Below are 72,089 nucleotides of genomic sequence, written 5' to 3'. Positions count from 1 at the left end.
AACATCTTAAAATTTGAATGAGATTCTAGATAGGGTCCTAATGCTTGATAACCTATAGTGATATTTATATGTATAAAATTCACTTTCTTTAGATTCAAAATTTTGAAACTAAACTAAGGAAAATCCCATAGTTGATTTTTAAGATGATTGTCTAATGTTCTCATGCACCATTGAGTAGATATCATGAAAATTTAAATCTATCATTGACTGAACTAGGATGTTTGAACTTGAGGGGTTCTATCCTTAGTGATTTTGATGATATCTTTGTTTGAATTTTTATCAAACTTCAAACCAAAATCAAGCTACAATTTGACCTAGCCCATAATTGACTAAGACAGGGTGTTAGAACATCAAGGTTCTATCCTTGGTGACATCCATGATGACTTTATCAAAATTATATGAAATTCAATCCTAAATTATTATCTAATTTTTGATCTTCTAGACTCAATGCTAGAGTCAAACTCTTTTTGTTTCCATAAAAGAATTTTTGTTTTCCACAGCATTGAAACCTAAAATTTGTCGAAACTATAATTTTCTTTATAGAAAGTTATTAAGTTTTGGCTATTTGATTAAATTCATTTTGGTCAAATTCAAATTAATTAATTTAGATGGAGTCAACCCATCCTTCTTTGAGTTTTTGAATCTTTCTCATGTCATTTTCATTGGGTTAAGATGATTAAAACTTAAGCGACCACTTTTGAATATTATAAGAAAATTATTAGATGAAAACAAAGCTTTCATGTGTAGATGAAAATCAAATTTTCTCAATCATTGTGAATATTTGATATTCCTTGTTCACTATAAAGGATGCTCAAATTTGCTCCTTGTTCTATAACAACTCATGCAAAAGTTAAAATTTTTGTAAGAAAATTTTATCAAGTTGCATTTACTTTCCTTAGAACTTGCAAATGAGGACTCTAGAAAATTCAAGTTATTTTCTTTGAGTTACTCAAGACAAATTTAGTTACAAAATGAATCTTTAATCAAGATCTTGCATTCCTCCTCCAATGATCGAGATGCTTTAATAAACTTTTACTTTTCAAAGATGATCAAATTATCACCCTCTTTCTCCTTTTGTATTCTTCATGTATGATGATATGATATAAAAACATAATTCCCCAGTGGAGTATTTGTAAGTTATAAAGATCATTTATAATGGAGGAGAAAATAATTTTTTTAATGCAAAGAATTTCAAGACTATCAATCTTCCAAATTCAGATCTTTATATGAAATTAAAATTTTGATGAATCTCAAACCAAATGTAACTCATTCAAAATTAAAAATTCAAAATTCAAATATAATTTAAACTGAAATCAAAATTCTAGTCTTTTGAGGATAGGTGTGAGTCCCTGTGCTTCCTTTCCTTAGGATTAGGTTCGCTAGAGTTGAAGAATGCCCCTCGTGGCACCATCCTAGTGTAATTCTTAAACCTTAAATCTGATCCTCTATGGTTAGGTGTGAGCCCCAACAGTTAGGCATTCTTTCCATATGATCATCTGATCTTCTGAGGTTAGGTGTGAGTCCCCATACTTAGGCATCCTTTCCTCATGATCATTCGCTAGAGTTGGAGAACACCCCTCGTGGCACCATCCTAGTATAAATCTTAAATCTTAAATCTAATCCTCTATGGTTAGGTGTGAGTCCCCACACTTAGGATTCCTTTCTATATGATCATCTGACCATCTGAGGTTAGGTGTGAGTCCCCACACTTAGGCATCCTTTCCTTACAATGATTCGGTAGAGTTGGAGAATGCCCTCATGGCACCATCCTAGTAAAACTTAAAATTTATACCTTCCAAGATTAAATATAATCTATTCCATAGGTTGCTCTCTTTTCTTAGAAGATGCCCTATAATTTATTGAGGTAGGTGTAGGTGCCCACTTGGTGGCATCCTTTCTCTTAAACTAGAAAGAAGACTCTAGTCTTATCAAAATAATATTCAAATTAGAATCACAACAACTCTTACATTTCTTTCAAGTTACAATCAAATCACTAAATCAACTCGAAACTCTATCAAATTTTATTCTGATCCTCTATCAAAGGTAAAAAATTTCTTCAATTCATATACTCAGATCTTAAACTTCAATTTTGGATCTAGTTGATTGTTTCGGTCAATACTAATACGCACGATAAACTTTGTCAAGTTTATCATGCCTATTGGGGGTCCATTTATTAACCTCATTATTTGAGGTCAACTTCCCCGGAATGAACTCTAGCACCTTGGTTTTCGTAGCCTAGTGTAGACATTGCCCACATAGGATTTCCCTTAGGTGGATACCTAATGACATAGCATTGACTCAAATATCTAATTCGACTCAAGTTGAATCAACTCATTTAAAGATAATAAAAATTAAATTCATTAAAATTTAACATTAATAAAATCTAATTTAATCAAAAAGACATTAATCTAATTGAAATTGCTCAATTTCAACTCAGTTTGATTTAAATCGACCTTAGTCAACTTGGTTTAGTTCGATTCAGCTTAATCTAAATCAAATTGATATCATTTAGGTTGAGTTGATTTGACTAATTAATCTGAAAATTCAAATCTAATAAAATCTGGTTAATTTAACTTCATTTTAATCAAATTAGCCCCTAAAAATTCCTCGTAATAATACAAAACAATTTAAGCTCTTAGATTGAGTTAGATTATAGATGATAGGATGGTAATTTTAGGGCCATTTGAAAGAGAGTTTAAGAAACTCTCCTCCACTATCTCACTCAATCAGTTTTGCTGAAAACGAAACCACCTCCCCAATCAAAGCCGGGGTAAGTCCAGATTTGTACTTAATTAAATAGGTTCGTGTAACTACTTTGTAGTACCCAATTTAGAGTTAGGTTCTAAGGAAAACTTTTTTAACCTTAAGTCCTCACCCTCTCGGAATATAATCCCAACTTTTTAATAAAAATATCAACTCAAATATAAAATTTCTCTCATAAAATGTAAATCCCAACATAGGATAGATTGAGGTAGCCTCTGAGCTTCTCAGAATTTAGTACCTCTTACTTTTCCTCCTTTTATTCACTAAGAACTGTTAAACATTGAGCTTTCTCCTATAAAAAGTCTTACTTCTGTTCCTTGTCTTTTACTTTATAGTCAAAGGATATGAAATCACTTTTTTAATTCAGTGTTTTCATAGGAGTATCCCTCCTAAGATGTAATTAACTATAGGGACATGCCTGTATGGATTTGAGAACTCCAAACTAAAATAAACCTTATTTTATTCTTATAAAATAAGGGAAAAATCTTTGGGAATGCATATGTCTTTTAAAAAAAATTATTTCTAATTTTAAATATACTTGTAGAATATTATTATTATCTTTTCAGCTAATATAATATTCTATTTGTTATATTCAATTTTAGAAATGAAGAATTTTATAAAACTCATTCTTGCTTTTGGATGCCTTGAAGAATGTTATGTTCATCTCTTAAGATGATATAATATTCTCATTCTTACATCTAATAAAAGAATGGATATATTTTTCAAAAACCTTATTTCTATTTTTAAACATATCTAGAATATTATGTCAATCTCCCGAGACTGTACCTTGTTCTCAATGCAGTATTCGATTACAAAATAGGAGAAATCAAAATATGTGTCTCTGTGACATATTTTTCCACACACTAAGGTTGGAAGAGCACAAAAAGACATCATGGGGCTTATAAACCTTAAGGCTATCTAAGTTTTAGAATAGTCACTACACTGAAGCCAGCGTCCGGTGATATCTGCCCGTAGCACCTCCATTTCGAAGAAATGGAGGCGGGTGAGTTTTAGGAACTTACTGTCTAATTAGCTCCAATTGTTCCTCGCAAATAGCAAAAAGAATTAGGCATTACTACAAAATGTATTCAAGTGTTTCCTCTATGAGCATATGAATATGTGTGAATAATCGATAAAAGAATCGATGCAACATAAGCATGGTTTGTAGTATTGTTTTATGTTTATCTTTAATTTTTTAAATAAATAATCCAAACAAATAAAGGAAAAATTGATGACTGTTTGAAATCATGATTAATGGAAGGTATAACTCTATAAGAGTAAGATTCATAATAGTTTTTGTTTCTATACTTTGCTGACTTAGGATTCTTTGCAAAAATAGATGCTAACACTAAATAATTTATAATCTCAAACAAGTAGATTGGTTCATGTTAAACAATATCCCAATTCCAATCATGTTTACTTAAATAAAATAATTCAGATAATTAGCATAGAAGAAGAAAAAAAAAATAGATATGTCAATTGCATGTATGATTAGGAGTTAAAAAAAATTTGATATGTCAATTGCATGTATGATTAGGATTTTATATGGGAATCATGATTGTGTTACTATTAATGTTAATATTAAGGAATTTTAAGATCAAAGCACTAACAAAAATAGTTTGACATAACAATGCCATGATATAGTCTATTATATATAATTATTTATTTACTAAACCAATTATGCTCTTTTTAGCGCTATTTAAATATTGATTAAAATGTAGGTTGGTTTAATAGTCATACAAAAATTTAATATATAAGTATGATAATCAATTATTTGACACAATTGTTAAATTAAACATTCATATTTACTTCTTAATTATTTTTTTGGTATTTATCACTTTAATGGAAATTTTATCTAGGGTTACAAGAAATTTCTGATTTTCATAATTACATTTTAAAAAATCAAATTGTATGAAACAAGATTGTAAGAGAGATTTCAGGATTATAAACTTCTCTTTGATTAGCTTGACTTAGTCTAGGCACGAACGAAAAGACGCCACTCCTACCTATTTTGAATTACTTCCTCTCTCGGTTGTCTTTTTTTACTAGCAAAAAGATCATCCAACCCCTTCCCTATGCGAATGGATTTTAATGGTAGGAAACGGTGTTAAACTTAAATTTAGTTAATTTAACTCAGTATAGAGTCAAAAAGTAATTAATTAACTATAAAAATATTTCAGCTCTGCTAGGGTTCCGCCCGTGAGTTCGGCTAGGGCTTCGCCCATGCTTTCTCTGGTGGTGCATGTCGGGGGTTCTTGCTGGCGTCGTCTCCCTTCCCTCCTCCAGGGTAGTTTTCCTTTATATCTAGTTGCGACCTCTATTTTGTGGTTTGTTCTTGTTTTCTTTTCGGAGTGTGCAGGCATGCCGTCGAAGCTTTGTGACCCTGGTTTTTTAGAGGGTTCTTCTTCGTCTCACTCCTTTCTAGATATTCTTTATGGCTCGTCCATTATTTCCTTCCCTGATCTTCGGGTTTCCTCCTTTCGTGGATTACCCTCGCTTTGGATCTCAGATGAGGAGATCAAGGCGTTGGCTGCCCCGTTCCAGTTTTTGTTGGTTGGTTTTTTCCCGTTGAAACATCCATCTTTGGATTCGATTTAGAAATTTTTCTTTCACCTCAAATTGAATGGGGAATTTTTGGTGACCTTGTTGGATCCGAAGCATGTCCTTATCAAACTGAAAAAATGATCTTGATTATTGTCGTGTGTTTTGCCATAGATCTTGTTTAGTGTTCAACTGCTTTATGAAGCTTACCAAGTTGTCGCCTCTTGTGGATATCAGAGTTGAGTCGCCAATTATTCCTATTTGGGTTTCCTTCCGTCATTTGCGCCCTCACCTTTTTTTCTCCTAGAATTCTCCATGTTTTGGGTTTTCTCTTTGGCAAACCCCTGAAAGTTGATACTGCTACCTTTATTGGCTCTAGGTCGTCTCTAGCTCATGTTTTAGTAGAGCTGGTGTGGACCTCTGAAAGAGCACCTCGTGAACGAGTCAATTGGAAGGGACAGATTGGATCGTGCATACGAATAACTATTGAGGATAGCGGCTCTCGCCAGCGCACCCCGATGGGTAGCAATATACACGGGTTTCCCCCACCCGATGCAATAGCTAGAGTGGGGTTTAGTATATGTGGGGCCAAGTTTCCTACGGGCGCAAGCCCCCGTGGTTAATTACATCCCAGCCCGGAGCCCAATAAAACTCTCGATTAAGAATTATATATTATCCTTCCCAAGGTGGGATCGACACGAGGGTATAGACTAGGAAATCCTACTCAAAAAGAAGAAAAGGTTTCAAAGGGCTAAATCCACATGCAAGGTTCACATTAGCATTCGGAGGATCTGGGGTACTAGAGAGAAAATGGAGAAAATAAAAGATCAAGCACTCAATCACATACGTGATAGAAGGATGGAGGTGGCATCATCCTGTGATGCAGATAAGTAGGATTTATAGTCCTTGAAGGAGGAACCTACCCACTATTTAGGCGTACTATGAGATCGGGTGCAGTAGCATCGAATCCTAAATCTTGGTTGGGTTTAGTGTTCTACACAACACTAAGACCCATGTCCTAGCAAATGCAGTGCAAAATCTAAACTTACCCCGGCCTGGATTGGGGAGCCAGGTAACCACCTACTCGCTTTAAAACTATGCTATCAAGTGATTTATGAAAGATGGGTGGGTGATACAGTTATTTGGAAATAGGACCGACATCTAGAGAGTTTCTTAATTGGTCTTGAACTTATGCAGGGTGAATGCTCCTAGCTAATGCAATTAAATTTTAATTAAGTTAGTTTCTAATGCAATGCATGATAGTTTAAAAGGAAAATCATGAATGCTATAGAGTTTTAAAAACAGGCTTATAGAAAATAATTTTTTTGAAAAGACTGAGTCTCCCTAGGTCCGGCACTTCATCCTCATAGTTTATATTATCCGGACTCTACCCGCAGGCAGGGAGATGTCTTATAAGAAGGAGAAGAAGAAATGCAATAATATGCATACGACCCCAGACGATTTCGGCAGTTCCCTAGGTTCGTTAGATTTCTATATTATTTAAACTTAGAATTTTAAAGATTAGTTATTAGTAGAAAAATTTTGTAATTCTTAAAGGATCCTAACATAATCCAGGCTAAAAAAAATTTGCATGCAAGAAAGAAACCTAAAAAAAGTAGGTAATTTCTACTACACAATCAGGTAAGCACATCAATATAAATCTAGAAAAATAATCAACTAAATGTCCATAGGGAAACTGCCCTTATTATAACCCAGATATATAGAAAATAAAGTGGCCAGTCACCACTGCCAACAACCTGGATTTCTAAGCCTATGACAGACGCAAATGATTTTGAGTGGGATATTAGTCTTCAGGTCATTAATCTTCTTTGGCTCACTTCTCCTTCGACTCCTTGGATCTCCCATCCTTGGACTCCTTGGATCTCTCCTCCTTGGACTCCTAGGACTCCTTGGATCCGTCGTGTCTTGAATATCCAAAAGAAGAGATAATTTCCCCTTGGTAGGGGTATTGCCTTTTCTCTTTGGATATCTAAAGCCATTCAGCTCGGTCTTCCAAATGGAAGAAGGCTCTCCCCTACGAGAATGCCTTTTTCTTTTGGAACTCGAGTTGGATAAGGATATCCCAACTCAAAGTTGCATTTTCACAACTCTTTATAAATATTACAAATATTACATCAATTGGAAATAAAAAAATCTAGATTCCCTGCATGATTATCCTAATAAAATCCCAAGCAGTTATAGTCTCAAGCAGTTATATATAAAAAATAAAATACATCCCATTGAAGCTGTGCCAAGCCATGCTCTTAATTATGAGGGCTAAGCAGTCCACCCGTAGCACCTGTAGCAGTTATAATTATTTTTATTTAGCCCTCTTTTATTTAGGGGGGCTGAGCAAGCACCTACATAAAACATTATTAGAAATCATGATAGTGCACCCCCTTTTATTAGCATGAGCATGACCACCTGCATGGAAGAACAATATATATGTCGTTCCTAACCTAGGGGTATATCTAACGCTCATCACATCATATCCACAGAGTGCAAGAAAAGTAAGCACACACACCAACAATTTCAAACAGCAAGAAATGAAAATCACGGAAAGCTCCGGCACACAGCAGAAAAGGAAATAAACACCGACCTAGCCTAAGTCTAGAAGTGGTGCCCTAGCAAATAATTATATGTGTGTGTATGGCTAGTGTGGCTTGGATAGATCCTAATTTGGGTAGTTAGTTAAAGTTGCCTACAGTTCAGGTTTGTTATAGGTCAAAAAAGAAAATTTTAATTAAAGTCAAAATTTTATTGGATTAAGGTCCATTTTAGTTAATTTAGTTTGTTGGTCAATTTTAAAAGATTAAGGTGATGATATTTAAAATTTAAATTGCATTAGCCAATTTTGGAAAGTCCCAGGTCCTCCTAGGTACTAGGTTGAGGGGGTCTAAAAGGTCACTATTGGAAATAGATTGAGCTTGTTTTCTAAAAGTATTAGTTGGCGTAAGCCTCTTCCTACCTCTTTTAAGTTGAATGTGGATAGTGTTTATGTGGGGAACAATTTTGTGTTGGTGGCCACATTAGAGACCATAAGCTCCGGCACAATTCCTACCTTCTTGCTACAGCTCATTTCTGGTTTTGGTCTCTTTTGGATCTGAGGTGGTCTCCTTCCATTCGGCCGTATCCTTTTTGGGGATTTTCTAATATTATGTTTAGGAACCTTATATGCTATATATTATGCTCTATTTCTCTTGTCTATCAGTTGTTGTTGTAGGTTCATTTTTGGGCGATTGACTGGAAGATTTCCTTGGGGATCTGTTGTTGGGAGCATTTTGGCTGTTTTTGTTAGCTCCCTTTTTTTGGGTGCTTTTTCTTAAGCACCGTAGCATGTTCTTAGGATTTTATGTACTGATTTCTAGTGGGGAACTCGAGCTTGTAGGTTTCTTTTTTCTTTACTTTTGTAGCTCTTTGAGCAGTAGTGAGATTGAGTACCCCTTAAGGACTTTGTATTATTTTAACTTAATTAACGCATAGGCCCCTTTTGTGGGTTTCCCCTTAAAAAAAAGAGTGAAAAAATAGATAAGATGACATTAGGAAAAAAAAATGCAATAAAAATAAAACTCTTATGATGGTATCAAACTTAATTAATATGACCATTAATAATAAAGATAACTTCTACACGTAGCCCTTCATTGTGATTGTAATCTTCTTTCCTTAAAAGTTCATCACCAAGAAATTTTAGGTTCATTAATTTAAAATTATAAAATATTAAATTAGTTTCAAAATGTTACTTAGATCTTCCTCCACACCTTTGAAGAATTTGACTCCATTAAACAAAGTTTAAGTAGACAAGGAGGAAGATAAGAACACACTAGTAAAGCTAATAATTAAGCCAACTTTAATTCTCAAGATAGATGAGGTATCTCCTTTGAATAAAGAACTCTGAAGCTTTCCATCTTACATATGATCTTATTTGTTGACTAGATGATGGCAGCATCATCATTGATGAAGATGTACCCATAGACACTACTCAAAAGAAAGAACAACAATAAGAAGTAAGAATAATATTATTGGAAATATTTTTATGAAAGGTCAAGTTTATCACATTCAATATTAAAAAATATTTTCAATATCCATAGGAATATTATGTTCATTTGCACTAATGCTTCACTTCATAACAATATTATATAATTCAACTATCATAGCTTTTAACTATTGAAATTGTACTATAACAAAGTGCCCATATATTAATCTTAGTAACAATATATCTCTTTTAACAAAATTAGTAAATAATTTTATAAAAATAATAATATATTCATGCTTTTCATAAAAATCTAGTTATTGTTGAATTATCTGGTGAAAATCATATAACTAAAAATAATACAAACTCACTAAGAGAATGTCAATAGGCATATAAAATAGTGGAAGAGCTGAAAAAAAAAATTTCGAATAAAAAAATCTATATTTAAGGAGCAATCTAAATAATTATAATTAATAGTAATTAATTGCACTTAATTAAAAATAAGACGTTTGGATATAAGATTTGCAGAAGATTTATGTAGGATTTAAACAAAATCCTAATAAACAGGATTTAAGTAACTGTTAAATCTCACACTTAGTTTCCCATCTTTTTTTTGTAAAAAGGGTTGTTTGACGACAAGATTTAGTCAGGATTCAAATACAATTTATGTAGGATTTGAGCAAGTTTTTAACATGATTAATTTACACTAAATCTCGTCAAACATGATTTAGTGAATGGCTAAATCTCACATTTTAGGCTCAGCAGATTTATGGGATTTGGATAAAGAAGTGCATGAAAAGGAAGAAAGAAGACTACCTTCATGGCGAGTGAGCTACCATCGTCAGAGTGTTGTGACTTCCAATTTACAAGAAGCAATGTCGTCTAAGGAGGCATCAGCTAGGGTTTTCAATCCAGCTTGTATAAAATTTTATAAAATAAATTAAAAAAAAAAAAAAACGCTTTTGCATTCATTAGACTATATTATGCAAAACATCATTTAAACTATCAAATGTCCTAAACTGGTTAAGAAGAGCTTTAGATGTTAGTGGTTTTTTTTTTAATTAAACCTACTAGAATAATAACAAATCTTACTGTACGATTTGAATGCTACTATAAAATAAGTCTTTTTTGTAAATTTAAATAATAAAGCTGTCTGCACACACACAGAGTACCAAGCGGTACCTAGTGGTACCCAGCAGTACCGAATGGTACCTAGCTGGATTTTATACTAGTGTGCGGACGGTTCTCCCCGTCTGCACTCCGCACCTATAATAATTTCTCCTCTCATTGGCTAATTGCCAATAAGCTTGTCCTTGAACTCCGAGCAAAAATTAGGATTAATGTTGAGTAACATGATCCTTGTAATTTTAAAGATGCCTTACTTTGTTCTAATGATTAAGAAACAAAAGAAAATGATCCCCTCTTTAAAGCTAAAAATTTTATCATACTCAACTTTCACATCTCATGCTCTACGTAGATATGAGTGTAAAGAAAGTAAGAACATGTAATTTTTATTGATTTTTCTAGTATTTTAAAGGTATATGATTTATGAAAAAATCAAGTACACACACGACTGACACGAGAGAGTTAATAAAAAAATTTTTATCATTTTATTTAATTAAACCTATTAGAATAATAACAAATCTTACTGTACGATTTGAATGCTATTATAAAATAAGTCATTTTTGTAAATTTAAATAATCAAGCTGTATTAATTAATTGGAATTTTAAAAATTAAATTTACAAAACTAATCGTACTGCATGTTATTTATCACACTATATATATGATTAGCTATAATCAACCCCAATAACCATTATAAATGATTTTCCTAAATAGGTAAATTAGAAATTAAATTAATTATACTGAATCATATTGAATGATTATTTATATAATTTAAATTATTAAGGGTTGAGGATCAAAGGGAATAATTAAAATCATATCATGAAAAGTGTCATATTATGCGAAGCATATCAAACAGTCTAAGCAAACATAAAGTAGGCTGATTGATCCCCAACAATGCAATTCATTTAAATATCCTTGAGGTAGTAAATGAATTAACATATTGTACAATATCCATCATATTGTCAAAACAAATATAGATGATTTTTAGGGTTTTGGGAAGTATTTTGCTAATTGTATTATACTTTTTGGCCATTATATTTAATAAATATTAATTTTCAGGATTTATTATTGATTAATCATATAAATTATATAAAAGAATACCCTAGGGAGACTTTTTGAGAAGTTTTGAGGAAGCCAAAAAAATTGAGTTATTCTTTTGAATTTTTTTTTTTAAACAAGATCTCTCATTTTTTTCAAGCTTTCAAAAAATTTTAAGGGATTTTTTTGGTGAAGTTAAACTTTCTACTTGTTCTCAAATCCTATGATCACTATGATCTTCTAATTTATGATCTTCTAATTTGAGAGATAGGAGCTTTGAGTTTATGAGCTTCTTGAGGTTGTGATTATAGAGATCTAGATCTCAAGGTGTCCTTTTATTTTGTGGATCCATCCGGAGTGGTTAGGAATTAGTGCTCTTTTTGAGGAAAAAGTGGTGTCGGGTTTCTCCATCATTTGTTAAGGAGAGAGGAGTATCTCTCTTGCTGGGGGCAAAAAGAGTGAGTGATAGTAGAATTCTTAAGTAGAGGACTTATAGAGTGGATGTAGGTCCATAGGCCAAACCACTGTCTGCTGGTTTGTGCTTCTTGCTCTTTTCTTTCATATGTAATATATAATTTTTTTTTGTAATAGCATCTTATTTATGTTAAGATTATTATTCACAAAGTCGATCAACAACAACAACAACAACAACAAGCCTTTATTATAATATGTGGAGTTGGCTACATGAATCCTTTTTCTCCATTGTTTCCGATTGATAAAGTTGGTCATTGTATTAAAATTATTAAAGGTTCAAATATTCTTTTAAACTAAGTAATTTGTCTCTGGAAAAGAGAAATTATTTTAATATTTATGAAGCATTTTCTTGAGAAAAACTTTAGTAAAAAATTTTAAAAAGAAGATAATTTTTTGCAATTTTTATCCCAAAATAATTTTTAAAAAGTCACACCGATTTTGCTCCTCTATTTGAGTGTGTCAAACCCTACAAATTTGTAGCAAAACCCTATTTTTTGTTATTAAAATAACCTATTAAACAATGTAATAATTGTAATTACCTATAATCTAATAGAATAGGACCCACAAATGACCTATTAGAACTGCCCATTACATTATGCCTAACATCCAAACCACCATTAAATTCTTTTTTTTTTTTTCAATATTATTTTGTAACAACATTACAACCAATACAATAAACCAAAGCCACGAATTGCTTCACTAGATTTATCTACATAATATCTTGTTTCAAGGATTTGGGTCCTATCTATTCCAATTACTATATTATTTGGAGATGTAAAGTGACCAAATCTCAGCCAACTAATCTATTTTAAATGAATGAGATTAATTAATTATACTTTGTTTTGCAAAATAAAATTTTGAAGAGAAATTTTTTTTTTTTTTTCACTCATTCAATATAAATTGGACTGAGATAGGCAAATTTAACTCCCTAATAATGATCATAAAACTTTACAATAATTTTTTATCAAAATATGCATGGAGATGTACAGTATAGCAAATTCTATAATTTTGAACTGATATTACATGTTATATTCTTCTATTTTAAAAGATAGTTAACACTTAAAGATAATTATCGATTCTTAATTTTAATAAGACAACATTATCTTACGCAGTAAAAAAACTGCCTAAACTGAATTTAATTCAAAGTATCAGTGAAAACTGTACATTTTTGTTGAGCATAGCGTCGTTATTCAAGATCTTCTTAATGTTTAAATAAAACTAATGCCGCATGCAAAGTTTATGTAGAAATTAAGAAGCTAAACGAGAAGATAAGGAGATTACAAGGTGATTAATTGAAAACATGGAAAGGAGTGGCTGGGAAGAAGTTGGAATTATAATCTTTTAAGATTATAAATAATGTTTTTCTATCTTTGTTAAGTGCTTGAACTAATTTTAAAGATGGGTATCAAATAGGTTAACAGCTTTCAACAATTATCTCTCAGACTAGTCGGATTCCACTATTCATCTCTATATAAGCAACAGGAAAGAAACAGTGAGAGAGAGCAAGAGCGAAGGAGAAGAAGAAGAAGAAATGGGGAGAATCAATATTCTAAAATTTCTTCTTTGGTGCATTTTCCTGATCACAAGCTCACTAATGGTGAGCTCGGAGCCTCGTTTAGTAAAAGAGAAGCAGCAAAAGGAACCTAATAAGCGCTACAGTACCCAACAGCTGAATAAGGTGGCTATGTTTAACGAGTCAAACCGACTTAGCCCAGGAGGTCCAGATCCTGAACACCATTAAAGTGCTTGCTGAGCTTGTTACAATCCTGATTTGAATTGCTGTCATGGTTTTTACTTTTTGAATCAGTCGCGTGAATGATTGGGTCTGGATAAGTACTATTTTATGCTGTCTGTTTGATTATTATTAAAATAGCCAAAATCATGGTATGGATTTCATATTTTTCATTTTGGTGTTATATAAGGCAAAGATGTAGATGAAATACTAATCTTGTATTGCATGTGTGGTGTGAGTGTTTATTTTTTAGAAGTGCTTTTTATAACAAAAGTGCTACAGTGTCTCTAACTATCTAATTCAACTGGATATTATTTTCTTAGGCTTTTAATTTGGGATGATTTTTTCATTACTTATTAAACCAGTTTTTTAGTATAAAAATTTTAGTCTTTTTTAGCCTCATGATATTATTATTTGTAGTCAACTGATATATATAAAAAAAAAATGACTGCTACAGCTGGATTGACTGCTACAGCTCAATAGATCTTTACAACATAGTGTTTGGATGGAACTTTCATCCTTCTATAATCTACGAGGTGTGGATTGTCCTCTTACTGCGATTAAAGGACATAACACAGACACTACTGAGTTACACCATCCAATTAAGATCATTACTAGCAAAGAAATGAAGGTTTCATGGCTTCATTTGAGACATCTTTCTTGCTACTTCTTAAGACGGTTTTTTAATACAAAATTTAAATTTTTATATTAAAAAGAATTTAAGAAGCAATAAAAAAACCGTCCCAAACGAGCCTAAAATCCAAAAATCTATATAATATCATCACCAATATTGAATTGGGAAGCCATCAATCCCTAATACTTGCTTACTTATAAAATATTGAAGCAAACTTCATATACCATTTAAATTTTACATTAAGTAATATTAATTTTTGTTATGTAAAAAGTTATTTAATCCTCTAATGTAATTTATAACCTTCTTTTTAAGGGGAATAGATTTTTGGCAACTCCATTGAAGATATCTCTCTATCTTTGCACAAAGACGACTAATGAATTGATGCACATTATATTTACATGATTCATAAATAATAAATCAGCTATTCAACGTTTCAATGAGCAATCATTTACCAAACGAAAAATTAATTACATTTACATGATTCATATCTTATTATAGGTTATGTTCTTCATTTCAATATGCAAATTTATTATCAAGATTATATATTATTCAATTTGAATATAATATTATTATATTGATACAATTTTTTTTTTTTAAACCCGCGGAGGGGCCTACGTGTTAATTTCAAAATAGAGGTTACAAAGTCCTTAAAAGGATCCACTAGCTCGCTAATGCTCGATTGAGCTACAAATAAAAAGTAAAAAAGACCAATGAGCCCGTGGTTCCTTAACCTAATATTACAATAAGAGCAAAGAAAATGACTAGGGCTGCAGACTCTCAGCAACCAAAAAATGAAGCTCAGAAGATAATCATTCAGCATCGGCTTCCTGCAAAAAAGGAGAAGCAAAAAAGGAAAGCAGCACAAAAAGAAACCAAAAAAGAGTTACCTGAATGTCAAAGCAGGTCATGAAGATAAGAGTGGAATTAAACCTGCAAGGAACTCTCCAAAAAGCAAAATTAGAAGAGAAAAAGTTTAAATTAACAGTGAGAAAGAGAAGACAATAGTAGGCAGATAACTTGATTCGATCACAGTAAGATTTGTTGCATAAAAACACAAAAAATTTCCACTGGCAACAAAGCTCCAGAATGAAATAAAGATACCCCAGCTGCAGCATAAAAAACTCGTAATCCACACAAGGAGACTGCATAGGACACAAGCAAAAACTCATCTGGAGAGGAAGAAAATCAGAACCAGAGAAAAGGATGGCACGGTAAGGAAAGTTAGTAGTCCATAAAACCAAACGCTGCCAGCAAACCATAGTAAAGTAGACTAACAAGGAAGTAAAATAAAGAGCAGAGAGCAAATTCCAGGTGAGAAAAGAACCCAAAAACTAGAGAAACATAAAATTGAACCGCAGATTAACCATCTCTAATATAAGGTAAGCCAGTGTTATCTAAATTGATCATACATTATAAAATATATAGGATGCAAATCAGTAGCATTAAACTCTACATAATGACAAATATTGCAACCATTCTTAGCTAACCAATCAGCACACGTATTAGCTTCACGATAGATGTGAGAGATATAGTAAGTGACGGTAGAAAGAAAAATTTTAATTTTCCTAATAAGATAAAAACAATCTGGATTGCCAGGAACAATATTGTTAATAATCTGAATGAGGAGCATAGCATCCACCTCAATCCAAATGAAAGAAAAGCCCATGTTAGAACATATTTTCAGACCAAGAGAAAGAGCATAAAGTTCAGCATTAACAGCAGAATTGCAAAGAATTGGGGCAGAGAAAGCAGCTAGCACATTACCAATAGCATCTCTGATAATACCACCAGCACCCGCAACATCAGGGCCGACAGAACCATCAGTATTAAGCTTAACATAAGGAGGTTTGGGTTTGATCCATCTCACAATTTAAAGTTGGGCAGAGAAAGCAGCTAGCACATTATCAGCACAATTGACATATATATCAGAAAAGGTAAGCCCCAAGTTCTTAGCTAAATAAAGGCAAATTTTAAAATTCTTTCTAGAAATGAGTTTGTGAGAGTGCATTTAAAAAATTTTGTGCTTAACATTAGAAATGATGACATCAGCATCCATTTTAATACCATTGTGCTTGGCATTATTGCGAGCTTGCCAAATATACCACACAATAAGAATGGGAATAAGGTTAAAAATATGACCTTTAGAAATCTGAAACCAATTTTTGAAAACAGAAACGAGATTATCATGCATAGTAATGGACGGTTTGTTAGCAATGCTATTAAAGAAACACCAAATTTTTTCCGCAATGACACCAGAAACAAATAGATGATCAATGTTCTCAATGTTCGAGCAGCAAAGACATTTAGAATATAGCTGAAATCCTTTCGTTTGAAGCCTAACATCAACAGGAATGTAACCTTTGATACATCTCCAACTTAAAACAGAATAGGATAAAGGAAAATTAGCATTCCAAATGGCAGAATATAAAGTAGAACTTTCCTTGTGAATTCTGATAGCATCCCAAGTATTTTTCAAAACAAATTTGCTAGAAGATGAAAGAGAAAATAATATTAAATCTTTGTCATGAGGTTGAAGAGGGATCTCTAAAAGTTTATCAACAATGCAAGGAGGAACCATCTCCAAAAGTTTAGTAATATTCCAACCACCATTATAGAAAAAATGAGAAACTTTAATATTACTTAAAGAACAAGTGTTAAGTAAAGTATCAATAGACGAGTACCCAAGCCAATTGTCTTGCCAGAAAAAATGTCACCTTTCCCTAGACCCCATTGTATGTACTGATCAGCTTCCCACTTAATATTGCAAAGCCTCTTCCAAATGAAAGAGTCAGTGTTTCTATGAAAGCATAAAGAAGGGTGAATGTTAGAGCAGTACTTAATGTTCATGTAGCAAGCCCATAAGCTTAAGTTCGATCTAAAAGAGAACCATAATTTAAAAGAGAAGGCTTTAGCAGAATCAGTTAAGGATTTGCAACCAAGGCCTCCTTCAGAGAGCACACCACAATTCTTGTCCCAAGTAGACCAATGAATACCCTTATTGTTAAACGTAGTGCCCCAAAAAACTTTGTTTAATATGCTCTCAAGTTTAGAACAGGTGGAAATAGAGGGGAGTAAAGTATGAAATAGATAAATAGGCATAGAGTTTAAAACAGACTTAATCAGGATGAGCCTACCACCATAAGATAAGAAATTAGAAGACCAATTATTAAGCTTCTTTTCAATTTTAGAGAAAATATTATCAAAGAGGAAGTTCCTTTTTTTGCCTTTATAAATGGGAGTTTCATGGTAGGTGATGGGAAGAGCTTTGTGTTAAAAACCGCAAATTCTCTGAATAGCATTAGCTCTATTATGATTGATCGATTTGCTAACAATAAAGGTACTTTTCTCTTTGTTAATAAATAAACCACTTTGATTATAAAAGCTAATCAAGAAATTCAGCAATAAAGAAACATTGTTAATATAACCATTAGTGAATAAAATAAAGTCATCAGCAAAGCTAAGATGGGAAATGAGAAAACCTCTAATAGTACGAAAGTTTAACTTCGGATTTCTCAAGTATAAATCATTTAAACCTCTAGAAAGATATTCCATAGCAATAATAAAGAGAGCAGGAGACATCGTATCACCTTGTCTTAAACATTTGGATGATTTGAAAAACCATTGTGCTTGCCATTGATGATAACAGAGAAATAACAATTCTCAATGCTATTTTTTATCAGAGAAATGAAAGAGTTATTAAAGCCGAAAAGAGAAAGAACCTTGTAAAGAAAATTCCAATTGATATTATCACAGGCTTTAGACACATCAAGCTTAAAAATCACATTACCACCTTTAACTTTAACGTTGATATCATGAGTAATTTCTTGAGCTAACAGAACATTATCAAAAATACTTCTACCTTTCACATAACCCGTTTGATTAAGAGAGATAATATTAGGCAGAATGCTAATTAATCTCTTAGCAATGATTTTAGAATTCAACTTATTGAGAAAAGTACACAAACTAATAGGTCTAAAGTCTTGCCATTGATTGGGACCATCTTTTTTAGGAATGAGGACAATATAAGTAGAAGAGAAAAATTTAGGGTAAGAGTTACCCGCAAAGAAGTCTTCCACAGCATTAATAATATCATCCTTAATGATATCCTTAAAGGTTCTAGTATACCGAATCACCTAGCGGATTGCCTTATCAAGCCTATAACCTTTGAAGAAGTAAAAGTTGTTGTTTTCTTTGTCCATTCAAACTCTTCTCCTGGGCCAGACGGGTTCAATTTTGATTTCGATAAAACACGTTGGCATATTATAGGAAATGAGGTGTTTAAGGCTGTGCAATCTTTCTTCTCCAAAAGCTGTCTTCTAAAAGGGGCTAAAGCCACAATGCTTGTTCTTATTCCTAAAACTACTCATGCTAATAACATAGGGGATTTCAGACCCATTGCCCTTTGTAATGTCTTTTACAAAATCATAGCTAAAATACTTGCTGATCGTATGAAGATGATTATTCCAGATATCACACAAAAGAGTCAAGCTGCTTTCATATCTAAGAGATTATCCATGGATAATCCTCTTTTGGCTCTGAAATTATGAATCTATTTTTGAAATCGAATAGTAGAAACTACTTTTGTGCAAAGCATGATATTAAAAAGGCTTTTGATACGGTGTCTAGGGACCTTCTAATTGACAGAATGATCCAAAAAGGTTTTCCAAGTGTATTCATAAATTGGATCAAGGCGTGCATATATAATGTCAATTTCTCTATTTGCTTAAATGGGTATATTGAAGGTTATTTTCCAACTATCTTGGGCCTTAGACAGGGTTTCCCTCTCAGCTCTTATCTCTTTTGTATTATTATGGATATCATTTCTTGTCTTCTTGATGAGCTTCCCAGACCTAGTGGATTTGAGGGCATCTTTATAGGTGATTAACAGCTTACTCACTTTTTATATGAGGATGATCTCATAGTTTTTGGAAATGCTATTGAGGCAAACTGTAACTTACTAAAGATTATCCTGGAGAAATTTTCCAATTGTTTCGGCCTTCATATCAACAACCTCAAGAGCACTACTACTTTCTCTAAACATATGTCTAATACCCTTAGACTTGCTCAGATCCTGAATGTCAACAAAATTACAAACACTTTTAATAACCTGGGCATCCCTGTTTCTTTAGGAAAAATCAAAGTCTCTAATTTTAATGCATTATTGGAAAAGGTTAATAGTCTCCTTTCAAGTTGGAAAGCCAAAACCCTATCTCTTGCTGGCATGATGCAATACATTAAGTATACTATATGTAATATCGTGGCGTACTGGGTAAGAGCCATTTTTATCCCTAAAGCTGTTATTAAAAGTATTAATAAGCTTTGTGCCAAATTTTTATATTTTGGAGACACAAATGAAAAGCACTTGCATCTAATCTCTTGGGTAAATACTTGTAAACCACGATGTTATGGTGGGCTGGGTATCTCGTCCATCTTGGATATCCAGTTTGCTTTTAACTGCTGCATTATTGGGAGATTTTACAATACTAGATCCCTCTTACTGTTTCCTTCTAGCTCGGTATTCTTCCCCCTGGAAGAAAAATGGTGCTCAGTCTTCCAAATTTTGCAATAACATTTGCAAAACTGCCAATCAAGTGAGAAACAAATTCAAGTTTATCCCCCAAAGTAATAGTAAGGCATCTATTATTTGAGACCATTGGTGTTCGGGAGACACTATCTCAAATAAATTCCTTGAATTCCCTTTACTTAATCACTGTAAAGACAAGGACATGATAGAGGAATGGATTCTTAATGAAAATTGTTGCATTCCTGAATCCATCAATGGGGATATTAGGGAATTCATTAGTAGAATTCCTCTTGCTAGTGATAAGACCAATTTTTTGGTCTGGGATGGTAAAAAGAAGGCTGATTATAAAGATTATTACATGGAATTTTTTACTAATGATGTCCATATTGACTGGTATCGTCTCATTTGGCACAAAAATCACTCACCAAGGTATTCTATTTACACTTGGATGGCAGTATTAGATAGATTAAAAACGGATGATGTGCTTTTTAAGAGAGGTATTGTTATTAATAACCCTCTTTGCTAGTTATGTTACAACAATTCTGAGACTATCACATCTTTTCTTTGAATGTGAATATTCATTCAATATCCTACTACGACTGATCCCGAAAATGCAAAATTTCCTATTAAGACCTAATGTCTCTCAGGCATTAGAGTTTATTAGTGGATTACCTGGGGAATACAAGGAAAAAAAATCGCATTCTTTTTACACTTAATGCAACTATATATCATATTTAGTGTGTAAGAAATAACAGAAGATTCAAATCTTCGGCAAAATGCTTTACTACTGTGTGATCTAACATAGAAAAAGTTGTGAAGTTCAAGATAGAGAAATGGAACAAGGGGAGTTGTCTCATTGAGAATCTATGATTGTGACACTTGCTAGATACGAAGTGGTGGACACGGTCACTGATTGGATGCTTCTTTTACTGTCCTATGACGGGCTAGCTGACGGTATTTCTAAGACAATATGGAATTTATTCTTTCGTCAGGCTATTTTCTCTCTTTAAATGCCTGAACTATGATGATAGCCTGACGATGGATCCTCTTAGACAGTCTTTGGGCAACCAGAGTATATGATCTCACAGACTACCTATTGGACTACCTGAGTTCAGTGCATCTTCAACTATATCTTTGGAGCAATTCACAGAAGCTCCATCTATCGTTTTGAGTTCTACTATTTTCTTCTTTCTATTTTAGTTCTTCCTTAATTTGTTTTCTTATCATGGTTGGTTATTCTGTATTTTATGTTTGTTATTTTGTAAATTATTTCTGATTAATAAAAAAGGGCATAGTCCATAATTTTCCAAAAAAAAAAAAGCTTGCTATAATAATTAATGGACCTTTTCCCTCTCGTTTCTAATACTTATTAATGATGAATTATTTTCAATTAATGGGAATCCTAACACCTATGATTTCATATTGAAAAATATAATTAAAATTCTTGTAAGTTTTCAACATAATAAACAAAGCAAATGCAAGATAGCCAGAAGTCTGAAATTTACGATAAATTATTTTGTGTGAATTCCAGACGTAACTCTATGGGCAGACTCCAATATAGTATCGTCACGTGGAGGCTCGACAACCTAGTCGTACACAACATCAATACACAACATCAGTATATAATGGTACACAATATCGATACATGTCAACAATACACAGCGGTACATAACAGTTATAGTGGTACACAACGGGACATGGTGGTACTCAGCGGCACATAGAGGCACTCAGCAGCGGTACATAGTGGTACATAGCAATATATATACAGCTGCGGTGTACAATAACAATACACAGTAGTACACAACAAAAATTCACAGTAATAATACACATCAATATTACATAGCAATATAGGTTTTATCTAAACTTGTACACTGAATCAAAACTCTAAACTTGTGCAGAGCAATAAAACTTCGAAGGATCAAAAAAGATTTGAACGATGCACCCTAAACCATTAAAATATCTATATTTATAGAAAAATAGTAAAACCTCTTCACACTTTAAAATTTATCGGTAATATCCCCGACTTATCTCCTATGGTTCGCTGCAGTAAGTTTTCTAGACTTTTTGCGTAATGCCTTCCATATCATCGGAGAATTTAACGTCCTTCAAACCGGTTTCAATCTTCATAGCCTCTTTCTGTTTTTTCATTCTCAACTTTCTTCTGAGGAGAAATCACATGTCAGGTGGCAAAAATAGTCATTCAAAATCCTAAACCCTAGATATTAAGGCGCTTATGCGAGGTTCTTTTTAACAAAACTTAAATTTTTGCATCTAGATCAAGTTGGGTCGTCGGGCTGCGCGGAAAATTAGAAAACACGTGATAAATATTATAATTTCATCGTATAGGGTCGTTGGATAATTTGGCCGCAACGTGACAGTATTGTATTAGAGTCTAGACGTAGCACTACGTAATATCCACATAAAATGATTTCACCTCATGGAGAATCCAGATGCGGAGTCCCCTGGTTGTTTCATCGAGGTAACATCTTTCTCATGCATTGCCTTGTATCAATTAAAAAGCTTCCTGTGTGTTATGCGAGATATATGATTTGTATATTGCTTTTGCTCTATCTGAGTACCTATTTTCCTAAAAAGAAAAGCAATAATGAAGAATGATTGCAGAGAATCTTTAATTGTCATTATTGGGATAGGTGTGAGAAGGCAAAAGGGTAAGAAATAAATTAGAGATTAGATAGAGATGATGAGGATCAGAGGATGAACGTAAAATAACACTTATGTCTTTTTTTTATTTTTCGATGCAGTGAATCATTTGTTAAAAAAGGCTTAGATAGTTTTCTATCATTCGTTAAAAAAGGGCTTAAAAAGTTTTCATATCATCCTATGGGATCTAATCTTAACATATCTACGATGAAACGTACGTAAATAGTGAAAAGAAATTAAATAATTGTTCTTTATTTAATTAGTTACAAATTTTCTAACAATGCTTATTAATATAATTTTCACAGATTTTAAGATTTAGATAAAACATTTTTTTACTTTCTATTAATATTTAAAAATTATTTTGTTAGATTATCACAACTTTTTTGCTTCAATAGTTTAGAGTCATACCAATTTTTAAGAATCATGAAATATAGGTTCTCTTACATTTAAATTAGTAGAATTAATTAATATTATATTTATTTCGACACTTTAATATATGTTTTTTAATGTTATAATTTTATTAACCATGTTTTTATTCAACTTAAGATATGAAGAGGTACTTTAAAAGAAAAATCGTCTATGTTGATTCCAAGCCCGGATGAAAAAGATCCAATTTTTTTTTTATCTTCAATAATTTGTGCCCTCACAATTAAAAAAAAAAACACAAAATACTGAATCTTCCCACGTGTGCATGACTTTATTTTCCTAGACATCTCTCTCCTGTTTTTGCATCTCAAGCGATGGAGCAACGCCTTCGGCTACCTCATCTTCTTCGTGACTCGAGACGACAAAATGAATTCCGTCATTCTCTTCATCTTCTTCACCCTTACACGACTTCCCAAGCAAAGGAACCGAAATTCGTTGGTTAGTCATGGCACATCGACGCATTCTATTTCACGAACATATAACATTTGAGTGATTTCATGCTATGCCGAGGCATTGCGAGATCGCCATGTGAAACATTGAGTTTTAAACTATAGGCATAATGTGTGTAGGTTTGTCATTGCTCCCTTTGCATTCGCTCAGATTTGATTTTGGCATGTGAACGGGTCAACAGAGATTAGAGATATTCTATGAAGAAAACTTTCTTAACAATCTCTCATTTCTTTCCTTCAAGCTTTCAAAAAATTTTGATAGATTATGTGAGTGAGGTTATACTAATTGGTTGTTCTTAAATCATATTCTTATCCTTTATTAAGTTTAGAGCTTATTGAACTTGTGATTATATATTATCCGTGTGTCTAAAAATTAGTGTACTTTCCAAGTAGAAAAGTAGCGTAAGATTTTTCAATTACCCATGAAAGATAGAAGCCTCTACACCTTGTTTGGACGAGAAGGAGAGTGATTGTGAAATGCGTATATGTAGACAAGTAGACTCAACCACTATAAATTGCTAAACCCTAAATCAAATTGGTCCGTCTTGCGACTTATCGAGCCTCAATCATGGACGAATAAAAGTAGTAGACTACCTAATACTATGGGTGTCTTCTAAACTAGGTGAACTAAGCCATTTCACAATCAGCATGTTTTATAGCCTAATTTAAGCTTAACAATTGACTTAGCTAATCTGATTTAAATAAATGAGTGGATGGTTAATTCTCCTATAATTTACTACATTCAAGCATAAATATAAAGATCTCCTTTCTCATGTCCTCAATGCATCACATAAAGAAAAAAAAATGAAAACAGTATATGACTGTGCAGTACTGAGTTCTATCACAGTGATGAGAGCGTATAGCTCCTAGAAACATTAATAACTTCTGAGAGAAATTTGTTGTGAAACTGAAGATTTGCAGATACATCGTATTGCAATGGACGTGCAGGTCTTTGTTTAATTTAGGCATATGATACATAAAGACATTAGCCATATATATATATATGCTATTATATCACATAAAAATATATTATGTGCATACATCGGACGGTCCGGATACCGACTAGAATGCGTCACATCACTCAATACACAACACCGGTACTGAGCAAAAAAGTAACGTGGTGCGTTCTGATTGGCCTCCGGACGATGTCTGATGTCCGCATAGAATAATTTATACAAAAATATTACTGTTACTCATGTCAAGTGAGAGGGAATGCTTTACCCCATCACCTTGATGAGCTCATATATCAGATCACCTCTCAAAAGCTTTCAGAGGATCCTTTGGGTCAATTTCACTAAAGGGAGGAAGATCAACAGGCAGGGTATCCACACTTATACCGCTTTCTTCAAGCTTCTTCACCACCTCTTCAAATAATATCTTATTCCCTGGAGCCGTGAAATGCAGCCCATCCCTACAAATTCAATGAAATAGGCTCTTCTTTAAATATGAAATTGCAGCAGAATTTACAGCTACCTCACATCGGAGGAAGAAAGAGCCGTTATCCAATAAAAGCAACAAAATCAAACGAGTAAAAAGTAGGACAATATATAACCTGTAATAGCAGAAACATGTAACAGTCCTCAGCCCAGTTTATCGTAGGATACATTGATAGTTTTTTGAATAGCAAGATATTTATCGAATTACAATATGGGCTCATTTATTTTACAAGAAAATGATAAAAGTAATTATAATTATTCTTTGCAAGACAAAATGCTGTCATGTAAAATAGAAAAGAGTTGCCAAGTGACTTCAAAAAAATCCATTAAACCCTGAGATAAATATAAAAAAGGACATAAAGCTTTGTTTGGATTTACGGAAATGAAGGAGATGAAATAAATGTTCAAATAATTTTTTAAGTTAAGTGTGCAGAGATGAGAGATGAGGATGCTGAAGTGGATGAGTGGCTTTACTCTTAAAGATATAATACGAAATGAGCATATATGTGAAAAGGTTGGAGTAGCTCCAGTGAAAGATAAGATTAGAGAGAGTCTCCTTAGATGGTTTGGTCACATAAAACGACAACCTTACAATGACCCGGTTAGTGAAGTGGATGAGTGGCTTTACTCTTAAAGATATAATACGAAATGAGCATATATGTGAAAAGGTTGGAGTAGCTCCAGTGAAAGATAAGATTAGAGAGAGTCTCCTTAGATGGTTTGGTCACATAAAACGACAACCTTCCAATGATCCGGTTAGGAAAATAGATGTATTAGATTTGACTTATATTAAGAAAGGTAGAGGAAGACCTAAAAAGACTTGGTTAGATAATATTAGAAATGACCTTTCTTTATTAGATGTAGATGAGAATTTGATCCTTAACAGAACACAATGGAGAAAAATGATTCATGTAGCTGACCTCACATAGTGGAATAAAGGCTTGTTGTTGTTGTTATAGATGTACGCTCATGGACTAGACCTTTTTTAAGGATTTTTTTTCTTTCGCCGAAATTTTGTGCATCAAAACACAGCCTAGAGCTCATAAACCGGCCTTGACCAAAATGGCCGACATTAATCATACATGTTGTGGATTTGTTTCTCTAATAAACTGGCATGACCAGCGCCGCTGATAATTTTCAAAAGTTCAATATACTTCTGTTGAAAACAAAATGGAAAATCCATTCAAAACATTCTGTATGGCTCTTTTGCCCCTTCAATCAACAATTGAAAAAATTAGAAGATTCAAATATACAAATGTGTGATAGCAAAAACTGAATGCAGAGATATCACGAAGAGCAAAGCATGATGAAACTACAAACAAACACAAAAGAGACGAGGATAAAGCAATACAAGTTCATCTACAAACAAGTATATACATATAGGATGGGAGAGAGGATTTGATTATGTAAGCCACAAACATGGCGTGCATAATGAAGTAACACTTATCAACCCTTCTTAGATCCATGCTCAAGAAAGAAAACCCTAAAAACCTTTAATGTATAAGATGATTATTTCTCACCAAGAAGAAATCAACTAGAACTCTAGTTGAAGCCGCCCGTCAATGCCAAAATTCTATAACCGCCATACCCACTAAGAGAGAATCCAAGTAGAGATATATTCTTCTCTTTATCAACTACAAATTACCTAACTTGAAGATAGGTCTTGCACACAAAAGGAACATATCTTTGGATTTAGTCTTACAAAAGATAGGTGAAAAATATAATAATGCAGAAATACTAATTCATTGGCCCTAACATAAATGCATAAATTTTTGGGATTAAAAATGAGTTTGTGATATGGTTATTCCTAAACCGCCCAAACCGGCCCCGCTTGGGCCGATTCATGTATACAGGAGGCGGGCTAAGCCGCCTCCTTCCGTGGGGATTGAGGGGCACACTTTGGGCGTGATATAGAGAAAGGGAAATGGGGTGGGCAGCAATTAGAGAAATCCTTTTGAATTGGATTTGAATTTGATTTATTCTAGGAAAACTTTAATTGGCTTTGTATTAGGAAGTATGTATTAAAAGGAAGAAGAAGGCTAGTGTTAGGGTCATACATGATTATTGTTTCTCTTGAAGTTCTCTTTGGTGTCCTAAGCTCCAGGTTTCTCATCTAGAGAATGGGAGAGAACGATCCTCCTCTCAAATTGAGGATCAATTGTATCTATGTTTCGTTCTTGCTTCGCTTTGATTTCTATAAAATTATCTGCTAATTTTGATTGCTTCCAACCAAATTCTTCTATTTTTCTTGCTGATTTTATCAAATATTTTTAGGTTTGCTTGCCAACTCAAGTATTCCCATTAGGGTTACTTGCGAACTCAAGTATTTCCTATCAAATTGGTATCAAAGCAAGTCTTGGGACCGGTAAAAGGCTATTTCTGGTGAATTCCAGTAGCTGGTTTTGAAACGGAAAAAGGGAAAGTTGCTGTTTTTGGAGACCCAAATTCAGAAAGTTTGAATTTACAAAAATCCGGATAGAGATGGCGGCAAAGAAAGTGGATGCGCTGGAAGAGAGACTTGAAGGAGAGATAAATCACATCAAGGAAACAGTGGAGGAAAGAATTTCTTCCATGGAAGGGTAAGTGGCCGATTTGCGGTACATGCTGAAAAAAGTTGTTAGAATTTCAAACCCAAATGGCGGCGTCCTAGGCGAGAGGACTGGAAGTGAAAAACAAAAACTTTGAAATTCGTAGGGAGGAAGATGAGGTGGAAATTGTGGAATGAGAAAGAAGAAGACCCCATCTAGAGCCTTTCCAGAGGAAGGAAAGGGGAGGTAGATATGGGGAATGCCATGATGGATATTATGGTTGCCAATGTGCTGATTTTGAAGAAAGAAGAGGGGAATTCAAAGGGGGTTTGGGCTATGATAGGGCAAGAGAAGACCAGGAGACATGGAGAGGGCCCAGCACTTGGGAGAGGGGAGGCTATGGAGAAATAAGGGAGAATGGTGGAGATCAAAAGGTGAGGAAATTGAAGATGCCCATATTCGAAGAGGAGGATGCTTATGGGTGGATTTATAATGTGGAAAGGTATTTTGTCGTCAATGGCATGACAGAGGATGAGAAATTGACAGCAGCAAGCTTATGCTTGGAAGGGGAAGGCGCTGCCATGGTACCAGTGGGAGAGCTGCAAACGATGTCAGTATGAACCCCAATGATGTTAGATAGGGAGGCCATCAAGGAGGAGTGCTAGGGATGACGAGTTGGGCAGGATCAAGGCAAATTAATAAAGGAAGGGAGTAGCCACCCGGGATACTCATTGGAGGGGGAGAGACTGCTGTACTAGGGGAGGTTTGTAATATCCAGGACATCAGTCCACATTCCAGACCTGCCTCAGGAGTTCCATGGGAGTGTAGTTAGAGGTCACTCAGGGGTGCAAAAAACCTACAGAAGGCTGGCGACAAAGCTATTGGAAGGGGATGCATAAGGATATGAAGGAGATGGTAGCCAGATGTGAGGTTTGTCAAAGGAACAAGTATTTGGCTATGTCACCAGGAAGACTGTTACATTAATTGGCCTTACCAGGATGAGTATGGGAGGAGTTATCTATGGACTTCATAGATGAGCTTCCCCGCTCTGAGGGCTCATAGTGATCTTGGTTGTGGTGGATAGATTGAGCAAGTATGCTCATTTTATTCCCCTACGACATCCGTACCAAGGTATAAATATGCGAATTATAAGCCTCGAGGCGGATTGAGTAAGCCTCATGGATGAAGAATTGCGTAAATGCAAATTTAAGTATTCTAGCAGGTACATAACATTAAGAGTCTATGATACAATAAAAACATCTAAATGAGAAACGAACTTAGTGAAAAATAATAAAACAGATGCAATATATGCATCTCATAACATAATTCAAAGTACAAAACTACAAATTGAAGTCTATCAGAATTTTCAAAGTACAAATAAAAAAGAACATTTAAAATCCAATCATGTCCCATCACTAAATGGGTCTTCAAGGGAGGAATCTTCAACTTCAATTGTATCTATGAATGCCAAATCTTCATCATCTTCAATGTTATCCACTTTATTCTTCTCTGTTCAATAATAATAATTAGTGTGTTGTTAATTGCATATATTTTAAATGTAATAGCACATAAAAAATTATGAGATACTTTTGTTTGCTTGTTATGCTGTAGTACTAGTGGATGTGTGTGGTGTGATAATAGTGGATGTGATCGCTTGATCTACTTTGTCCCTCAAGACATCCACACTTAGATCATCTAGCTGCAAAATCAAACCAAAAATCTCAAAAAATTTTAAACCCTGGATTTTCTATAAGTTGAAAAATCAAACCTTTAATTTGAAAAAAAAAAATAAAACTAAAACCGGTAGCAGAGATGTCGTAGAGGGCAGCCAGACACATGATGCTCACCGATGTGAGGTGGCGCCGTCGGGAGAGGCAGCGGGAAGGTCGGCCGAGGGACGCTAGGGCGGGGTCAGGTCGGCCGAAGGAACTAGGGAGGAATGAGAGGGGCATTTGATTAGGCACTTCAGTGAGTGGGACCCATTTTCTTGAGGCGTACGCCTCTCTTGTTATTACACAATTGCGCCTATGAGGCGCGACGCCTCTCCTGGTCCCATAATTGTTTAAGCAATAAGGCGCCTGGGAGTGAAATTGCATAGAGGCATGCCTCTAATTACGCAATTTTAAACTATGAGACGTACACAACAGTGACAGTAACATTAGCCTTCATCAGGGAGACTGTTAGGTAACATGGAATAATTGAGGTGATAGTATCTGACAGGGATAAAATGTTCCTTAGTCATTTCTGGAGGGAGTTGTTCAGACTACAGGTGACCGTGTTGAAAAGGATCACCGCCTACCACCCACAGAAGGATGGCCAAACAAAAGTGGTCAACAGGAGCTTGAAGACCTACCTCAGATGCTTTGTGTCAGAGACACCCAGGTTATGGGTCAACTGGTTATCATGGACTAAGTATTGGTACAATAACTCGTATCATTCTTCTTCTCAGATGACCCCGTTCAAGGTGTTGTACGGAAGGGATCCACCCCACTTGGTGCACTTCCGCAATAGCAGTACTCCAGTTTCTTCAAGGTACTTTGGACCTTATGAAGTATTGGAGAAGATTGGGGTGGTAGCATATCGACTGAATATACCACCAACGGTGACCCTACATCCGATTTTTCATGCATCTCAATTGAGAAGGACCATTAGACAGTATAATGTTAGCTCAAAGTTACCGATGACACTCACGAAGGACTTAAAGTTGATTTTGGAACCCTTAGAGTTGATGGGAGTTCGTCTCTCACATAGAGACTTAAGCTTTTAGGTTGAAAGCGGGTTTGACCTTTGGCATATGCGATACATGTTTGACCCACCTTAAGTTCACCCCCAACCCTTATTTCCAAAGTTTGGTTTGCAAAACCTATAAGAGAGATCACAAAGATAAAGAAGTGTTTCCCTCCACATGCAAATTGAGAAAGGATGTATCATATGATCATAGGGCAACAACAGACAAATCGAGGAGAAATTTAAACCACACATGAAATTAGGTACAAGCATCGATCCTACTAACTGTCATGATTATCAAGATGAGTATTCAAATTGAGAGAAAGGAGGTGCTAATTCTCATTACATTTCGTAATTTTCACTTCACAATCTAAAATCTAAACCAACCAATTCTAAAAGGAATAAATCGGATATATTCAATTATTTAACAATTCTACCTCAACTCACAATTATGGCAATAACCAGGATTCCCTCTCTTATTCATCCTCTCTAAGTCAAGCACTTTGTACTCCTAAACCTTGAAGGGTAAGCTTAGCATGTACAATATCATCAGATTATGCTCGAGTCAAACACCCACAAGAGATCTCCAAAGCATATCTATTATACACAAAGATGGATCCATAAATGCTAGAAGTGCTGTTGCCGCAAAATCTTCATAACTCTTAAGTGAATGTTTCCTCGTCTAGAATGTAGCAATAGTACAACTTGACACTCGGACTGAGTGTAACACAAACACCTTTCATCTAATCACCTCCTGAAGTCTTCACATCACATCATGCAAAATTTTGCTTCATAACATTTCATGTAGCCAAGCATCCAACTATTTTTGACTCCCTTAAATTTGATGCTCTAACATGAACCAAAAATACTTTTTAGTTGTTTTCATGAAGAATTCTATAAAACATAGTTCGATAGATGAAAGAATAATGGTTCACTAATGTGAATCTCCTAAATAAAAAGAAGTTAAACTCTTAAACATAGAGGTATTTTTTGGTATATGATAGGAAATACTTGAGTTCGCAAGCAACCCTAAGGGAAATACTTTTTTTTTTTAATTTTTGCTTTTTTTATCTAAGGGAAATACTTGAGTTCACAAGCAATCCTAATAATAATCGGTAAAAACAACGGGGAAACACAAGAACTTTGATGCACAAAACTCTCCAAAACAGTATATTGCACTATAGGAAGAAAAACAAGACAAAAACAAAGCAAAGATACAAGTGATCCTCAATTCGAGAGGAGGATCGTACTCTCCCAAACTCTAGACAAGGAATCTAGAGCCCAAGACACCCAAACAGCTACAAGAGAAACCAATCTAAGCATGCCTTCACCCTTCCCCTTCCTACCTATTTATAATCCTTAGCCCTACCCCAAACCACCCCTCCCCTTGCCTAAAATACATTTTTTTTTAAATTAATTCAAATAAACATGGCCCCCTATGCTAGGCGGCAACTCAAGGGAGGCGGTTTGAACCGCCTCCTATAAACCATTATTGCCGGCCCAGGTTGGGCCGGCTGGGCCAGTTTTAGATGACCAACCTCTCAAAGGTCAGTTCTGGATGAACTGACTTAACAATACCGCCTTCTCAAAGAACCACCTTGTCCTCAAGGTGGAAGGAAGGAAACTGATGCTTTACCCATTAATAAGGTTCCCAGGTCGCCTCATAATCTGGGAGATCCTTCCATTTGATTAACACTTCCTTTATCCCTCCCCTCTCCCTAACGCACCCCTTGTAACTCACAGGGTTTCAAAATCACTTCTAAGTCTTATGTAAAAGTGACTGGTAACTCGGATCCGGCTGAACAATGTCCAATAGCTCTTTTCAGCTAAGACACATGAAAAATTGGGTGTCTAGTTGTTGTTGGTGGTAGCTTCAGCCAATACGCTACTGCCCTAATTTTCTCCAATACTTCATAAGGTCCAAAGTATCTTGGAGCGAGCTTCTCATTCCTTCTGTTGGCCAATGTCTTCTGTCGGTAGGGTCGGAGTTTTAAGAAGATCTCCCCAACTTCGAACTGGACGTCCTTCCTATGTCCATCAGCTTGTTGTTTTATAAACTGTTGAGCTCTCAGAAGGTGTTTCTTTAGATCTTATAACATTCTGTCTCTTTCCTTTAAGTATTCCTCTACTGAAGATACGGGAGTGCTTCTACTCCCAAAGGGCACCAAGTAAGGATGATCCCTTCCGTACAACACCTTGAACGAGATCATCTGAGAAGCAAAATAATAAGAGGTGTTGTACCAATATTCTGCCCATCACATCCATTTGGCCCATAGGTTAGGTTTCTCCGACACGAAGCACCTCAGATAGGTCTCCAAGCTCCTGTAAACCACTTATGTTTGGCCATCTGTATGTGAGTGATAGGCAGTACTCCTCTTTAGAACTATTTCCTGTAATCTGAACAACTTCCTCTAGAAATGGCTGATGAATACCTTGTCTCTACCTGATATTATTGCTTCTGGCACTCCATGTAATCTGACTATCTCCGTGATGAAAGTTGCTGCCACTATAATTGCAGTGTAAGGGTGCCGTAAATGAATGAAGCGTGCATACTTGCTGATTCTGTCCACCACTATCATAATGAATGTGAATCCTTCTGATCTTGGGAGACCATCTATAAAATCCAGACACTTCCTCTCATACCCTGTTTAAAAGTGCCAAGGGTTGTAGCAGTCCTCCTAGAGCCATTACCATATATTTGTTTCTTTGGCACACTTCACACTTTGCCACCATTTTCTCAACGTCTTTGTACATCCCCTTCCAATAAAGCTCGGATGCCAGTCTTCTATAAGTCTTCTAGACCCCTAAATGTCCTCCAATTGCACTGCCGTGGAACTCCTGCAATAAGTGGGAAATGTATATGAAGTTTTATGGCATCACAAACCTCCCTTTATCCAAGAGTCTTCCCCCTTCAAGATGGTACCCCATGTGGCTATTCTCACCTTTCATCAAATCTTCAAATATTTTTCAATTCCTCATTCTGCATAATCTCTTCCTTGATGGCCCCCCAGTCTACCATCAGTGGTACTGAAAAATCCAACTTTTGAAGCTCTCTCATACATTTGGATAAAGCACTGCTGCTTTATTTTCTAAGCCCGACGTGTACTAGATTTCAAAATCATAGCCTAGTAGCTTGGACAACCACCTCTGATGCTCCAACAGGTACTTTAAACTCCTTTCATCTGTCTGGTCTATGAAATGCCTCCCCAATAGGTACGGGCGCCATTTATAAATAGTCAAAACAATGGCCATCAGCTCCCTCTCATATACCGACTTTAGTCTAGCCCTGATTGACAACACCTGACTGAAATATGCTATAGGTTGGTGATTTTGCATCAATACTACCCCTAACCCATATCCTGACACATCCGTCTCTACTACGAAGACTTGACTAAAGTCCGGAAGAGCTAAAACTTGATCTGTAGTCATGACTTTCTTTAATTTCTCAAAAGCCTAAGTGGTTGCCTCTCCCCATAAAAATTTGTCCTTCAATTGCTCGGTCATAAGCCAAGCTAAGATTTTGTACCCACTCACAAATCTCCTATAGTACCCTGTCAACCCTACAAACCCTCTCAGCTCCCTTAGGTTCCTAGGCATAGGACATTTCTACATTGCCTTAATTTTTGTTTTGTCAGCCCCCACTCCTTCCTGGGATACTATATGTCCCAAGTACTCCGCACTAGATTAGGAGAAACTGCACTTCTTTATGTTGGCCCTCAACTGATGTTCCTATAAAAAGAAATATCTATCCTCAAGTGCTTCAGATATCCTCCTCAGTCTTGCTGTACACCAGGATGTCTTCAAAAAACACCAGAACAAATTTCTTAAGATACTGCTTGAATACTATGTTCATCAAGTACTGAAAAGTACCGAGGGCATTAGTAAGCCCAAACAGCACCACCAGAAACTCATAATATCCTTCATGTGTTCTGAAGGCTATCGTCAAAATGTCTGCCTCGCTCATCCTAATCTGATGGTACCCATATTTCAAATCCAGCTTGGAAAACATGACTGGCCCATACAATACATATAAGAGCTCATCAATTACCGGAATAGGGAACTTATTAGGCATTGTCCCCTTATTCAAAGCTCTGTAGTCCACACAGAACCGTCGGCTCCCATCCTTTTTCTTAACCAATATAACTTGGCTAGAGAAAGGGCTCATACTTGGCCTGATAATTCCGGCCTCCAGCATCTTCAGGATCAGCTTCTCAATTTCATTCTTTTGAATTTGAGGGTAGTGATAGGGACGAACATTGATCGACAACACCCCATCCTTCAGAGTAATGGCATGCTCTGATTCCCTCTATGGTGGTAGGCCCTGGGGAGGTTGAAAGACCTCGCTGTAATGTTGTATAAGTGGTTGTACTAAACAAGGAATGTTATCCTCCTCTTCCAATCTTACTCCCTCCAAGAGATGTAACTCTGACAAATATCCTCCTCCCACCTCATCTATGGTTTTAATCAAGGACTTGAGAGATACTCCAGTCTTTGATAGCCCTGCATCACCCTAAATCACCACTCGCTCCCCTCCCCCACCACCAATTCCATCCTCAAAACCCCCCAATTGACATTGGTCTCTCCCAAGATCTGTAACCACTGCATTCCCAAAACCACATTGGTGCTTCCCAATTCCAAGAGAAGAAAGTCCTTCCCCACCTGTATCCCCTGAATGGTCAACATCACTCCCCTAAAAAATCCTTTACCCATTTCCAACTTTCCCGAACCCATCATCACCCCATACCCCACGGTATTCACTAATTTCACCCCAGTAAATCTACCATCTGGGTGGAGATGAAATTATGGATTGTCCCACTATCTATCGACACTACCACCTCCCTCGTGGCTATCTCTCCCTCCACCTTCATAGTGTGATTCAAGGTGAATCCCACTACTGGGGAGATTACTGCCACATCCAGATGCAACTTCTCCTCTTCCTCTATCTCTAACCTGCTTCCACCTCCCTCTTCAGCTTCCTCGTCATCACAGATGGTGATAACCTGGAGAGTTCGGTCCTTACACCTATGGCCCAACATGTACTTCTCATCGCATCTGAAACACAATCCTTTTTCCATTTTTTCTTGTACTTCCTTTTCAGTCAGCCTTTTGAAATTTTCCTCATTTCCCCCTCCTCCAGCTCTCTCCTTAGACACTTCCTTCGAACTCCCTGGTGATGCTACCTTGGGAGCTAAGACGGTGGTGGCCATCTGGTATGACCCTCCGGAACTTCTCCCCCTAGCCCCTTTCTCCAGCTGCCTCTGATCCTCAACCAATTGGGCTAGCTCCATGGCCTCCCGTAAGTCTCTGGGCCTCATCACCCTAATTGTTGCCTGTATATCTAATTTCAGCCCCTTCATAATGTTCCCTTCTAATACTGTCTCAGAGAGCCAGTCCAATATGCTAGCCAGGTACTCGAACTTGTCACGGTATTCTGCCATCTTCCCCTCCTATGTCAAGGAAAAAAATTCTTATAGAAGTCTCTTTCCTTCCGGTTCGGAAACATTCTAGTAAGCATTCTTTGAACTCCCTCCAGCTCCGGATGGGTTGCCTCATGTCTCACCATTAGTACCATGTTAGTGCCTTCCCCTCCAAACAGAGTCTAGCCGCCGTCAACTTTTCTTCCTCCGTCAACCCGTTGATGGCAAAATATCGTTCTACCTTGTAGATCTAGCCATGGCCATCCTCGCCCTCAAAGATAGGCATCTTCAGCTTTCTCACCTTCCGGTCACCCCAGTGGCTTTTGATTCCTCCATGACCTCCCATCCAATGCGGTGGAAGTGCTCCCCAGCTGTCACAATCTTTCCTCCGACAATCATAACCGTACCCTTCATCAACTTCCCCTCTTCTCCTTTCAGAATTAACACCTCGGTGGTGGAAATCTCATTTTCTCCCAACAAAATCAGCACCCTCCTTACGTAGCCCATTATTATCTCCTCCCTAGAAAGGGGTTCTAGAGGTGGCATGCCTCGAGGACCTCCACTTTCAAATTTTCCCTCCCCCTAAACGGGTTCGGATTCCCTCTTCTCCCATACCCGCCAGTGATCTCCCTTGCTTACGATGTCGCCGAATTAGTCTTCACTTCTAGTATTTTCTTCAACATCTCTTCCATCAAGGCGAACTTCCCCTCTACCTTTTCATTATTGGAAATAATCTGATTTTGGAAATCAGAAAATATCTCCTCCAAATATGAATTTAGTTACCCGATTTCGCCTTCCAATAGTTCAACTTTCTTTCCAGCCATCTTTCTTCCCAAGAATCCTAAGAAATCTTCTTCCGGATGCAAATAAACTGCTGAAATTTCAAAATTTCAGCCGCTGACGGTCCCAAGTCGATGCTCTAATACCAATTTGATAGGAAATACTTGAGTTCGCAAGCAAGCGTAAGGGAAATATGAGTTCGCAAGCAATCCTAACAATAATCGGTAAGAACAACGGGGAAACACAAGAACTTTGATGCACAAAACTCTCCAAAACAGTAGATTGCACTATAGGAAGAAAAACAAGACACTAATAAAGCAAAGATACAAGTGATCATCAATTCAAGAGGATGATCGTTCTCTCCCAATCTCTAGACAAGGAATCTAGAGCCCAAGACACCCAAAAAGCTACAAGAGAAACCAATCTAAGCATGCCTTCACCCTTCCCTTCATACCTATTTATAATCCTCATCCCTAGCCCAAACCGCCCCTCCCCTTGCCTAAAATACATTTTTTTAAAATTAATTTAAATAAGCATGGGCCCCTATGCTAGGCAGCAACTCAAGAGAGGTGGTTTGAACCGCCTCCTGTAAACCATTGCCAGCTCAGGTGGGGCCGGCTGGGTCAATTCGAAATGAACCGACCTCTCAAAGGTCGATTCTGAATGAAACGACCTATCAATATAATAGTTGAAATTTTATTAAGAAACTTCAATGTTAAGCATACTTATGAGAGAATAATCCTGGGATGAGTGATCTCCTGGGAAGTTATACCAATGGGACAAAACAATGAGGCAATTAGGCCAAAACAGACAATAATTCAATAGTTAAGAGTTTGGAGTATTATAAAATGGTATCAGAATAAAAACTCAACCGAAAGATGGGAGCTATGTTCCATATAGAATAGTGCTACATTATAGGGGTCTTTTCTTGAGCTTTATATGGGATAAAATTAGGGGTGTCAATTTCGGGTCACAAGTCGGGTTCGGGCCAAACCCGGAACTGACCCGACACTATATGGGTCAACCTAAAACCGACCTTTTTTTGCAAACGGATGAGAAAATACAACCCGGTCCTGACCCGTCGGGTTGTCGGGTTGACATGGCCCGACCTGACCTGAATGGTGCCTCCAAAGCTTGGTTTATTAATCATAGAGGAGAGATCACTTAGATATAGTTTTTCATCTTCCCCTGGATGCAATCAAGAAGAGAAAGGATGCATGGTTCCAAAATTCAAATTGCACGTAAAATGACGCATGTTTAAATCTTGAGAAATCTCAAAATTCTTATGATAAGCACCTATAATGCACCGACACTTCTCCTCAAATAGCCATGCAGTGTCTGACACCGTATCCGACACGACATGCATCCCACACACCTCTAACCTGTGTTGGACACGTCGAAAATGTGTCTTATTAAAACAAAGTTAAATATAAATTGGACACACATGTCATAAATATTTTATAATTTGTTTAAAATATAATTTCTTGTATTTAAAGTTTTTATTTATTTAAAATATAAACATACATTTCTTATTTTCTATCCATAACACCAACTCAATCGCCCGCACTCAATATCTCATTCATCAAATATTCTCATTTTCATTTCTTTTTTGCGGCTCGCAACTTTGCTTCATAACAATGCCTGATGTCATTTCAAAATTGATGTCTGACGTCGTTACAATATCGACATTTTAAAACCATCTCAACATCAAAATCTAACATTGTTTTGACATTGATGCTCTATGCTAGCAATTTCTACACCCATAACATGACAGCTCATTTTTGTTCGACGTTGTCTTATCATAGATGACCGATGCCCTCTTGACATCGACACCTGATACTTACTACATAACATCGATGCCCAACTCGATATCATTATCGTCTCCTCTCTCGATGTCTGATACACGATATCGACGTCTGATTCTCGACATCCTAATATTAATCATTTTAAGCATAAATTTTAGTTAAATGACTTATTATTTCTCAATTATTTTAATATTATACTTATTCAATTTTTATATACTATTTTTAAAATATAAAATTATAATACCGCGTACAACCCGTGTCCGTATCCTATATTTTAATGATTGGCGTATCCCGTGTCACATTTGTATCGTCGTGTCCGTCTCTATGCATCATAGATAAGCACAAACAATGAGAGAGATGGGGCACCAATCCTCCTTCCAAGTCATAATTTCACTTAATAAGATAGAATCACAGCCCTTCAATTCAAATAAGAATATTTGGGTATTCTTCAAAACACCTAGTCAAATATTTAACAGCATAAAATAAGCAAGCATTTTAATCCAATAAGGTTTAACCACCGTGATCTTTAGATTGCTTGTGGTTGAGTTCACAAAAGGCGACAGCAAAAAAAGAAGAGAGCTTGCCTGGCAAATTTATTGAAACCAGATTAACCTTGTTCCAACAATTTGGGGTTCTTTTTTGAATCCACCAATCAATGTTATCAAAGACTATATGAGACATTAACTCTAACTTTGCACAATTAATTTTGTAAAATTTCATGTTATCTTTAATCAACCCAAATTTCCATCTTATTCGTTTACATTAAGGGCCCATTTGAGATAACTTTTCACGGCTTTGTTTTGAAGAAAACTATCAAAATTATGTTTTGCAACAACTTTCATTCCACTATTAAAAAAAATTTCGTGTAGGTAAGGAAGTAGCTTTTTACAATCACATCTTCTTGAATGTGATAGTTGTAACAAAATGGTTATCTAAGTTTTTTAAATAAGAAAAAGTCTATATTACCCACAACTTAAAAAAAAACCAATTTTATTGATAATAATTCTACAACACCTTTCACTGACAACTATAACTGTCCTAAATGAACACTACAAGTGCATTTGTGATAGCTTCAGGCTATAGTATAACAAAGAGAAGTTGGTCATCTAATCCTATGCTTTCTGTAATCCGAGAGAATGTGCTCTCATCACGTCTTGCTCCATCAACTTCTGCGGATTTTTTTTCTTCATGTTACATTCCTTTTTTTTTTTTCTTGCATTAAAAAAACAACCTACTTCTCACGACAATATTTTTCATGTATGCTTTCACATGAAGATGTGTTCTTTAAATGACAAAATTGATCTTATTGCAGACTTTTCACCTATTTAACATACTGAAATTAGCTTTTGGTGATTAATTTGGTGTTTAACCGTTCACATGAAAATGTTCAATGTTGAAAAAATGCAGAGTTTTATACTAATAAGTCTATCATTATACTACAACAACAACAAGCCTTTATCCCACTATGTGGGGTAGGCTATATGAATCCTTTTTCTCCATTGTGTCATGTTAAAAGTCAAATTCTCATCTAAATCTAATAAAGAAATGTCATATCTAATATTTTCTAACCAAGTTTTTTAGGTCTACCTTTATCTTTCTTAACATAAGTCAAATCTAATACATTTACTTTCCTAACCGGGTCATCGGAAGGCCACCATTTTATATGACTAAACAATCTAAGGCGACTCTCTCTAATCTTATCTTCCACTAGAGCTACTCCAACCTTTTCACTAATAAATATATAATTATAATTTTATATAATTTAAATAAAATATTTGTTTAAAGTAGTAAGAGAGCTTGGATTATAAGGAATGTTCTATTTTTAGCATATATTTAAAAAAAAAACAATTTGATGATTATTAATTTATTCATAAGAATAATAACAAGAATAAGGGCATTTAGGTCATTTGATCATATACAACAATCTAGCTACGCAGAAAAAAAAAATACTTTCTTATCAATAAACAGGACCATGAAAGATTGATTTTTCAAGCAACAGTCTACAGCAGATTTACAACCAATTTACAAAAAAAAAAAATTCCTCACAAACAAAGTTTACTGGTCCATCTACCCGCCTAATTGAAGCATTTTATGCCTTCTATTTCACATTCTCAAACCCTTCATTTCTATTTCTACTACTTATCTTCAACGTGTCATTCACATAATTTTAGACGTGCTAGGAATTTAGAGAAAAGAAGATGCTCGGATAAAATAAGAAGAGATGAGTTGAAGTCAAAGGCATAGGATGATGGGAAGGTGAAAGGTTATACAGAAAATCACTCAAATTTTAAAGAAATGTCCTAGCTACAAAGAATGGAAAGTGCCAAGTCTCAACAAATATAAATGGAGAAGGGTCACCAAATCAACCAAAAAGGATGAGATAAGCACACTGATGAGTTTGGATAAGAACAATTACGAGGATGACCAGGTACCTTTCTGTAAATAGGAAGTATTCTTTACTAATTAAAGAAGCTACACCAAACAGCTAGGATAAGGGCCATAAGGCTAATGATTATGAATATGCTTATAGTTTATACTCTCTTTAAATCGTACCAGCATGAGAGGAAAAAGAATATGCTCAATAGGCATCCTTTCACTACACTGTATCTTAGCTAACATTTACCTTTTTCTTAATGAGTTATCCATTTATCCTATACAATGAGAACATTTCATTTGTTTTGACATTTAAGCCACAGAGAAGACGAGTTAGGATTGAATTTTCTTCAAGTTTTGACATTTAGGCCGCAGAGAATAGAAAGTTTTGTCGTTAACAGGCAAAGAGATAGTGATGTAGGACTATGCAAGGATGCAATATTTTGTTAGGAATTTGCACAACTCTTAAGTAGAAAACAACATTATACCAAAATAGTAGTTTCAAATAAAATCCCTAGTCTAACAGTGAAATTAGTAAGCACATGAATACACTCAAAACCCTACGTTTACTAAGCTTAGCAGGAGCAATGGAGAATCCTCCTTCGTGACTATAATCAAACATAAGATAAGGTTAGATTTAGGAAATATGTTGAAAGGGGAAAGTAGAATCTTTTGTCATGAAGTGGTGGAGATCCTTCACTCAACGTCTTTAAACTGCTCTTCGATTGCTTCTACCAAAGTATCTAGAATGCGCTCGATGTAATCCTCGACGGTGTGATCGACCCTTGTATTAACGTCAAAGAATGTGGATTGGATAATGTCTATGAAACCGTCTTCGTCGCAGGTGAGGCCTTATTCAGTCTCCGGATCCGCCATTCATAGATACTCGGTAGCAAAACTCCTCACAACTTGATGGTGCACTTGAATATTGTCGGAGAGAAAGAAGTTCTCTTATCACTTGAAGGAGGGAAGATCCATGCACGAAAATTTGAAATAAGTTTCATATTTTGTAAAGAGGGGAGAGGGATTTAGGATAGAAATTATCAAATCCTAAATTCCGGGAGAGAGTTAATGATGGAGAGATGGATTGGAAAGAGGGGCGGGTAAGAGAGAGGGGTCGGCAGCTGTAGTAGAGGATTGGAAAGACGGCCGGGTAAGAGAGAGGGGGGGCAGCTTGGCTATGCTTGCCGCCGGGTTTGTGTGATGTGGGTGGGAACGGGTGAGCAAAGGATGGGGGGGTTTTGGGTTGTAGGGAGGAAGTTTAAGTGGTGGAAGTAGAGGGGTTAGGGGTGGCCGGCGGCTAAGGGTGGAGGAAGGGGTCAAAGGGGAAGCCAAACAAAGTAAAGAACCACGAACCCGGCCGTCTCCAAGATTGGTGGGTGATGCGCGAATCTCCCTCTCCAAGGGATCTCTCTCCGAACTCTCAAACTCTCTCAAGAACTCCAAGAAAGAAGACAAAATTCTCAAATAATCATTCATTACCTCAAAAATAAAACATGGGGTTATAAATAGCCTAGTACATGAGACTCACGAAATAAAAGACGAAAATGCCCTCCGGGCTTACATACGACATCACTCACTAAAAGGGTACAACCGAAAAACAAATACACGATACTAAAAATAAGAGAATACATAAGTAAGAAAATAACGTAAATAAAAAATACAATGACTCGATCGTGGCCGTAGATCGGCGGCCATGCCTCTGATAAACCTTCCAATATCTGATGTCTCCATCAGATAGTTAACTCAGTTGTTCAATGATTAAAAAGAGAATTATGCGTGAAGTTTTGTATATGTATATGTATATATATATATATTTAATTTATTGACAACTGTCTTAATACCTTAAGAAAGACTTCTCCCAGCCAGAAAATTGCTGCATTTTGGACCAGATGTCAATCACTGGTATGTTAGACTCTGAAGCAACAGCTATGCATGCTTTTGCATAAGCACCAGCACTGTCATTGGTCCTCTCAGGCAAACCGGATGCGTCGTCCCCAAAAGGATTCCTGCATTTAATAGATTGCAATAAATGCTACATTACAAAGCAGGACAGTATATTTATTCTTTCAGGATTGTTTTATTTGTGTATTAGACATGAAGTATAAAATAATTAAACAAGAATGGGACCTTAGCAGTTCCTCAAAATTTAGCTTACTTATGCAAATAATGAAGAATGTTAACAATTCCATATTTTACCTCAAAGCTAGCATTTCAGAGGATACTTCTCTAGGTCACACTTTCAAAAAAATAAAGTGGAGTAAAGCATCTAGAATACCAATTGCTAAACCACTTAGTATTCAGCTCGAAAGCAAACTTAGACATAGATTTTAATGGGTGCTATGAATATAAGAGGCCAAACAAGCTAAATTTTGGCCCGGTACTAGTTCTATCCCCTGACCATGGTCTAATTCAAACATGTACAAGCACAAAAAATCAGTTTGTTTCGCTGTCTTGTTAGAATCTTGGATGCGTCTTGGACGTACAGTGGCATTTACCATTTAAATTTACAGGAAATATCTCCACCAAGCAGAGTATATTAAAATAGCAAAGGAGTATCTTTAGAAACACAACCAAATAATAAAAATGCCCAAGCTACCTAAATATTTCCAAACATTTCCAGATTTTCAGTTCCACTTGTGCATAATTTCAATGATTTAGAAAACAATACTATGTCAGAAACATGACGCTTTAGTAACATTAACCAAATTGCTCTTGCATTGCAGAGTAGAAAAAAGAATCCTCAGCAGCTCATGTACTTCCAGACCTACATAGGGATAACAGAAAAACATAAATTGGTTTCAAAGGAATGAAATTCATAACTCGTTGCTGCTTCCATCATGCGTGGAACAAAGACCACGTAGAAGCTTATTGCTATCTTCACTTGCAAGATTTTTTGAAGACGCTATCTTCTTCTAGTCCTATGCCTTGATGTTCCATGCTCAATCATGGTTACATTTTTTCTCATTTTTGTTGATATATATTTTTGCATTGATGCCTAAATCAGCTCTGATCGAGCTGATTCGAGCTCGACTGGGCTCGATCGACCGAGCATCGTCGAAGCAAAATTAAACTCAAACTAGACCTAAATTTCATCAAATTAAGTTCAATTTAATTAAATTAAACTTAAATTGATCTAGTCAACCCAAAATCGATCCAAATAGAACCCAGTCGAGCCTCATCAAGTCTAATTCGATGCCAATTCAGTCTAATTTTGTGAACTTGACTCGATTGGACTCAATCAGACCCGAATCGACCCAAATAGATTCGGATCGAGTCTGATTTAAGCTCATTCAGTCAAATTTGGGCTAATTTGGCTTACTAAATAAAAAATCTTGCTTTGTTTTCCATCAAATTCCGTAGAAGATTGTATCGAGTGGGATATTTCTCGTTTCACTATAGAGAGAGCAAGATAGGGGGGGGGGGGCGAATCCATTCGTTTTATTGAAGGATGATAGTGGGGGGGGGGGGGGCGAATCCATTTGTTTTATTGCTTCTCGTGTGTCCCTAAACAAGCGAGAGATAGAGGGAGCGGGAGGCAAGGAGCATTGATTTGGATTCCTGTGTCCATCTCGAGCAAAAACAAGAGAGGGAGAGGCGAGGGCATCATGCGTGAGGGATGTGGAACCAGAGATGAAGCTCTTGCTTGTGTGCGACATCCTGTGTGTGTCCATCCCAAGAAGAATAGAGAGGGATAGAGAGAGAAAGAGGTGGAGCTCCTGTGTGCATGCGTCCGACCCCGTCCAGTACAAAGACCCCAACTAGGTCTCGATCTGGGCATCGCCAACCACCGAACCCTCTCGGCCGCCAATCCTCATGGCTACTCCTATGATCCGAGGAGGAGCCCTCCTCGTTTGCTACCAATCTTCTCTTCCTCTTGAAAAATATGGAACAAAGAGCTACTGTTGTTCCCTTCTATTGCTGCTAAGAAGAAGTAGAAGGCCTCATCTCTCTCTCAAATCATCTACGGCGAGTTTGTAACAACGGAGGCGACATTCGGGAGCATCCAAACAGCAGCGAAAACTTCTGGAAGATCTTGGACAGCGTCTTTCTTCTTCAATCTCACCTTTTACCAGGCGAGTGGAGTGTAGTTGGTGTCGTGACAACCCGACGAGGTAAAATCCTTTGAAACTTAGTGAAAACTAGGTCCCTAAGCCCGTTGATGTGTGGTTGACGCTCCAAATGCGCGTCCCTAGAAAACCTTGCTTTTAACTTCCAAACCCAAAGAAATCCCTTGTATTTCGTTGTCCATTTGTTTAAGTCATGGAAATCAAGTGATTTCTCATTATTTTCTCTCATGTGAGAGCCCAAAAGGGATGGTAGCGATGCACCGCATCATTGGGCTGGTGTCTAATGTACTCTAGAATGGAGCAGCGATCGAGAGGCTGTCGCGGGATTTTGGCAGAAATCTCGGAACGGCGCTGCTGTACAGTGTCTCGGCGAGACTTCGGCAGGATTCACGGGATTTCAGTCCGAGGTTTGCGGGATATCCGTAATTTTGGGCAGCCGCTCGATGGATACAAGGTATGCAGATTTTTGATCTTTTGATTATTACATAGAGGTCAACAATCTAGCACCTACAACTAAACCCTAAGTTTAGGAGATTTCATTTAATGATAAATTAAATGTTGAGGTGTAGACTTTCACAATGTCGCATGCTATATTCTATCTCTTAGATTGATGTGTTATAACAAAATTAACACACAAATGTAGGAACTTGCATTAATCAAGAACTTGGGGATGTTTCCAAAAGCTTTGTTTGGATATGTGAAATGTGCTCAATACTGCTTGAAATAATATATTGGTGATTTTTTATAGGATTTTACATGAATCCCCAAAGATTTATTTTGTATATCCTAGAACAAGTTGTAAAGCTTATGGAAAGATTAACCAGCGACTAAACGCTCCACGTAAAATCACTAAAATTTGAGATGTTTGTTTGTGCTTCTAATGCATAAACATAGAAGAAAGTTCCCAAGCTACAACTCAATTGATTGCATGCACCTCTCTTTTAAAGCATAGATCATGACAAAAGTGATTTATAAATACAAAGAGCATGTATGTGTTGAAGCTTGTAAACTTTTACGAAATTTTGCAAATGTTTGGGGGTGAATTTAATCAATTTGGAATACACCTTATTTTGTGAGATTTCTCATTAAACCTGTAAGATCTATGTTGAAAATCCCACATAGAGGGCATAATTGATTAAGTTCATCTACAATATCTTGGATTATTGCATGTCTGAAGATTTACAAAATCACTAATATATTTATCAAATCTGCAAATGCTTGTAAAGCATGTTTGGAGTACTTTGACTTTCAAAAGATCATAGATAGTATCCCGTTACATATTGAGATTGGTAAACATATTTAATGCAATTTGCAAGTTGGCCGATTAAGTGTAATGACAAACAATTGAAGCATTTGAATATCTCCAAAAGAATAATGAACCTAATCATGCGTACTACTAGGTTTCTTCTAGATCATATCAATATCGATCTTTAAGATATTCTTAGAAGCCTTCAATCATCCAATCATGTCAAAATTGATTGGAACATTTTCTAAAGCCTCAAATGTGTTTTCATACCTTAATATGAGTCAAAATCACATTTCCTTGATCTCTTACTAGGATCACTAAGCCTCCAGATTTCATAATCAAAACAAAATTGGTTTAGAAATCTCTCCAAAGCATTAGGAAACCAACCTTCCCTCTCCAAATTGAGTCCAAAACACTCTAAAAGACATAGGGAAATTTCTTCCGAGTGCACATCTCCTTAATGTGTAATATTTTGGAGCATCCCCAAAGCTCCAAATGTTCAATTATATGATTCATCAAGATTTTAGGAACAAATCCTAAGTCTTCCTTTCATTTGCTAAGAACACAAAATTAGCAAATAAATATGTCTCCCCCCTCGTGAATAATGATTTGAGTTCCCTCAAACCTTCAAACATATCATTGCATGAGTTCTTCAACCTTAGGGCCAAGTCTTAAGTTTACTCTTTCATTTGTTAAGACATAAAATTAGCAAATGAACAATCCTCTATGCATGATGCTTGGAGTTTTCTCAAAACTCCATATGTTAGATTGTATGAACTATGGCATGCATTAGCAGCTCTCTAATGTATCCTCCTTTCCATGCATAACGGTTTGGAACACGTCAATGCTCCAAACATTTCATTAAATGGACCATATAACCGTAGGAACAAATCTTAGGTTGATGATTTGTTTGCTGATGCACCACAATCAACAAACAATAATCTCTCCTTCCTCAAGCATTGTATGTGGAACCTCCTCAAAGTTTCAAATGTTATATTACATAAGTCATAGGATCTTAGAACCAAATTTTAAGCCATCTATCCCTTGTTTGTTGAGACAAATCAATAAACAATCATCTATCCCTCCTTCATGCATGACTTTTAAAGTTTTCTAAAGGCTCCAAATATTCCATTTCCTGACTCCTAAAATGCCTTATGAGCTATCACCAACCATCTTAATGCTTTGTATTGTGGATTTCACTAAAATCCAAAATACATCATGGTACAAACGCTTGAACTTGAGACCAAATGTTGAGTTCCTCCCTCTCATTTGTCTAGCCAAAAATTAGGCAAATTAATACTTTTGCTTGAACACCAAATATTCAAAGGATTTCACCCAACTTGTAACCCATGAGTTGCATTTTGTTTCTCCTCTTCTACAAATCAAAAGTTGTAGGAGAACCTTTCTTTCACCCAATCCAAGCTAGGTGGATGAGCACCTCTTTCCTAGAACACTTAAAAGTTCAAGGAGATCTTTTTTAATTTGCAACTCCTAAGTTGTACTTCCTCTCTCTCTCATCCCTCCAAGCCAAGTTGGAGGAATGAACTTTCCCTCTTTGAACACCAAATGTTCAAAGGAACTTCTTCAACTTGTAGTCTACAAGTTGCACACTTCTTTCATTCTTCTATGACTAAAAGTTTTAGGAGATTATTGCATTTACTTAACCCATGTTAAGTAAATTAAAACTATGTTAAACTCATCTATTTGTTGAATTAAAATCAATAAATAACTCTTCCCAAGCACAAGAATTAAAACCTCAGCTTCCTCTCATTCACTTAGCCTAAATTAGGTGAATGATTGGACACCCAAAAGTCTAAAGAATTCCTCTTGATTTGTAGTACAAATCTACATATCATGTTCTTGCATTTGTTTCAATCACATTAAGAAAATCAAGCATCCTTCATTGAACATAAAAAGTCAATGATAATTCCTCTTGCAAATCAATCATCCTCACCCATTGAGCCAAAATCAATTGGTGACTCATCTTTCATTTGCTTGATCTAAACTAAGCAAAGGTATCTCTCTCTCCTTGAATACAAAATTCAAAGAGATACCCTCTTGATTTGTAGCCTAAAAGTTATAAATCTTTCCTCACTTTTACGGGTTCCAAAAGCCTTGGGAGATTTCCAACCTTAGCTCAAAAAGCTATAGGTTTCCTTCTTTTCCTCCTCTAACATCAAATTTATAGGAGATTTCCCCTCTCCTTAACTCCAAAGTTATATGTTGGATTCCTATATTCTCCTATCTTTAGTTCTAAAAGCTAAGGAGGATTCTCAATAATTATCCCAAAAGCTATGTGTTGGATATCTTCTCTTTCTCTTTTAACCTTAAAGCTAAAAGAAGCATCCATTTCCTTAGTCTCAAAGCTAAAGGTTTCATCTATTTCCCTCTAACCTCCGATTTGTAGGAAATCTTTCTCTCCCTAGATCCAAAAGTTAAAGAAAATCTTCTAACATCTAGCCCAAAAGTTAATGTTGAGCATATTTTCCTTAGACCAAAACTCTAAGTAAAACACCTTTCGTAGTGTGACATGCCACATAAGCCTCATACATTTAGGTGCACATCCCCCTAGATATGCTAGGATTAGAAATTTTTTTCTTTTTCTGCGCATGTTTTTAATGATGTGATGTGATGAGCTTTAAATTATCTGTATTGTGGGCAGTTGCCCTTAAATGGATAGTGTATAAATATATACATACTTTTCTTGCAGGTGGTCATGTTTAAAAGTGGTGCAAATAAATCATAAATAAAAAATGCTTGAATGACAGGTGTTGTTCAAAATCCTCCCAAGAGATATGGCTAATAGGATATAAGTAGGGGCTAAGCACTTCAAGAGCTAAGCAAATTCTGGATGTAATACCTTTACTATATAAATTGCTTTCTAATCCTTTGTTTATAGCTTTAAATATTTTCAATTTTTTCAAATGTATTTGATTAGATTTAAATTGTATGTTATAACTTGTGGGGTTTAGTTAAAGGGGAAGTCGATCAAGAGGATATGTACCAGCTAAAGGTAAAGCCCAAGATCTACCTAAAAGCTGAAGATTGAAGACATCTACAAGTATAGTCTATAAATGAAATTTATTTAGGTTATATAATAACAGAAAACTCAACTATCAAATTTGATTGAAATAACTGGGTCATTCTTCACATTTCTATCCTATTTGATTTATATATAAAATCATGCGTTGATCTGTTTACCTATTTGTGCATAAAAAAATGCATGTGTTTCTTAGATTTCTTCTTTGTCTTTGCTTGAGGGTGCCCTGGACATATTGATGCAGTAGACTCTTAGGGCAAAACTAATTTTTCTATCATTTAAAATGTAAGCAATCTAAAATCAACTTGATCATGCATGGCTCAGTGAGTCTCATGTAGAAAAGCATTCACTTAAGGATAAAAAAAAAAACTACATTTGTGAGTCAATATTCTGCATACTCACATGGTTAGGAATCTTGACCTCAAAGCCAAGTTCTATAAGCCTTATTTTCTAAACAAAACAGCCTCCTTACTCTTCATAAGCATTGAGACTGGATGTCGTGATTTTAAAAGAACTTAGGTGTGTTAGTTAGTAGCCATTTCAAGGCAGGATAATAAATCTATAGATCAGGCTGACTATGCCTCATGTGAGGTATAGTTTGTAAATACCTAACACTCCATTAAACTTATATTTGAGGCACTACCTCTCAATAGTCCTCATCTTAATTTTAGGATCTAAGGCGGTGATTGATTTCAATCACTTCATAAGCCCTCATCTTCAGGGCATTTCCTCCAACATGTATTGTTGGAATATAAGCCCCACCATTCTAAAAGAAAAAGGTCAACTTAAATAAAAATTGGATTCTAAAATATAAAGCCCAATATATGATAGTTTTGAGTATCTCTAAGTTTTCTATCTAAATCAAGTACTCATACTCTTTCTTCCTTTGACTCTCATTTCAAGAATTCCAACCAAAGTTAATTCCTCTCTTCGTTTTAAATTTCTAAAGATCGAAATTCTTTAAACAAGAATTTCTTATATTTCAAAATGAAAATTAAGTCAATATTTTGATGATTTTCAAAAGAAAAGAAACCATTAATTTAATCAAAAGTTTTATCAAGTTGTGGGCTCCGAAAATTTGGCCCTGCCTCGCCGTGGGTGCCGCACCAAGGTCCCTTCCCACCACGGGCAATAAAGGCGTGTATAGGCGGTTTTTCGGTGCGCCACGAACGCCGAAGTAGAGTTTAGGCGATTCCCACCTCATCGTAGGCGTCGGACCGGGGTCCCATCTCACCACACGCAATAAAGGCATGTATAAGCGGTTTTCCGATCCACCGCACAATGGAAGCGAGGATCTGAGTTTAGAAAATTCATACCTTCGCAGGGTTATAGAGGTTGTCACGTGGATCGAGGCAAGGAGCGAAGCACATTTTCTTTTATTAATCATAATTAATATCAATTAAATAAAATTAATTAAATAATCATTTTCAATTAATCATCATTTTTTTATTAATTATAATTAATTAAAATAGCTGATTAAAATTATTTAAATTAATTAAGAAAATAAGTTATAATTAATTTAAAATTAATTATAACTTAATTATCATTAATTAAACCTAATAAATTTAATTAACATTAATTGACAATAATAAATTTATAAATTTTGATTAATTAAAAATAATAATTATAATTAATTATATTTAATTAATATAATTATGATTAAATTGCATTAAGTTATTAATTATAATAATAAAAGAATAATCCCTCGGCTCAGCGGATTGAAGGGATTTGGCCGTGGAAGCTCGCGTGAAGGGAGAAAGTTATCTTCACAGCCAAGTAGCTCCCGTGTTGCTTCCGATCAATCTGGGAGCAAAAGCCGTCGAGTGAGCAAAGTCGCGCAGCCACGGGGGTGCCGAAGAAGCGGCGCCAAAGGGAGAAAGTTAACTTCACATAGAGCGGGCTCCAGTTGTTGCTTCCGATCGGAATGGCGTAACTTCCGATCGACTGGAAGGGGAAGTCGTCAGAGCAGGTTCGGATGGCACAAAGGAGCCGGAGAGGCAACTTCACAGCGAGCGAGCTCCAACGTCGCTTCCGATCGAAGTGTCGTAACTTCTGATCCTGCAGGAAGGGACGCCGTCGAAGGAGGATTTTTGGCGTCGGGTTAGCTTCAGGCGACGAGAACTCGGGTAGAAGCAGTGGGGGTCTGACGGTTTTGGATCGGGAGGGAGGAAGAGGTTCGGCCGGATTTTCGTCTGTGGGAGGAAGCGAACGGGATATGAGAGCTTCTACTTTGTTTGCTCGGTACTTATAGGCGCGAATGGGAGTGTGATCGGGGCTAATGTCGCAGGTTTCACGCAGAAATCCCGGGAAGCGACGCAAACGGTGCCGATTTCAGCAGGATATCAGGAGGGCCTCGACGGGATTTATGCCGGCATTCGTGGATCCGACAGGTATTATTTTGATTGATTTTTTTTGTATTAAACAGAGGTTAACACAAGTATCAAATGCTTAAGATGTAATTAACCATAAGGTTTTGCCCCTATTGGGCATCTATAGCTCAGAATAAAATAAATCCTATTCAACTAAATACTGAATGGGGAAAAATCTCTGTCAAAAATAAAATTGAAAATTTTGTTATTGAGTGACATAAGAAAATGATATTTTTAACCTTCAGGACTATGTCATTTTATATGTCTTGCTCAATCACAAAATATACAATCTGTTGAGGATGACAAAATTTCTCCAACAATTGAAGACCATAATAAGATATTCGCTCCATCACAAAATATACAATCTGTTGAGGACGACAAAATTTCTCCAACAATTGAAGACCATAATAAGATATTCATGAATTAACGTAGAGTTCTGGTTATCTTTCAGAACAGATATATAAATTCAAATCTAATTATCACCCTGTATCTTATTAATGATTCTTATAGTTCTTAAAGGTACAAAGACTCAGCTATGTCCATCCCAACTGGGTCAGCTTTATAGACCCAATCAGAGAAAATAAAAGTTTAATTAAATAGAAAAATGGCTACTTACTGCTTTGTGATGAGAAATCCAAAAAACTTCCCAACCAACATCACACTTATGCTTCTAAATAATCAAAGAAAACTTCTCACCCTAAAATGAAAAATGCTAAAAGAATAAAATTGAAAACTATAATTTCTTTTTTGTTTTTTTTGGCTTTAAACAAAAAATTCTATGAGCATGTTTTGAGCTTATTAATAGAAAATTTTAGTGCATGCTCCATATGGATTAGACACAAACATGTAGGCAAAACAAAACAACAAAGAATTAAATTCTTTCACGTTTGATAAATCTGAATGAAGATTGTTGCGAGCAAGAAGTTGAGGCAAGAATCAATCATGATTATATCAACCATATTTTACAAAATTACAATCAGATAAATAAATGTTGGAACACTAGAGCAACAACAACAACATCAAGTTTTTGTCCCACTACGTCGGGTCGGCTACATGAATCTTTTTTCTCCATTGTATCCAATTAAAAGTCAAATTCTCGTTTATATCTAACAAAGAAAGATCATTTCTAATATTTTCTAATCATGTCTTTTTAGGTCTACCTTTACCTTTCTTAACATAAGTCAAATCTAATACATCTGCTTTCCTAACCGGGTCATCAGAAGGCCGCCGTTTTATGTGCCAAACCATCTAAGGCGACTCTCTAATCTTATCTTCCACTGGAGCTACTCCAACCTTTTCATGTAGATACTCATTTCGTACCCTATCTCTAAGGGTAAAGCCACTCATCCACTTGAGCATCCTCATCTCTGCAACACTTAACTTAGTATTATGCTTCTCTTTAAATGGCCAACATTCGGCACCATAAAGCATTGCAGGTCTCACCACGATCTTATAGAATTTTCCCTTAAGATTGAAGGGGACTTTTCTATTACACAACATGCCCAATGCATTCCTCCATTTCAACCATCCAACTTGAATTCTACTGATAAAATCCCCATATATTTTACCATCACTCAGAAAAATAGATCCAAGATATCTAAAACACGTACTCTTATTAATGACTTTATCGCCCAAAGTCACAATCTCCTCACTAGATCTATTACTACTAAAATTACACTCCATATATTCAATTTTAGATCTACTCAAGAGAAAATCTTTAGACTCAAAGGTTGACCTCCATAATTCAAGTTTATCTTTAACTCCTTCTCTAGTCTTATCAACAAAAAGAATATTATCAGCAAAAAGCATACACCAAGGAACTACTAGAGCCGTTGTGAAAAATGCAAAGAAGAAGAAACTACGGGATCTTGTCAAGTTGAATAGCTTCCATTAATATGACAAGAATTATTAAGGATTTTTTCTTCCAGTATATTAGTACAAAGTGCAAATACAAAGCGAAAAGATGAGTACAAATTTGTTAGTAATTACAACATCGGATGGCGATCAGCATGTTGGGGATGAGGAGTAAACCATCGCAACAAAACAAACAAGAAAATAGAAAATTAGCGAAAAGTAAATGACACAAGGATTTAACGTAGAAAAAATCTAAAATCGGGAAAAAAACCACTGAGCTACACCACACCAAAAAATTCACTATGAAAATTTGGAGAAATAAGTGTAGGTCTCTCTACTCTCACTCTTACATTTCTTCTCTTCTCTCTTACGCCGTTCTCATACTCAAAACACAAAAAAAAGTCAAGTTAATAATACATAGATAGACTTCATTTTTCACAAGGACTACTGTTAGGCCGGTTCATCCTGAACCAGCCCGGCCGGCTAAAAGGCCAGCTTAGCTCTATAGGAGGCAGACATGTGCTGCCACCTTTCCAGCTTGCCTCCCACACTAGTGGGCCCCACTATGAGCAATATGGGGAGAGAGAGAGAGAGTTGGGGAGCTAGGGTGAGAGGGAAAATTTGAATTAGGGATGTTTGAATTAGAGAATTAATGTATTAATAGTATGGTTTGTTTAGGGTTAGGGTTATGCATGCTTTGATTGATTTTTCTCTTGGATTTCCTTGGCGTCTTGGCTCTAGAATCCTTTGTCTAGAGATTGGGAGAGAACAATCCTCCTCTCAAATTGAGAATCACTTGTATCTTGCTTTAGTGTTTGTTTGGCTTTGATTTTCTTGTTGCAATTCAAAGTTTTGGGCCTAAATTTTGCCCAAATTTTTGTTATTCTCGATGTTTCACCAATTAGTGATAAGTTTGCTTGCGAACTCAAGTATTCTCTTTAGGGTTACTTGGAAACTTAAGTATTTCCTATAAAATTGATATCAGAGCATTTGTCTTGGGACCTTCGGCGGCTGAAATCCAAAAATTTCAACAAAGAAATTTTATCTACAAGAAAATCTTCTCGTAAATATTGGGAAGGATGATGTCCGAGAAAAAATTCGAAGTTTTGGAAGGTGAAATTGGGCAACTAAAATCATATTTGGAGGGAAAATTTTCAAATTTCCAAAATCAGATTTCCTCCAACAACGAACGGTTGGAAGGAAAGTTCACCTTGATGGAAGAGATGTTGAAGAAATTACTAAATGTGAAGACCAATCCGGCAACATCAAAAGAAAGGGAGACCACTGGCGGCCATGGGAGAGGAGGGAATCCAAACCCGTTTACGGGGAGGGAAAATCCAAAAGTGGAGATCCTTGAGGGAGACGACGGCATGCGGGTTGACGGAGGAAGATAAGCTGACAGCGGCAGGACTATGCTTGGAGGGGGAGGCATTGCCTTGGTACCAATGGCGGGACATGAGGCAACCCATCAAGAGCTGGAGGGAGTTCAAGGAGTGCTTACTGAAACGTTTCCAAACCAGTAGGGGAGGAGACTTCTATGAGCAATTATTTACCTTAACATAGGAGGGGATCATGGCAAATTACTATGACAGGTATGAGTACTTGGCCAACAGATTGGATCGGCTCTCAAAGACGGTGTTGGAGGGGAACTTTATGAAAGGGTTTAAATAAGAGATATGGACAGTGGTTAGAGTGATGAGGCCAAGAGACCTGGGAGAGGCCATGGAGATAGCCCAATTGGTAAAGGATTAGAAGCAGTTGGAGAGAGAGGGGCTAGGGGGAGCAACTCGGGGGGATCGTATGGGATGACCACCACATTCTTGGCTCCCAAGGGGGAAGTTCCAGGGAGTCTGAAGGAAGTGCCAAGGGAGAGAACTAGAGGAGGAAATATGGGATGTTTCAAAAGGCTAACAGAGAAGTACAAGAAAAAAGGGCGAAGAGGTTATGTTTTAGATGTGATGAGAAGTACATGATGGGGCATATGTGTAAGGACCAAACTCTTCAGATTCTCATCATCTATGATGATGAGGAAGCTGAAGAGGGAGATGGAAACGAGTTAGAGATGGAGGAAGAGGAGTTGCATCTAGATATAGCAGAAGTCTCCCTAAACTCAGTAGTGGGATTCCCCCCAAATCACACTATGAAGGTGAAGGGAGAGAGGGAGAGAGAGAGAGAGAGAGAGAGAGAGAGAGAGAGAGATAGGGAGGTGGTGGTGTTGATAGTGGGGCAACCGTCAATTTCATCTCCACCTAGATTGTTGATCTACTGGGGGTGAAACTAGTGGATACAGGAGGCTACGGGGTGATTATGGGCACTGGAAAGGTAAAAATGGGTAGAGGAGTTTGTAAGAGAGTGGTGTTGACCATTCAGTAGATACAGGTGAGAGAGCATTTTCTTCCCTTGAAATTGGGGAGTGCGAATGTCATCCTGGGGATGAAATGGCTGCAAACCTTAGGGGAGACCAAGGTAAATTGGGGAGCCTTGAGGATGGAACTGGTGATAGGGCCAAGGAGAATGGTGATCCAGGGTGATGCAGGGCTGTTTAGGGTAGGAGTACCTCTTAAATCCATGATCATAATCATACAGGAGGTGGGAGGTGAATATTTGATGAAATTACAACGCTTGGAGAGGGTTAGTGTGGGAGAAGAGGAAGACATTCCTCTTGTACTGCAACCAGTCAAATAGCAATTCAGTGAGGTGTTCCAACCACCTCAAGGGTTACCACCACTCAAAGAATAGGAGCATGCAATCTTTCTAAAGGAGGGGGCGTCACCGATGACAACCCTATCACTACCCCCAAATTCAGAAGGATAAAATTGAGAAGCTGATTAGGGAAATGTTTGAGGCTGGGATCATCAAAACAAGTGTGAGTCATTTCTCTAATCTAATCTTACTAGCGAAAAAGAAGGATGGGAGCAGAAGATTTTGTGTGGATTACAAGGCTTTAAATAAGGAGGCTGTATCGGATAAATACCACATTCCTGTGATTGATGAGATCATGGATGAACTGTATGGAGCAATGATATTCTCCAAACTGTATTTGAAGTTTGGATACCATCAGATCTGAAGGAGGAAGATATCTCAAAGATAGCTTCAGGACACACGAGGGACATTATGAATTTCTGGTTATGCCATTTGGGCTTATCAATGGCCCTGCTACTTTTCAGTCACCAATGAACAAGGTGTTCAGACAGTACATCCAAAAATTTGTTTTGGTGTTTTCTGATGACATCTTGGTATACAGTAGAACTGAGGAGGAGCATCTGAAGCACTTGAAGTTGGTCTTGGGAGTTCTACAAGAGCATCAACTGAGGGCCAACCTGAAGAAGTGCTTCTTTTCCTAGACCAATGTAGAGTACTTGGGCCATATATTGTCCAAGGAAGGAGTGGAAGCCGATCAGTCAAAGGTGGAGACTATGTTGAGATGGACCTTACCTAAGAATCTGAATGAGTTGAGAGAATTCTTAGGGCGGACGAGGTACTACATGAGATTCGTAAAAGGGTACAGTACTATCGCATGACCATTGACAGAGTAACTAAAGAAAGATAAGCCACAATAGTATTTGAGAAACTAAAGAAAGCTATGACAACTGTACCAGTCTTAACTTTATCAGAATTCGCTCAGACCTTCATAGTGGAGACAGATGCTTCAGGATACGGATTGAGGGCAATACTCATGCAAGATCAGCGATCCATTTCCTACTTCAACCAAATGTTGTTAGCCAGAGCCAGACTGAAATCAGTTTATGAGAGGGAGTTAATGGCCATCGTCTTAGCCATCCAGAAGTGGCAACCCTACCTGTTAGGTAGTCATTTTATTATCAGAACAGATCAGAGAAGCCTGAAATACTTGTTTGAGCAGCGGATGGTGACTAAAGAGCATCAGAGGTGGCTATCCAAATTGTTGGGGTATGATTTCGAAATCCAATATATACCTAGAGGGGAGAAGAATGTGACAGATACCTTGTCCAGATGTATTGGGGAACTACAGACAGTGGCAGTGTCTATTTCTTTGATGATGGATTAGGAGGTCATTAGGGAGGAGAGCGCTAGGGATAAGGAGTTGAGAAAGATCAAGACAAATTTACTGGGGGAAGATGATAGCCACCCAGGGTACTCAGTAGAGGGGGAAAGACTGATGTATTAAGGGAGGTTCGTGATGCCCCGGACCTAAATCCACACCCCAAACTTATACTAGGAGTTTCATGGAAGCGCGGTTGGGGAGGTTAGCTTCAGAGCTTTATTGGAATGGGATGCATAGTGATCTAGAGAAGATGGTGGCCAGGTGTGAGATCTGTCAGAGGAACAAATAACTGGCCATGTCTCCAGGGGGACTACTTTAGCCATTGGCTTTACCGGGACGAGTATGGGAGGAGATATCCATATACTTCATAAATGAGCTGCCCTGTTCAGAAGGCTTCATGGTGATTTTGGTGGTGAGGATAAATTGAGCAAGTATGCTCATTTCATCCCCCTCTGACATCCTTGCACCGTGGTGACAATGGCTTCAGCTTTCATCAGAGAGGTGGTCATATTCCATGGTGTACCAGAGGTGATAGTATCAGATAGAGATAAGGTGTTCCTCAACCACTTTTGGAGGGAGTTGTTCAGACTTCAGATTACAGGGGACAGTTCTGAAGAGGAACACCGCTTACCTCCCATAGACAGATGGCCAAATGGAAGTAGTCAAAAGAAGCTTGGAGACCTACCTGAGATGCTTTGTTTCTGAGACACCCAAGCTATGGGCCAAGTGACTATCATGGGCTGAATATTGGTACAATACATATACATCCGATTTTCCATGTATCGCAGTTGAGAAGAGCCATTAGAGATTATACAGTCAGCTCGGAGTTACCAACAACACTTACTGAGGATTTGGAGGTGATTCTGGAACCCATAGAGTTGATGGGGGTTCGCAAGAAAGAAGATGGAGCTAAGGAAGTGCTAATTAAGTGGAAGAATATGCCTGACTATGATGCCACGTGGGAACGATATGAGAGGGTGAAATAGCAATTTCCTAATTTTCACCTTGAGGACATGGTGATTTTTTGGGAGGGCGGTATTGTTAGGTCGGTTCATCCTGAACTGGCTCAGTTGGCCCAAAGGCCAGCTCAGGTCTATAGGAAGCAGACATGTGCCGCCTCCTTTACAGCTTGCCACCACACTAGTGGCCCACACTAGGAGCAATTTGGGGAGAGAGGATTGGGCGACTAGGATGAGAGGAAAATTTTGAATTATGGATGTTTGAATTAGAGAATTAATGTAAGTATGGTTTGTTTAGTGTTAGGATTATGCATGCTTTGATTGATTTTTTCTCTTGGGGTTCCTTGGCGTCTTAGCTCTAGATTCTTTTGTCTTGAGATTGGGAGAGAACGATCCTCCTCTCAAATTGAGGATCACTTGTACCTTGCTTTCGTGTTTGTTTGACTTTGATTTTCTTGTTACAGTACAACGTTTTGGGGCTAAAGTTTTCCCAAATTTTGCGTTATTCTCATTGTTTTCACCAATTAGTGATAGGTTTGCTTGCAAACTCGAGTATTCCCCCTGGGGTTACTTGTGAACTCAAGTATTTCCTATCAAATACTTTGCTACAAACAAATTATAAAGTAGTGGTTGGAGGTTGAAAAAAATCTAAGACAGTTTAAAGGTTCTATAGATTTAGTACATGAATTGAGACAAACTAAAGACAATCAAGCTCATCGGCATACTCCTTGCACCTATAAATACCCAGTTTGGAGGGAGATAGCACAATTTTTATAGCCGGTCCAAACTTTCTCCAATAAATTGAAGGAAAAATGGAATGTCAAAATTTTGTTGTCAACACTAGAAAAGGATAGGTCCTCCATAGTAGGCTCCGATCTTCCTCTGAAAAAAAAAGTGAATGCTATCCTATAGGAGTCGCAAGATCGTCAATCGCGATAAAGGCCCAATCCTCTAGCACAGGCTCCAGTCTTCCTCTGAAAAAAGAGATGAAGATTGTCCTGTAGAAGTTGTAAGCTTGTCAATAGCGATAAAGGTCTAGTTCTCCGATGCAGGCTCTAATATTCCTCTAAAAAGAAGGCGAAGATAGTCCTGTAGGAGTTGCAAAACTATCAATAGTGATAAAAGTCTGGTTCTCCAACACAGGCTCCAGTATTCCTCTGAAAAAGAGGCGAAGATTGTCTTGTAGGAGTTGCAAGATGGTCAATAGTGATAAAGGCTCGGTCCACTTATGCGAACTCCGGTCTTCCTCTAAAAAATAGGAGAAAAATGTCCTGTAGGAGTCACAAAACCGTCAATAACGATAAAGGCTTGATGCTCCGATGTAAGCTTCGGTATTCATCTGAAAAAGAGGCGAAGACCCCCGTAGGAGTCGTAAGACCGTCAATCTATGGTAAATGTTTAGTCATCAGATGTCGCGAGTCTAGCAGTATGCCGATTAAAGGCTATTGGAAGTGGTTAGGTGACATTTTGATGTTAGCGATCAACCGATGAGCTGATAACGACGGTGAAGCTTCAATTTGTTGGAGATAGTATGTTGAATGGGCACATGACAAACAACTTGATGGAGGGGATCGAACAATGTGTCGGCCGCAACAGCCTAGCGCACACACTCTTTATTAATTAAGTGGAGACCTAATAGTCGGATGGTGATTTGAAAGGAGTTTTATGATGTGCTGATCATTATCCTAGAATGGTCCGACCGGGCATGTGCTCATCCACCGAGATTAATTATAGTGTAGAAAATGACATTGATTAAAGTACTTCACTTCATGCAATTTTAATTTTAGCACCTTATATCAATATTAAAGAAGATTGTATAATTGAATGTGATGTAGGAATTCAAAAACCACTAACCGTGATAGAAGCTAAATCTTTTTTGTTATAAGTTGATTAAGGCTCGTACAAACATATATAAGAAAAAAAAGCTCCGAAGAGAAGAGTTCCCTTTAGGTTGACAAAGAAACCTTTGAGAAATAGAAAATTATGATATCATCCCTTGGAGATAGAAATGACAATATTAGATGCTGAAGTTCGCATAGAGATCATATCTTTGAGGGCTATGGAGGAGTTTAAGAGGTATTCAAATTATCATTGAGAAATCCACAATCGCATCTAAGTGGCTTATGATAAAGTACTTGATAATCGTGAGTCTTGATGAAGGTATTGTATGTGGCTTTTTGAAAGGAGATCAACTAGTATAACGAAAGACTGAGATTATATTTGACAGGCTAATTCCCAATCAAGCATCTAAAAATTCTCATTCAAATTCCAGCGATGATGGTATTTAAAGTGAGCTTAGAAAAGCCTTTTCCATTGATATTTAGATTATGTAAAGGAGTATTTTTATTTACACAATTTTTTTTTAGAGATTTTTATATGATATTCATGTTTACTTAAAGTAATGAATACTCTTATCTTTTTGTAAGAATTAACATTGATTTATAAACTTGCCCACAAGAGGAAAACAAGTCTTTATATATTTTCCAGATATGCTATAATATAATGCCCCATAGTCAGGACTTTAGTCCTTATGCTGCTTTTAAACTTTTAAGGATTTTAGAGAATTAAAGAAATATATATCTCCTAAGGCTTTTAGCCCTTTAAGATTTTTATGTACTTATACTTTTGAGTCTTTTAACATTCTAAGGTTTTAAATGTAACTATGTTTTTTAGGCTTTTAACTTTCAAAGGTCTTTAGTGTACCTGTGCCTTTTGAGGCTTTTTAGCCTTCTTAGGTCTTTAAATGAGTAGTGACCCTAACAACCACTTGCTCTTATAGAGTCTTTCTTGTGAGGACATTGTCTACCACTAGCTTCTCTTCGAGGCTACCTCATGGGCAGGCCTTCCTAGGATTATTTGTAAGAGCATTTCTCGATAACGTTAATATGTATGGAAGAGGCTAAGAGAATCCACCAAGGATATTTGACCTATCCGAGGTAGTTTTTAAGAGCGTTGCTCGATGATGTTAATTTGTGTGGAAGAGAAAGAGAATCCACCAAGGATGTTTAACCTATCCGAGTCTTTTTTTTAGAGCATTGATCGATAACGTTAACATGTGTGGAAGAGGCCGAGAGAATCCACTAATAATATTTTGCATATCCAAGGTTGTTTATCAGAACATTGCATCATGAAGTTAACATATATGGAAGAGGTCGAATTGAATCCCCCTATGATTGATTATACCTTAATTGGGAGGGGGCAAATGACGCATATCCTAAATCAAATGTCAAGATTAGTCTATATTTACTAGTTACTGTATTTTTGAGGTTGAGACTAAGACCTTGCCCAAGAAGTAGAAGTCCAGTTGAAAACTGCATAGAGCTTGAAATTTATTATAAGCAACCTTACATTTGTTAGGAGCTTTATGAAAATAGGTTGCTAGTGACATTATCTCGGACTTTGATAATATTAGGGTAAATTTCCTTAGCCACAGTCCCGTTTATGGTTGCAAACTAAGTTTCCCCCCCAATCCAACTCGATTTCCCATGAAAATGATGCAACAGTGGCTGATGCTTGAGAGGTGATAGAATAATGCATAAGGTTGCTCTTAATATTGAAGGACTTCCTTTAGAGCTAATAACATATCATGGAAAAAGGACTCTCCTGCTTCAACCGTGCCCAGGTCGTTGACGTGAATGTCCTTTCAAGATTGCAAAAAAGGTTGCCCCCCAATCAGGAATTGTTTCTCATAGACGATATCGAATTATTGCATCATGGAATATTCACGATAGTAGAGAAATATAAAGTTTAGCATCCTAGCCTTGTACAAAGATCCAAAACAAAAACAAATAGAATAGTTGGGTGCAACAATCATAAAAGACATCATAATTTTTATGTGAAAATTTCTCAACGAGGAAAAAATCACATGGCCTTGCCCAATCGAAATGATTCTACTAGTGTTGGTGGTTAATTATAAATGATGTCCTCCAAATGAGAGCATTGGCCCAATATAACAAATACATATTGTATAGAGCATATTATATAGTTGGAGAACAACATAACACTTGTTCTTATGAGAGTGCAGCCCTGTTTGTTTGGACTGTAGGGTTGTAGAACCTTTTTTTGGATGATGGTGGTCGGAGGGACCATAATAAGCGGGCGACGGAGCTTGGAAGGACGGTAGTTTAGTGACAGTGGTTGGAGGGATTGTAGATAGTGGGCGAAGGAGGACGGAATGATCGTAGTTGGGAGACGATGGTCGAAGGGACATTTGTCGATGCATGATAGTGGTCGGAGGAAGGACTAGCAGTAGTAGCTAGATGGAGATCCAACGATGATGGTCAGGCAAAGGTTCAACAGTGGTGACCTGGATTTGTCGGCAATGATGCCGAAGTGGAGCTCAAGGATTCTTCAAGTTCCAAAGCTCCTCTTCTTCCATTTTCCTCCCCCTCCTTCATCTGAAAAATGAGGGTCTATTTATAGTTTATTCGGAGTAACATGGTCAGTTAATATAGAAAAATTCAGTGTAAATGTGGAGTTTTCGATTGGACGACCTACATTGATTCCCTTGATCATGGAGAGTTTTTCAAGCATTTAAGTGTCTTAATGACGTCAGAATTAAGTGATCTTGGGCTTGTTAAATTCGTCTCGTCGAGCCTCTTGATTCGACTATAAGCATATCATATTCGAATATCAATTGGTCATCCAAATAATGTTTTGAAGCTTCAAAAAATATTTTGATCCTTTGATTTGGGCTCGGATTAGACTGCATTTTGGTGTCATTGAGTTCGTCTTCGTGAGATGTTCAATTCGACTACAAGCTTGCTGAAATCAAAGTTTGGATAGTCCCAAATCTAATTTTGGAAGTTCCTTATTCATATTTGCATCGAGATTTGTGCTCGTTCAAGACAATTTTTTGGTGGCATATCAATAGCCATGTACCTAACCTAGTTTCAATTTTCAAAGTCCTCAACAACTTCGAGGATTTTCATTAATTACAAACAAAAGAATCATAATTTATGATTCATATTCGCATCGAGAATCGTGCCCAATCAAGATGATTTTTTGGTGAGATATCAACAGTCATGTATTTGACCTAGTTCCAACTTTCAAAGTCCTCGACTACTTTATGATTTTTATTAATTACAAACTAAGAAATCATGATTTAGAATTCATATTTGCATCGAGATTTATGCCCGATCCCCGCATGTTGGAATTAACAGGGGCAAAAGAAAGAAGATTGTGGATGTGGTTAAACAACAATAACAACAACATCACGCCTTTATCCCACTACGTGGGGTCGGCTACATGAATCCTTTTTCTCCATTGTGTCCTATTAAATCTAAAAGAAAATGAGAAAACAAATGCGTGAATGCTTACAGTGAATGTTAGTTGAAGAGTGGGGAAGGGATGGCAAATGGCAATTGTAATTGTTGCATATTCCTAGTGTGTTTCCACTATTTAGGAATATCATAGTCAAATAGTCAATGTACTACGAGGTTTCCTAAATAAATTAATTGAAGAATCTTAATTTGCTTCAAGCATAATCGACAATAGGTACTTAAAATTCACAAAAAAACAACAATAAAAAATCAAGTTCTTATGATGTCTTGGAAACATATAGCTAATTCTTTCATTTAATTAAGCTTATTTTACAAGTATAGAAACAGGTTGTTAGCCAGTATAATCATTATTGTTTATTACTCAATTTTCTAAGCCTAAGAAACCTAAAAAAAATCAAATAACATATTATTATGGATCAGTGACCATTGTTACATGCAATTATGTAATAATTTGTCCAACCGAGTGTTTGGGCTATGGATTAGGATCTCTCCAATTACCAAACTAACTGTATCTGCAGCTGCAATTAGGAATCTTAGACTTCATTTGGGACAATTTTCTTATTTCTTCTTAAAACAGCTTTTTAATAAAAAAAATAATTTTTTTATTAGAAAGTTGCTTTAAAAAACAACAAGAAAATTGTTCAAATGAAGTCTTAGTCATCTAATCAGCTTAAATGGTCGGGATGCTTTATTCATAATATTTACATAACCATTCTACTTCATTCAAATGTAATAGCAACAACAACAACAACAACATCAAGCCTTTGTCCCACTACGTGGGGTCGGCTACATGAATCCTTTTTCACTATTTTGTCCGGTTAAAAATCAAATTCTCATTTAAATCTAATAAAGAAAGATCATTTCTAATATTTTCTAATCAAGTCTTTTTAGGTTTACCTCTACCTTTCTTAACATAAGTCAAATCTAATACCTCAACTTTCTTAACCGGGTCATCGGAAGGGACCGATGCTGTTCAACAGGGACTATAGACCAGGCTATCTCCGAGCTGCAATCTAGACCCAGGAATCTTTTTATGCACCCGACCAAAAAAGGGAAAGGTTGCTTTTAGGCATAAGCAAAGCAGGTAGAGGCGCTAGAAAGAGGACGTGTTACCTAATTCCAAACCCAAGGCTACGGTGACGTAGATAGAAGAAGAGAAGACGGCCGCTATTGAATTGAGAGATGCTTTTTGTCATAATCAAGCTAGAACTCTGAGTGAAGAAGAAAGAATAGAATTCTCGATATGATAGGCCACCAGGACATAAATGGCATTGACGTAGGAGGTGTTGAGTCTTCTTCTTTTGACTTAGTCATGATCTTTATGGTGAGCTCCTTACCATCTGAGCAGAAGAACAACATAAAGCATATGCTAGATAGATTTTGACTCGTTAGACATGTACCCCAAAGCTAGCGCCTTTGCCACTGGGAGTGTTTTAATACCTCAACCTTGCTTAACATAAGTCAAATCTAATACCTCAACTTTCCTAACCGGGTCATTGGAAGGGCTCCGTTTAATGTGACCAAACCATCTAAGGCGACTCTCTGCTACTCCAACCTTTTCACGTATATGCTCATTTCATATCCTAACTCTAAGGGTCAAGCCATACATCCACCTAAGCATCCTCATCTCTGCAACACTTAACTTAGTATCATGTTTCTCTTTTAATGGCCAACATTCGGCACCATAAAGCATTGCAGGTCTCACCACCATCTTATAGAATTTTTCCTTAAGTTTGAGGGGGACTTTTCTATCGCACAATAAGTCCGATGCATTCCTCCACTTCAACCATCCAACTTGAATTCTGCTAATAATAACTCAAACAATTTCACTCAGAATAAATTTACAATCTTTGCAATCTAAACGATCTAATTTTCTTATAAGAAAATAATCAATCTACGTTTTACTATATCCATTTTTATAATTGATAAGATGTTCATCTCTTTTCTTAAATAAGGTATTAGCTATTAAGAAATCATAAGCTAAAGAAAAATTTAATATAGTTTTACCACCTTCATTTGTCGTTCCAAACCCATCGCCACCATGGATGCTTTTAAAATCATATACCTCTCTACCAACATGTTCATTTAAATCTCCTCCAATAAAAACTCTTTCTTCAAGAGGTATATTTTGTATTAATTCTTCTAAGTCAATCCAAAATTTTAATTTTGAACTCATATCCAACTTATTTGAGGAGCACAAGCACTTATAATATTAACAATTTTAGCATCAACAACAATCTTTAAAATCATAATTCTATCTCCAATTCTATTAATTTTTATAATATTATCCTTCAAACTCTTATCTATAATCACACCTCCACCATTTCTAATACGACTCCTACCCGAATATCATAGTTTATATCCTAAACTATTAATCTCCTTAGCTTTCTCTCCAACCTATTTAGTTTCTTGAATGCACAGAATATTTATCTTCCTATGAATCATAATATCTATTAACTCCATTAATTTTCCTATAAGGAAGCCTATATTCAAAGTTCTTATCCTAATTTTTGTTTCATTGACTAGCTTATTTGCCCACATCCGTCCTTGATGTGGTAGTCCTTGCCTATTTAACACTGCATTCGGGCGCTGGTGTAGCGGCCCTTGCACACTTGTCACTATATTCAGGTCATACAACACGTCGCTTTCAAGGGACGCCCTAGCATTAACACAATTTTTTAAAGGATTCATGTTATGATTATTCGATAAGTTTTATGCTGGTTGTCGACTACCTAACGCAACCCTCCACTTTTCTCATTCAGGACTTGGGAACTGGCAACGGTAATATTCAGTCAAATGTAATAGCATCCATCCAAATTGGAGTGAATTATTCAGTGAAAAAACTACAGAAGGATGGTTGATGATGCCACGGATTCAATGAAACCTAAACGTTATAGATGAATTTAAAAAAAAAAAAAAAAAAAAATAAAAGCAGAGAAAAAAAAAAAAAAAAAAGAGTAATAGAAGCAGAGAAAAAACGCAGAATTATCACGCACTGTACTTTGTTTTTATAAATATGCCAAATATGGGGGCCGCGCACACAGTAACAGTCTTCTGGATAAAGCGTTCTGAAAAAGCGTTGTCTAAAAGAATTCTGGAAAAGCGGTGTGAAAAGTGTTGCAGAAAAGTTGTGATGCTTGATACGCTTTTTAGGAAAACTCCACCAGAATTGGTATCAAGTGCAGAGTGTCAAGCCCAATAGATGCACTCAATTGGTTAAGAATCCAAATAATTAATTGTTTTTCTGCCGTATTGTTGTTTTGGATTCTGAGAAGATGCTGAATCAAACTACAGAAGCATACCAAATTAAATTCATCTTCTTAGAATACTGTTCTATAAAGACATTTCGATATCCAGAGGAAAGTAAAAGGCTAAGATATCTACCTCAGACGCCCATCCTCATCGATAGGTGGCGGTGTGATGAGCACAATAACAGTCGTCGGCCAGCGCTCCTGCGCTCCAAGCAATAAGTAGTCAAATAAGTATCCCAATACAGTTTCTTGACTTTAGCATGTATTACAACAATTTTAGATCATCTGATATACCCTCAATCAGGAGTATCGAATTTCTATTAATCCCATTATAATAAATTAATTGGTCTTCGAATGATTCCAATTAACGTACCATATTTATAAACAACATCAGGGTGAGCTCACCCAATAAATGGAACAGAAGCCAACAATACAGTGAGTTCAAAGAAAGATCTAAAGAGATATAATACCTTGAAGAAGGAGATAATAGATCTGAGATTGCTTTGATACTCATCCAGAGGCACATGCTGGAATCCGCTGCTCCGATCATGTATTGAAGCATCGTTAGCTCCGAAGAACACCGTCAAAGCCAGCGGCCACTCTCCGTCTTCGCACACGCCGTCCAATGCTCGCGCCGCCACCTTCAACGCCCACCTCGTGTTGTACCCGCTGTAGCCGCGCAACACCACATCCGCCTAATCACGCGCAAAATCCAAACCCCTTACAAGCCATCGTTTATAAGAGGGAGTCGGTGATGTGGAAGAAAGGTGACGCAGAAGCTCACCGTGCGAGAGAAATGGTCTGCGAGGGCTGCACCCCAGCCTCCATTGGTGAAGGATTCTTCAGTGATGGAATCGCCGAACAAAATCACCTTTGGCCTCATGACCAATCGCCGAGGTCTGTTCTAGCTCTGCTGCTCAACGGAGCTCCCTCATTATTCGGAGTTTTTGGGGATCCTCGTCCGGGTCTGTGGTCGGAAATAACAAATATTAAATAAGCATATAGCTAATATTATCTAGAGTGGCGGGACTTGAGGAGATTGCCCTGAAACGGACAAAAGAATTACGCATCCAACTCGACTTGCACGCCGGCAGAGATGGGTTAGAGGATTTTTTTTTTTAAGCAAATGTTTAATTTAAATTAAAAATAAGAATAAAATATTTAAAAATTTAAAAAGAAATAAATTAGTCAAATAGGATGACACCATTTATTGTATGCATTCTTTAATACTATGCATTGTTATAGTTCTACAAAATTCAATTCAGCTAGCTAAGCAGTATGTGGGGTGAATGCGCTAATTTGTATGGCGCATTCTTTAGAATGCACAAATTTGTTTAACTTATTTGCTCTGTTTTAAATTTTAAAACTTGCAGGATTTCAAAAAATTTGATAAAAATGCCACTGAATGTTACATATTAGTTATATTATTCATGCATGCATGAAACTTCTTCTCATTGAATATGAGTTTCAAATCTCAAAACACAAAAGGTTCACTTCAAATATAACATGTTAAAAATATTTAGAAAATAATTTTCAAATATAATGATCTTGAAATTTAATAAACTTGAAGTAAAAATGACACAAAATCTTCTTAAAATTGATTGTTGTAATTGTGTGATTTGATTCAATTATCTTAGATTTGAAAGACCATTCTCGTCCTAGGGAATCGAACATTTCCCTAGCCACCCCAAGTGATTAACCTTTAGTTGGAATTAACCCTATAAGCCATGTAATATAGCACATGGAAGTGGTCCTATCACTAGGGTAAGGGTAAGAGGATATGAAGCTCAAGCCATGAAGAGCAAGCATACATGAAGAAGTATTTTATGTATTTAGTCTAAGGTTTTATGTATTTTCATGTATTTGATGTTGTAAGTATTATATGGACTTCATGTGATGCATTTTTCTTAGTTATTGTATAATAAGTTGAGTTCAAATTATGAAAGAGGTTGCAAGGGCCGATCATGCTAGTGTCCATGAGACAAGGAGGTGGTTATAGGTGCTTACTAGTGGGCAAAGAAAGGGGTTGACCCCTCCCTCCTCTCTCTTTTTTTTTTTTCCTCTTTGCTTTGAATTTGAATGAAGAGATGTGTCTCTTTATGTAATTTCAATCATCTAAGAATTCCTTTGGACTGAAATTAAAGAGATATCATTTGTTTGCGCTTTTTAGAAAGAAAATTCAAGTGGCTTGGAGGTTTGGTGGTTGACCAAACTCAAGGAGACTGATTGATTTTCTTGAACTTCTACTTTGGCGAGTAGTGTTTCTAATTTTCAAGAATTTTTCTTAATGCAGTCTTGTTCCATTGTGTTCTACCTCTGGTGTTCCATCCTAGAAAAATACAAAAATTATTTCCATCTCTCAAATTTTGAGTCTATATCCAATTTACTAGGACCAACCAAGACTAACTATTTTGTTGTACTAGTTTTGTCCCCTCTAGTCCTCCATAAAACTCGAATAAAATCTCCATATTTCTATCCTAAAGAAATAATCATCCCTCGTTTTAATTTTTATTTGTTGTTCTAGCCTAGTAACTTGTTTCAACTCCATAAAAAAAAAAAAATATCAATTCTTTCAGATCTTATATAGGGTTTTTCTTTATTCATTTTCAAGTAGAATAACTAAATTCCACCCATTCTATAAAAAAACCTCAATCTAAACCGTAACCTTGGTTTGTTCTAGATAGAACTAACTTGCATTTCTTTTGGAGCACATTTGGACCACTTAAGCCTTTCTCATTTATAATTGATGCCCAAGTTTACTATATTTGGATATCTAAAGAGATATATCCAATAGGTAGAAGTTGGAGTTTAATTAATGGGCAGATTGCAAGAATTGTGCATTACCATCCATCCTCCTTAAAACTTACCTCCACATTCAAATTAAAATGTTTTAAACTAACCTTGACTCTTTTAATTATTATTATTAAGAGATTCTCTCATCCACTAATTGATCAAATTAGTGATCTATGCCCCACCTCAGCTCCCCATCACCTTGTAACTCATGTTTGACAGAATTTTATAATTTGCCTGGAGGGGTATGTCATCTAGCGTAGTTCCGTATGTGCTTTTACAATTTACTCTTATGATAAAAACTATGGTGAAGATTAAATCATGTGCTAGAAATGCTTGCATATCTAATTATTTGAAAATGAACTTAATAAGACTAAAATTATGAAATCTCAATTGCAAAGTCAACACAATCCTTCCCAAAGTCTTGTTTGTGTTTAGCCTCACTACAATATTAATTATGTTCTTATTTACATAAAATATCAAGGAGTGATAACACATAAATGTGCAAAAGTATCTTTATTTAAAAGTATCATAAAAAATAAATTATATATATATATATATATATAATCATTTTTAAAAAATTATTATTTATTGAATCCAAAATTATTTGTGAACAACAGCTAGACCATCCTCACAAGACTTTTATGATATTTATTAGAAACAAAGAGAATATAAATAAGGTGAGACTAAGAATGCCCATTAGATTTGTCAATAGGTACATACTTCTAGTGCTAGTGATGTCATAATCCCTAACTTTCCCTTGAACACCCCCCTAGACCTATTTAATAAGCATTTGTCATTAAATCAAGAAGGGAAAGTAGATATTTTATAAGGAAGTATGTCTTTACACTCACTAGAAATAATCATGGTTAATCAAATACTAGTGATTATATATAATCTTAATTTGAGTGATGTTATTACCTCATGAAGATGGTTACTACTTAGGACTGAGGAGATTATGGACTAGCTAAATTACCATAAGCGATCAGATCCTTAGACAAATTGTCCTTTTGAGCCAGGTAAGTTTTAGTGAGTTCTTTAAGTGAGTTGTGGTGAGTCGGCAAGCTACTAAGTTTGTGGCTTTTTAGTGAGTTGATGAGTTGAGTTACTTGTCATACCCCATAATTAAATTGGGAAGAATTACACATTTTAATCTTTTAAATAATCAACGTGAGCTTATATGAATTTATCAATATAAATCAATCAAGTAGAAACAAATAAAATCATTTAGATCAAAATATTTCATTATTCATTTACCAAAATTATATTTATAATAGCCAGGAGATCACTTACAATCCATAATCTATCTTAAGCTCCTAACTACAAAAGACTAAAATAAAATAAAATAAAAACCTTAAGATCTCACTCCATACAGTCTTGACCCATTCCTTAACTTGAAATCAATAAAATCTACATATTGAGCTTATAAAGCCTAGCATAAATACAAAATATCACTAAAGCTTTCAATGCAATACTCAAAAATCAATATTCATGATCATCTCAATCAATAACGTTCAATATCATCAATGATTATTTATCACTAATACAATTCAATATAATTAATAATGAAAAGCATGAATCATTACACTTAAATCCATAAATTAATACAGGTGTGAGAATATAAAAGCATCAATGATGAGTAAATTAGTAAAAACCAAAGTATCTATAAAATAGCCAGAAATCATGTCGATGTAGTGGATTCATATGAAAGTATACATATGAAGTTCAATTATTCTCTATTAGTATATAATCAATATCTTATATTATTTTCTCAGTAATAAGATTCATATACTTAGTGATAGTATAATGATACTAGAGCATTAATAGTGAATCAGTAAATAATGGATCAATGATAGTAATCAGTAAATTTGTATAGTAAAAAGTAACACATCGGTGCTAAAATCATGAATGAGTCTATAGATGAATCATAAGCATATTGGTGTTAATAGCATTACTCTTATACATCTTATCTATTATAAGTCATATGCAATATGTACATGTATCAATTCATATGTTATTAATGCACACACATTATGAATATATCTATCAATGCTATTAATATATACATGCATCAGTATATGATTCAACAAGGTAGGATATATGACTTTAATGTGATGTTTATATTCTTTCATATGTATTTACTATTTCATTATGTCATTATCATTATCATTACCTTTACCATTACTATTATAGGTGGTTTTCAATATCATTAAGAGCCATCACCTTACTTGTCTGCAGTGGCGGAGCCACGATGGGGGCACAGGGGGCACGTTCCCCCACTGACTGACCAGATGCGAAATTTTTGGGTAAATTTTCTATTTATATATACAAAAGAAAACCCTAATTCTAATTCTATTCGTGCTTGTCAGACTGCCACTATACGCCTCGAGATGGTCTCATGCTGTCGCCAGCCGTGCGTGAGGAGAGTTCTTTGCCGAATTGCCATCTCTCGTGATCCCGTCATCTCTGTTTGCTGAGGAAATTAAAGATTTTGGAGAGAATTTACTGCTTCCGCTAACCAATAAGTACCTTTGTGTACAAATTTTCTAACTTTTTATATCTATTACCAGTAAGGTTAATTCTTTTGTGTAAAGATTTTCAAGCTATTTTAAAGATTTATTTTATTTACAGTAAAGTTAGATGGATTAAAATTTTAAGGATTAAACTAATAATTTTTTTTAGTTTCGTGTTAATTTGAACAATTAGCTTAATACCAAACTTTTGGAATAAAGCACATCATTATGATATTTTCCAACCTAATTTTAGGTTCACAATTTTGGTTAGTGCTTATATTTCTAAGTAT

At 36.1% G+C, this 72,089-nt stretch overlaps 1 protein-coding gene across 1 annotated transcript; it reads right to left on the bottom strand.

The window, feature by feature from the left end:
• Positions 1–24,167: 24,167 nt before the first annotated feature.
• LOC110094859 (GDSL esterase/lipase At5g45920) lies at positions 24,168–67,496 on the bottom strand. The gene is made up of 5 exons (XM_020820192.2): positions 67,281–67,496; positions 66,967–67,191; positions 66,630–66,697; positions 42,246–42,410; positions 24,168–24,746 (listed from the first exon to the last, which is right to left on the bottom strand). The coding sequence occupies exons 1-5, from the start codon at positions 67,377–67,379 to the stop codon at positions 24,587–24,589; spliced, it is 717 nt and encodes a 238-aa protein (XP_020675851.1). The 5' UTR covers positions 67,380–67,496; the 3' UTR covers positions 24,168–24,586.
• Between the last annotated feature and the right edge of the window lie 4,593 nt (positions 67,497–72,089).

This window comes from Dendrobium catenatum, unplaced genomic scaffold, assembly GCF_001605985.2.
Source record: "Dendrobium catenatum unplaced genomic scaffold, ASM160598v2 fragScaff_scaffold_1305, whole genome shotgun sequence".
NCBI classification, from domain to species: domain Eukaryota; kingdom Viridiplantae; phylum Streptophyta; class Magnoliopsida; order Asparagales; family Orchidaceae; genus Dendrobium; species Dendrobium catenatum.
This window is presented reverse-complemented; position numbering and strand designations above follow the sequence as displayed.

What these genes read in the sequence shown, in the direction of transcription:
- LOC110094859 (XM_020820192.2), bottom strand. Translation starts at nt 67,379, where the DNA reads ATGAGGCCAAAGGTGATTTTGTTCGGCGATTCCATCACTGAAGAATCC. An exon ending in CTATTATCTCCTTCTTCAAG is followed by an intron (nt 66,698 to 66,966) that starts GTATTATATCTC and finishes CTTGGAGCGCAG; the next exon opens with GAGCGCTGGCCGACGACTGT. An exon ending in TGGGAGAAGTCTTTCTTAAG is followed by an intron (nt 24,747 to 42,245) that starts GTATTAAGACAG and finishes TTGAATTTGTAG; the next exon opens with GGATGGGCTGCATTTCACGG.